The sequence below is a fragment of the Medicago sativa genome, chromosome 2, assembly GCF_051527215.1.
Source record: "Medicago sativa cultivar Bolivia chromosome 2, Bolivia_mono, whole genome shotgun sequence".
NCBI classification, from domain to species: Eukaryota; Viridiplantae; Streptophyta; class Magnoliopsida; order Fabales; family Fabaceae; genus Medicago; species Medicago sativa.
In genome coordinates, this window is record NC_140750.1 from 53602221 (window position 1) to 53664183 (window position 61963).

The 61963-nt window shown below is 34.5% G+C and overlaps 5 protein-coding genes, 1 long non-coding RNA gene and 1 pseudogene across 6 annotated transcripts in view; all 7 read right to left on the reverse strand.

Annotated features, from left to right (window-relative positions):
• Window positions 1-2877: 2877 nt before the first annotated feature.
• Window positions 2878-3204, reverse strand: LOC146948888 (cytochrome P450 71AU50 pseudogene; annotated as a pseudogene).
• Window positions 3205-13818: 10614 nt separating this feature from the next.
• Window positions 13819-17120, reverse strand: LOC146948889 (cytochrome P450 71AU50-like). The gene is made up of 4 exons (XM_085748445.1): window positions 16835-17120; window positions 16307-16743; window positions 15091-15114; window positions 13819-13935 (listed from the first exon to the last, which is right to left on the reverse strand). Exons 1-4 carry the CDS (start codon window positions 17118-17120, stop codon window positions 13819-13821), a joined length of 864 nt encoding a protein of 287 aa, XP_085604571.1.
• Window positions 14051-14935, reverse strand: LOC146948890 (uncharacterized). The gene is made up of 3 exons (XR_015027060.1): window positions 14773-14935; window positions 14222-14284; window positions 14051-14113 (listed from the first exon to the last, which is right to left on the reverse strand). It is a non-coding gene; the product is annotated as an uncharacterized LOC146948890 (long non-coding RNA).
• Window positions 17121-24223: 7103 nt separating the features above from the next.
• Window positions 24224-27427, reverse strand: LOC146948891 (cytochrome P450 71AU50-like). The gene is made up of 2 exons (XM_085745059.1): window positions 26430-27427; window positions 24224-25040 (listed from the first exon to the last, which is right to left on the reverse strand). The coding sequence occupies exons 1-2, from the start codon at window positions 27117-27119 to the stop codon at window positions 24432-24434; spliced, it is 1299 nt and encodes a 432-aa protein (XP_085601185.1). The 5' UTR covers window positions 27120-27427; the 3' UTR covers window positions 24224-24431.
• Window positions 27428-28241: 814 nt separating this feature from the next.
• LOC146948892 (uncharacterized) lies at window positions 28242-29373 on the reverse strand. Its single transcript, XM_085748446.1, has 2 exons — window positions 29048-29373; window positions 28242-28815 (listed from the first exon to the last, which is right to left on the reverse strand). The coding sequence occupies exons 1-2, from the start codon at window positions 29371-29373 to the stop codon at window positions 28242-28244; spliced, it is 900 nt and encodes a 299-aa protein (XP_085604572.1).
• An 11968-nt stretch (window positions 29374-41341) lies between these two features.
• LOC146948893 (terpene synthase 10-like) lies at window positions 41342-48228 on the reverse strand. The gene is made up of 7 exons (XM_085745060.1): window positions 47931-48228; window positions 47345-47603; window positions 45792-46170; window positions 45494-45703; window positions 45239-45377; window positions 42070-42318; window positions 41342-41936 (listed from the first exon to the last, which is right to left on the reverse strand). Exons 1-7 carry the CDS (start codon window positions 48171-48173, stop codon window positions 41649-41651), a joined length of 1767 nt encoding a protein of 588 aa, XP_085601186.1. The 5' UTR covers window positions 48174-48228; the 3' UTR covers window positions 41342-41648.
• Window positions 48229-57592: 9364 nt separating this feature from the next.
• LOC146948894 (glyceraldehyde-3-phosphate dehydrogenase GAPCP1, chloroplastic-like) overlaps window positions 57593-61963 on the reverse strand; it is a 6146-nt gene continuing 1775 nt past the window's right edge. The window contains exons 4-14 of the mRNA XM_085745061.1: window positions 61958-61963; window positions 61181-61281; window positions 60330-60442; window positions 60090-60189; window positions 59831-59977; window positions 59195-59255; window positions 58980-59077; window positions 58755-58897; window positions 58565-58648; window positions 58141-58230; window positions 57593-57871 (exon numbers count right to left, since the gene is read on the reverse strand). The exon at window positions 61958-61963 is cut by the window's right edge and continues 33 nt beyond it. Coding sequence (XP_085601187.1) covers window positions 57817-57871; window positions 58141-58230; window positions 58565-58648; window positions 58755-58897; window positions 58980-59077; window positions 59195-59255; window positions 59831-59977; window positions 60090-60189; window positions 60330-60442; window positions 61181-61281; window positions 61958-61963 — 998 coding nt within the window. The 3' untranslated portion in view covers window positions 57593-57816. The remainder of the gene's footprint in view (window positions 57872-58140; window positions 58231-58564; window positions 58649-58754; window positions 58898-58979; window positions 59078-59194; window positions 59256-59830; window positions 59978-60089; window positions 60190-60329; window positions 60443-61180; window positions 61282-61957) is intronic.

Below are 61963 nucleotides of genomic sequence, written 5' to 3' on the forward strand. Positions count from 1 at the left end.
TTAATTAGGATAGAAAGAAAAAACAACTTAGAGGGGGTGATTTTTGGGTCGAAATTGGCCCTAAATCACCCCTCTAACAAAGAAGAAGAAGAAAAAAAGGGTGACGACTAGGGTTTGAGAAGGAGAGAAGAGAGAGGCGAAGAAAGTTTAAGTCATTAACTAGACTTTTGACCCGTGCGTCGCACGTAATAATGTGTTTGTTTTAATTTGTCTTTTTTTTTCATGTATTTAATCTTTGTTTAATGTTTTGGATATTGAGCAATCAACCATCGTTTATGGACTATGCTTTTTTTTTTTTTTTAAGGAAAATTTATGGACAATGCTTGAAACTTGCAAGTCAAAATCTAATTTTTTTTTTTTATAAAAATTTATCCATGGGTAGTAATTTTGGATTAAAATTCCAACTGAGTGATAAATGGGTAGTAATTTATTCGTTTTGATACAGCCATGCTTATAAAAAAGTACATATATCGATTTTTACTTGAATGAAAAGGTTGCAATGTTTTTAATCTTGATCTTACGCCTAAAGACAAATGACAACGATAGTCTTTGAAGTTGATGAATTTGTGATAAAATAAAGGGAATAGAAATGTGATAGTTAAGAACTCACGGATATACTCCCTCCGGTTCTTTGTATAAGAGACAAATTTGTCAACAAAAATTATCTATTAGCTTTTATGATCATTTGTGCATACAGTTACGGAGTCTTCAACCGATAACAATGATAATAGTAACAGGTCTACATGTCTTGGATCGTGAAGATACGACTAATAGACTAATTTAGCCATTCATGTTTATTTTTTTTTTATCATTATGAGATTTAACAAAGATATGAATAATGTAGTTCATTTTTATCTTTATGACTTATTTCATTACGGTCTCTTTAGTATGGTATAACTTATTTGTCATTTGGTAAGACCCGTGCATCGCACGGGTCGATGATCTAGTATTTTCTACACTTATTCTTATCCTTATTTATTAATTTTGTTAAGTCTGCAGCAACTTAACCTAATTTTTTTCCGCTCATTTGCTGTATTAGGTTAGCTCTAATTTAACCTAACAAATTCCATCTAAAAAAATGTATCGCACCAATTTCATTCTTATCAGCTTGCCTTTTTTTGACAATATTTTGTACACAATACTAGAAAAATTCATCGCACTAATTTCATGCCTTTTTTTTTACATTATTTTGTACACTTTTTTTTTAACCAATTTCATGTCTATCCTGTTGCCTTTTTTTTTTTGACAATATTTTCTACACTTATTCTAATTTATTAATTTTGTTAAGTCTGCAGCAACTTAACCTAATTTTTTCCCAAAACATATTTGTCAAAAATATTCTCAAAGCTCATGAATTAAGCTCATGAACCATATTGCGTAAAAAAAAACTTATGAACCATATTTGTTTTAAACTATTAATCAATTTGTGATTGCGTAGTTTATATTTCTCTCAATTTAAAATTATTCAGTTTTTTATAAGCGTGATTGTTGCTGCCTATTTATAATATTTGAAATTGCATCTTTAGATTTATTGTGTGAAATATTATTGATTTTATGATTGTATTTGCTTTTGGTGTATGTGAAAAGCTATACATGGATTAAAATCCCGAGCTTATGGTTGTTGCGAGATTAAAGCCTATAAAGTTAGGACAGAATCATATATGCATGAGATCAAAGTCTGTGAGTTAGCAGCATGGAAAAACAAGGCATTTTTGGATTGTCTTATTTTCGAACTTATGAAAATAGGTAATGCAGGTAAAAAGATTTTTTGTTAATTCATAAGTACTCACTAACAAAAATTGAATCTTCATAAGTTGCATTTTTTCATAAACTACCTCTACACAAAAAAGCGTGCCATCACTTTGAATTAAAGACTCTATTTCTAGACTTTTAGCCCATGGGTCTTATCGTTTGTGATTGACACCAATATAACTAATATTACATGTTTCTTTTTATTTTGGTCAAATAGTCTCATGACTTTCTAGCCACTAGACTGTTTGGCTAATATATATCACTTATTGATGTCTTTTAAAGTCGATAGGACCCGTACGTCGCACGGGTAAAAAGTTTAGTGATATTTTTATAAAGGCCAAGAGAAAGGTTAGGTATTCGGGCGAGTCTGAAGCATCCCAACTAGGTTGGCACCAAACAGAAACCCACATCCTCTACCGCCTTTCCAATACGTAATATTATTAAAAAAAAGGGAAAATTATGTACAATAGAGGGGGGACTAGGCCAAGACCCTCCAACATAAAAATAAACCGAAAAAAATAAAAGACTAGACAAGGCTACGAAAATCTAAAGTACAAATAATTTATAGCGCCAACGATTCAAGTACCCATACTCAAACATCTATCTTGAGTATCTTACAAAATGGAATAATTGCTCAACTAAAAGGAAACAAACAAAAATGATATTATGAAAATCATTTCCAGAGACATTGATTTTGAATTCAAAGCAAATAGGCTTATATGTAAAATATATTTGAGAAACAAAATCCCTTTATTTATAGAAGTCCAATCTATGAAAATTACAACTTATTTTTCTACAAATCTTGTTCAAACATAATTGTAATTTCAACTGCATTTTTTTTTAACTTGATATCCTGCCAAAAATCCAACCAATATTGAGGACCACACGTCTTCTAGCAGAGAGTCCATTTAAAGGCCGAAAAAAAAAACTTTATTCTACTAGACCACATAACCAGGATAATTCGAACTTGAGACCTTGAGGTGTATACTTTATAATCACAAACCTACCGTGTCGGGGAAACTTGTTTCTTAACCTAATCTATCAGCTAAAGACGATAAACAGGGATTGCAATTAGATGATTGGCTCTAGGCATAGTAACACCAAATGCCTCTATCTTTTTTTTGGTTACACACCAAATGCCTCTATCATGTCCAAATCACTTGGTAACATATGATTAGGCAATTTAAAATCAAAGCAATGCACAAGTTGGGCCACCACCAAACGCACCATAGTTAGACCTAATTGCAATCCAGGACAACCCCTTCTTCCAGAGCTAAATGGTATAAGCTGAAAGTCATGCCCTCCAACATCTATGCTGTTTCCTTCAAATCTCTCAGGCCAAAACTTCTCAGGGTCAGTCCAAAAATTTTGATCTCGCATAATTGCCCATGCATTCACAATGATCATTGAGTTTTTAGGAATAAAAAATTCTCCAACAGTGCAATCTTCCATGGATTGGTGTGGTACTAATAGGGGTACCACTGGATGAATCCTTAGGCTTTCTTTTATAACCATGTTCAAATACTCCAACTTGTCCAAATCTGATTCCTCCACTTTTCTATGATGAAAGTCATGGATCCATAGATACAAATTATAGCATATCATCAGTAACAAAAGAAGGAACAAGAAATTGTATACCTTTGAATTAGGTTGATGAAGAATAAACGTAGACAACCCCGACAACTATGAGAGGGATAACTACCCTCATTCCGTCTAACTTTATGTTTTCACAACACTGTTCAGAATAATTAACCGTCTAATGGGATGACTTTTAAATAGCCAAACGGCTGAGGGCAGGGACCTCTCATTGGGCTTATCTAAATGGTCCAACCCATCACGGTCCATTTAGTAACAATAGCCCAATCACACATATTCATCAACTAATTAGTGCTTAACACAATAGACCATAATTTATATTATAAGATTAACTTATAATAATTGATTATTGTCAGTCCATAATTGATTAATTAAATAATTAATCCAACAGTCTCCCACTTGGATGACAATACTCAATCACTAAAGAATATAAAATTTCATTTGTCATAAAGAATTTGGTCAAAGCACTAATCAATCAAAAGAGAAGTGAGCTTTAATGCTGCAGAAATTGAATCCGATAGGGAAAACAAATCATACAGATCAAATACTCATTTTTCTAGCAAATGATGAATTTATAGTGACACGTTTGAATTAAAAAGAATGTGTCACTAAAGAATAACCCAAGCATTTTAAAAATGCTATAACAAACTCTCACTAACCCAAAATAACATAGACTTAATCAAATCATTACGAGTTACAATACTCATGTATATAAGTCTGTGGTTAGTGGTTCTGCCAATGAGTTTTCAATATTAAGAGAGTGTAATTACATATAGTCAAAATCAATAAATGTTCTACGACATTCAATTAATCCAAGTTTTATAAAAAATGTGACTATGAAAATCCATAAAAGCAAAATAGGAAATTCAAGAATCCCCAAATTGGATTAACATAGACACTTAGTTTAAAGAAAAATGTGGATTAATGTGGCCACTAAAATGTCAATAACAAAAGAACATTTATGATTATCTCAAATTATAAGTACCACAAGAACACAATATCATACTCGATAGGAGTATTGATATTATACATTGTACTTACTATTTATGACCTCAAAAATGTGGAATGTTGGTAAAACAGAAGCACAATGTGTATTTGCATGCCAAGAAGTTATTGTGCATATTCCAACAAAATTGACTTAAGCATCCAATTATGATGCTCATTGAGATTGATAGAATTTTAATATATATCTCAATATAATAGAATGAGACTAAAGTTTAAAGTCTCTTAAGCTTTGCCATATTTTATAGTGTGCACAAGAGTACATGACAATGACGTGAATTTTATATTGTATTTATACAATATTGTGTACACATTTCTCTTGATCTCACGTATATATAAACAAGAGTGAGATTTCTCATTTGAGCTCATAGTATATAATGTTGTGTACACACTCCCACTGATCCCACATATATATAAACAAGAGTAAGTGGGATTCTCATTAGTGATCACTGATATAAAAATATTATAATAATGTAATATTCAATAGTGGGATACTTAATTGCTAGTGCAAGATTATCAACATAAGTGGTTATATAATTTTAACTAATAGAGTTTCAAGAACTCAACCACATATTTTGCACATGAGTATAGCAGAATTATTAACACAAGTGGTAACTTAATGATAGTATGAAACTCCATGAATGTATAATTTATCATCAATGGCAGATATTATCAAGAATTGAGTTTCATAGTTAACCACGTATTCTGCATTTAGAATTAAGGAGAATGTAAATTTTAATTCAAGAATTTTATAACACAAGATCTCCTTTTCACAATTAAAATTTCAAAGAATATAGTAGCCTTTATGTGATTGAGTATGATGATTATATAAAAGGTTTATCATCATATGAGTGAGATAAGTCTCTAGTATTATAAAATAAGATATGAGACTCTATTCATAATTTTAGTAACTCACTCAAAATTCAAATGCTACAATTATACTTACACACATTTGAGAAAAGATTAGGTTACACGCAGCGGAAGTACACAAGACTTATATTTTATTATTACTGAGGATATAAGAGAAAATAGTCATAAGCTTCCATAAGTATTAAAGAATAGCAATAATATAGAATATGTCAAAATACAGTAAAATGGTAAAATAAAATATTTCAAATATACCATTTATAATTGTTTAGAATAGTGGTATAAATAAATTTTTCTCAAGAGAGTTGTTAAGAATTTTAGGATTTTGACATATTGCTTTTACAAAATAAGTTTACAATAATATAAAAGGATATGGAAGTGTAAATAATTTATGAGAATAATAATTTATGAGAAAAGACTATAATTAGTATCCTCAATATAAGTCTCTACAATAATTTTATATTTAGAGTTATGAAACAAATAATATATTTGTTTATAAGATATAGTTAACTGACATGTAGAATTTTCCTCGCTTGTTGAAGAATTATATGTTCTCCACTTAGAGAGAATGATAGTTAAACTAATAAGGTATTTTTCTTACCCACAAAAGGATGATTATGTTAAGTAATGTCATACCGATAGGGTATGTCCATCACGTTACACAATACATAGCAAGGATTCTCCCACTTGATAGAGAATAGATAATGATAGTTGAATTAAAAGTTTGAAAGATATTTTAAATAAAATATTTAACTATTTTTCTATCACAGAATGATATGTTAAGTAACGTCACACCGATAGGGTATGTCCGTCACTCACATAACAAAGGGATAGTAGCAATCCAATCACATTTAGGTAGAAATTTAATTCAAAATATAATAATATTGGATTGCAAAATTTATACAATTTTCTACATGTCTTTTAATAGAGTAACTTACTTATTGTAATCTCATTCAAGAACCTTAAGGATAATAATAAGTAAGAACTATATCATCACAATATACAATTCTTATGTCTCAAAATTTAAAAATCGATAGAGTATTATAATTGACATAAGTATAAACATTTTAGGTACATTGAATAATAACAATTATATTAATAACAACATACCGATAGGGTATGACTGTTACCAATATAATGCTAATCTATTTAACAAAATTCGCATAATTGTACCCACGATAGGTGAGATTACAATTATACAAATAAATAATTTTTATGCTTAAGAGAATATGATACAATAATATCACGCATAAACAATTGTACTTAATTTACTCAACTTCGGTCATATTCAAAAGATAGAAAAATGTGCTTAACAATATTTTAAATTAGCACGTCATAAATATGACTTTAGAATTTCATTTATATGAAGTAGTATAATAACAAAAGGTATTATTTGGAATAGAAGTGTGTCTAGTTTTCTAATTTATCCAGAATAGAACTCTTAGAATAAAATTTTTCAATACTCCCACTATAAATTAGAAAGAACACAAATAAAATGGAGTATTATAGTAAGAAAATAGTATATAACAATAGAGTTTTGTTTAGAATATTCTGAAAAAGGATTTCACTTCTATATAGGATATCATAATTGCACAACAAAAGAGAAGAAAGACTAAATTTCTTCATATGTGCAATAATAAGCAATAAGGCACTAGAGGATAAAATAATTAAATCACAACTAACCTCGGAGAGTGTGACATCCATCCTTATACTTAGAGCCAATGACTTTTGATGACTTAAGGAGAATATCTTATAATATAGTCATCTCAAAATAATCATGAATAGAGAATAAGTCATTATAACTAAACATATATGAGACTCTAATTAAAAATCAATATGATTTATATAAGAATTCAGATGTAAGGATGATACATATTTCAAAAATTGCCTCAATTCTTAATAAGTTGTTTTGATAATAGTTAACAGATAAACAACAAGGAGGCTTACAAATTTTAATTCATCATTAGTATTTTAGCATAAAAAAAATGCAACCACGCCTCATTCATAGTTCAACATAATTGTGATCCAAATATTTAATTGCGACAAGATACATAATTATATAGTTAATGATGTTTGTCACAAAATTTAGAGTTATAAACTACGGGTCTAGATTAGAGAGTATAATAGAAAGCATAATGTATATTAAAGAGAAATATGTCAATTAATATAAATGGCATATATATACAACTCATTATACTCATTTTCAAAACAAAATATTATGAGGACCCTTCAAAACAATTTGTGACAAGAATCAAAGACAAGTGTCCTAGTTTAAATATGTCGCCAAAAGAATGATCAATTAGTGAACTTTGGATCTTTATGCTAAGACAATATGAATTCAAGAATATCTTACATTAGAATATTTATAATGCCAAGAATATTTAAAATCGTAAAATTTAAATTAACTATACTTGGCATTAAAATTAACAAAATTGAGCCTTCTATAAATTCACAATAGTAAATATAAGAGAGAATTTTCAAAAACAGTTTAAGCTCAAATATTGAGAATACATGATTTGAAATAAATTATTCTCAATTTAATTGATATATGATCTTTACAAGATTTGACAAAATTTTGAAATCCATGCATCAAAAAATACAATATCAACAATTCTAAAAAATATATATTAGTTTATACAAGATATTTGAGACAAGAATATAAGACTGAGTCTAAAGATTCTTCACAATACTAACACTTTAAAAGAATAATTTACATAAGTGTTATATTTTAGACTCAAATCTAAAGAATGCATGATTTAAAAGAACATATGATTCTCATATTAGTATACATCAAATATTTAGAGATCTCATAAACTAATTTAAATCCCAGATCTTAAGGGTATAGACTAAATCAAATCTTCTAAATATTTTGGATACAAAAGAAATTGAAAAATTATCCCTAAATAATGGAGTATTTACTTAAATTTTGGGATGAACAATTCTTCATTGACACATTTATTTAGAGAGAATTTAAATTTTCTAAGTGTCATAACAGAATATGAAATGTTCATAAAATCTTCACACAAATTTTTGAAAATATAATATTTTAGAATAAATTTAATCATCCCCATGTAAAATTTAATCATCAAAGGTTTAAGCACGTTAACCTAATATCACTAACAAACGATTATCCATTCCTAGACTAACCATGTTTATTAGAACAATTCAATTAGGTCTAAGTCGAAAGCTATGGTCAGTAGTCATTCGATCTCACAAAATCATGTTTATATTTGATCAGGATATAAAAAGCAGTAAGAACAATTGAATTGAATGAAAACTAGAATATCATTAATAAGTAATAGAGTTTCACAGCAACATATGATCAATTAGGGTTACATAGGTTCATCTCCGACCTAATCTCTAAGAGATTTAGCTACTCATAATCGAGTTTACAAATAGCATAATCAATGAAAGAATTAAAACATACATAAACTGGGTTAGAGATGATGAAATCCTCTCCGCTGCAGCCTTCTGGGTGTTAAAATCGCACTTTCGTTCTCCAAAATCGTAACCCTTGTTCTTCAGGATTAGTGCAGTATTTATAGAAGTCATGGGCCTGACCCATCAAAATCGCGCCGCGCCTTGTTAATTGGCGTGCCGCGATTTCCCTCAAACAGGGAGGATGTAATTTTGCTTCAAAAATCGCAGCACGGCTTGAAATTGGCGTGGCGCGATTTCCTTCGAACAGACTTCAATATTTAAGCTTTTTGCACTCCAGAACAGTATAAATTGCATGAGAACTCTATCAAAATGTCACAATAAGTCCTAAAAATTACGTAATGACAGCATGTCATCACAACCCCAAACTTAAACCATTCCTTGTCCTCAAGGAATTTGCTTGCAACAGTGACAAACGACAGTAAAATAACAGTTACCTGACAAAACGATAGTACCCAAAAGTTCATTCTCCTTCTAGCTAAAGATGAGCTAGTTTGACTTGTTCGCATCCACCAATTCACAACTCCTCGCATCAAATTGAAACAGGGTTCTACCAGTCGACATGCAAGTCTACATATTACCATACGCTTGAAAAGTTTCTAAACATCAATCAAAGTCAATATCATTACACACTTTTGAGGTCTTTAGGGTTATAACGGGACTTAGGTGAAAGGTGGGATATATTTGGATAAGTAGGCTACACAAAGTTTGAGTTAGGCATTCCTACGGAAGTTAAAGCACAAAATTCAATCCTTTAATCATTCACCTTGTGGAAATACAATCAATGCAAAGGTACTAGAGAACATTTTTAACATTTAGGGACAATCGAGTTTGAAGTTACTCGGATTTTCAATGTTTTGTCCCTTTTTCATCATTCATTTTTTTTTTTTGATACACCATTTTTGTGTATATATTGCATGACAATTTCATATTTCTTTCATTTTTTTGTTCTCTTATTCTCTAGTACCCCCACCCCAAACTTAGTTGGTTGCAAATTCCAATAGCAACCCCAAACTTAATCTTTAGCAACATTCTACAATGCCTTAACTCAGAAAATACATTAAGGGACAAGTCCTAAAAGTCTCTAGGCTTGTAATGTAGTTTGTCACCGAACAAAAAGTTCTAATCCTACCGGCTCACAATTGGTTAAGAAAGGATAAATTTAACAAATTAAAACAGGGTAGGCTTCAAAAAGGCTCACAGGACCAAGCACTTTTGCCTCAGTGTGTAATTGACAAAGACCAATCAATAAATAGAGAAACAATGCAAGTTCTAGAAATGTAGTTGCATGGAAAACTAATCTAAATATAAGTAAATTGAAAAACAAGATTTGGCAATGAACCTTATGGCTGAGATTTCTGGGAGTATGTGACTACCTAGCAACGCCGTACACTTCGCCTTTGAATCAAGTCACCCCTCCTTTAGAACTTTTGGAATACCGTTTCATCAAACAACTGTTACTAAACTGGAATAGGTCACATGAAACAAAACAAATTCATTAATAATAAACAAGTGCAGGAGTAATTACAATAGGGAAATAAGTTCAATGGACTTCGACATAAAAAGAAAATAAAGAAAATACATCAAAAGAAAAATGACTGAAAATAAAATACAAAGCAGAAAATGCTAATCCATCAGTAGATCAGCCCATGTTCACATTATCATCCGAGTGTCCAGCCCCCGGTGTCCTCAATCCTTCAAAGATGTCATCCCCTTGATCTTGCTCGGTGGCATTGAAATCGTCAGTGATTTCCCTCCTCAGTTTCTCAACCCAACACTCCTCCGGCGGTTGAACATTCAGCAATGCATTAAGGGCTTCAGGGCTGAAATCAATGATCTTGCCCCAAACAAAAGATTGAAAGGGTGTATCGGAAACCCGTGCATTTGCAAAGAATTTGACGATCACGGTTTTGTTGTTCGCTTCATCGATCATCTCATTCAACTTCGTCCACCCTCTCCTTCGTAACTCAGCCTCAAAGAACGGATAATTCACAAGCCTTGTGAAGTCAAACTTTCTCTCCCCCACAACTTCAAAACTTTTCATTGATTGGTGGAACTCTTGGGATTGGTCATTGATGAAATGAATGGCGTTTTCTGGTGGTTCGGATGCGGCACGAGGGCGTTTGGATTTGCTTGTAGATGGCTTGGGGTTCGTGGCTTTCTTTGAGCGGGTGTTTCGTTGGTTAGAGGCCATTTGTGGTTTAGGAAGATGGTGAAAGGGAAGTTTTGTGAAGTTTGGGCAAGTTGGGAATGATTGTGGTTTGATGGTGGTTTGGATTGATGAATTTGTGATAGGATTATGATTTGATGATGTTCAGGAAGTGAATAAGGAGATGAATATGAGAAAAATTCGTGAATGGGAAGTTTAGGGAAGTTTTGGTAGAGAAAGGTAGGAAGAATGGAATGGGAAAAATGGTGGAAAAGCTGGGTTTTTATAGACTGGTAGGCAAAATCGCGGCACGCCATATAACAAGGCGCGGTGCGATTTTGATCAAACAGGGAGCATGCTTTGCTTCCTCAGGCCAAAAATTTTGTTTTCTTGAAAAATGCCTGAGTTCATTGAATTTTTGAAAAACTTTTGAGGAAAGAATCATGCAAGACATCAGTACCTTGCATGATTTTCTTTGCAGGAGGTATACTTGAACAATTTTTTAAAACTTTCCTGCCTCGTATTAAAAAGAAAAGAAAAATATTTTTGTATTTTTGTATTTGAAAGCAATAAAATCATACCTGAAAAATAAATAGTGGGTTGCCTCCCACCAAGCGCTTTCTTTTACGTCATTGAGCTTGACGCTTCAACCACTGTTAGGGTGGCAAATATGTCAGAAAGAACACATCATCCTTCTTCTTCCTCTTGTTTGGTAGGAATTCCATGAATTTGTAACAAAGAAGTAGATGCTCCCATGCTCTCACTGTTAAACCTTTAGAGTTTAAGCTCTCCCACCGTAAAGAAGGACGTGCATCCATCTGCACACGAGTGATTTCCTCAACCTCCGTTGGTTCAGACTTCGGGAAAATATCAACACTCCTCACTTTGGGTTTTTCTTCCACCTCAACCTTGTGACACTCACTCTTCATCTGAACCAGCTTCCTCTGAGACTCATGTGCTTTCTCAACAAGATCACCACACTGAACATCAAACTTCTCAAATGAAACTTGATTTGACACCAAGAAATCATCTAAAATATTCTGAAGTTGAGTATTGTAATCGATGTTGATCACCTCTTTGTTCCCTTCACCATCACTACCTGGTTGATTCGCCTCATAACGACCACAACTCGAGATTTTGTTGTCTAAAATTTTGATCTTAAAAGATAGCATATATTTTTCATACTGCAACTTAGCAATCTCTTCTGTGTCATAGAGGAGTAACCTGTCTATCATAGCTGCAAAACTTGGATAAACTTTTCAGTAGCACAGTACAATGAGAAGAAAACAAAGAGCATAATATTTTTTTTTATATAAATATATATACAAAAATATAAAAGACAGAAATCCTAAATAATAACGTAATTGCCTTGTTGAAATAATTCAACAGTCCCCGGCAGCGGCGCCAAAAACTTGATAGACGATTGGCAAGTGTACCAATAACTATCGAAGTAGTAAAAATATCGTTCCCACAAGGACTGTTTTTAACTTCAATAATTCAATTGCGTTATATAATTAGGATGTATAAAAGTTATATTTGGTTTGCCACTAGGCAGTAGATTTGGTTTGATTTTAAGAAATCAAATAAAAAAGTAAAGATTTGATTAAGAAAATAGGAGAGAGATGAGATCAGGTCTTCGAATCCTCTATGTTTCCCCTAATTGGTTACTGCACCTATTATTACTAATGATTATCTAGTTTCACGATAGTTAACAAATTAGCCCTAATCAATCCCTTGAGTTAGGACCCTCTTTTTAAACTACAGCCCCTAATTCCTTAGGTGGTCTAATAATCATCAAAGGTTTAAGCACGTTAACCTAATATCACTAACAAACGATTATCCATTCCTAGACTAACCATGTTTATTAGAACAATTCAATTAGGTCTAAGTCGAAAGCTATGGTCAGTAGTCATTCGATCTCACAAAATCATGTTTATATTTGATCAGGATATAAAAAGCAGTAAGAACAATTGAATTGAATGAAAACTAGAATATCATTAATAAGTAATAGAGTTTCACAGCAACATATGATCAATTAGGGTTACATAGGTTCATCTCCGACCTAATCTCTAAGAGATTTAGCTACTCATAATCGAGTTTACAAATAGCATAATCAATGAAAGAATTAAAACATACATAAACTGGGTTAGAGATGATGAAATCCTCTCCGCTGCAGCCTTCTGGGTGTTAAAATCGCACTTTCGTTCTCCAAAATCGTAACCCTTGTTCTTCAGGATTAGTGCAGTATTTATAGAAGTCATGGGCCTGACCCATCAAAATCGCGCCGCGCCTTGTTAATTGGCGTGCCGCGATTTCCCTCAAACAGGGAGGATGTAATTTTGCTTCAAAAATCGCAGCACGGCTTGAAATTGGCGTGGCGCGATTTCCTTCGAACAGACTTCAATATTTAAGCTTTTTGCACTCCAGAACAGTATAAATTGCATGAGAACTCTATCAAAATGTCACAATAAGTCCTAAAAATTACGTAATGACAGCATGTCATCAAGAATCATCGATCTACGACAGTAAATAACAAAATAGGATCGGTGTTGTGATTTAACAATAGCCATAAAATGTATCTAGTAGGCTCTGATACCAATTGATGAAAGTCATGGATCCATAGATACAAATTATAGCATATCATCAGTAACAAAAGAAGGAACAAGAAATTGTGTACCTTTGAATTAGGTTGATGAAGAATAAACGTAGACAACCCCGACAACTATGAGAGGGATAACTACCCTCATTCCGTCTAACTTTATGTTTTCACAACACTGTTCAGAATAATTAACCGTCTAATGGGATGACTTTTAAATAGCTAAACGGCTGAGGGCAGGGACCTCTCATTGGGCTTATCTAAATGGTCCAACCTATCACGGTCCATTTAGTAACAATAGCCCAATCACACATATTCATCAACTAATTAGTGCTTAACACAATAGACCATAATTTATATTATAAGATTAACTTATAATAATTGATTATTGTCAATCCATAATTGATTAATTAAATAATTAATCCAACATTCTATTCATACCCACCACTGTTTCCAACTCTTTTTGCACCTTTTTCATCACTTTTGGATTTTTTAATAGCTCTGAAATTGTCCACTCAATTGATGTTGCAGAAGTATCCATTGCAGGGCCGTCCCTGAGAATTCGGAGGCTCGGCTCAGGGAATGAAAAGAGGCCAGTGATAAAATCAAAACGTATTTTTTTTATACTAGTGAACAGAGAAAGCACAGCTAACCTGTTTTTCCCTCATAAGATCAGCATGTTTATCAGCAGGGATTTGCTCCCATCTCAAAACCTACAAGGATAGATTTCAATAGGATGTGACAAAAGTTCCAATTTCCCCTATCCTCTTATCTAAAAATTGAAACCATGTTTGGCCTTAGCTACAAGTAAAGGCACTTACATATTGAGCATACTGCATTGCTTCATCACAGCTTAAGCAGGACTTTAGAGAATTCAACAAATCCTGAAATTGCAATTACAAATAAGGTATTTGAAATGATTAATGATCAATTACCATACAGGAAGGATCCAAAGACAATAAACCAGCTGAAAAAAATACAAGAAAACAGTACAGAGGCCAAAAGAAAACACCCAAAAAACCAGAACAGCACCCCACCAACAAGCCACGCAGCTACTGTTCAGACAGAAAACACAACAACAACAGAGGAACAGCCACGTACTAAGCCAACAAAAACACCAAGACAAGGCCGAAAAAACCACAAGCACCGCACCCTTATCTCATGAGGCACATATATGATATATAAATTAAATTATACAAACTCCCAAAACAGTAAATATGCAGAAATCAATTATTACTAATTCTGTTAATAATCAACCAAATCTCTATCAATCTCTATTTTAGCAATTTCAACATTCAACAAAAATCATCCAATTTCATGAAAGGAAGTAAAATAAATCAATGAAAGAGAGGTTATTTACTTAAGCACTTACCAAACAGTGTTGTTTACTTGGTTTGGAAAAGGAGAATCAGTGAATCAGTGATTTGGTGTGAAGGAAGAAGAAGAAGAAGGAAAGCCTTGATGATGGATTGATGGACGATGGTGAATCAGTGATGATGAAGAAATCGGTGATGGAATGGAGGAAGTGAAACACGTGAAACGTTAAAGAAGAAGAATGAGAACGCGCTTTAGAATAATTTTTTTTATTGGAGTGCAGTATAGTAGTGGGTATTAAAAAAAATATTGAGGCCCATGCCTGGGGGAGGCCCAGCTATGTTGAGCTGTTTGCACCCCCCCAAGGCCGGCCCTGATCCATTGCACCTATCAACATATCCTATGTATGCAAAAAAATTGACCAGCAAAATACTATAAAAATTATTAATGGTAAGAAAAAAAAATCAAGGAATACTCAGTCCCCAACAAGAAGACTAAATTGAGTTATAACCTTTGAATACAATCTAACCGGTTAACACATCATTCCTAAAATAGACAACTCATTTAACATCTTGTTTGATCTCATTCTCTCTATTCATATCACATTACTCTTTATATTCATATCACATTACTCATTTAGCTAAACTCTTGGCTTTTCTGTGTCTGTTTAGGTCATGGTTTGGGAATGATCCCAGGGGTTTTATTTATAGTCTTTGTAGCTCCTTTTGGTCGCAACAACTAGGGAACCTCCTTTCTGAGCCTTACCTTATTAGTTCCCATATGTACACGGACGCATAAGGCTTATCCTTACCCATGTATGCCCTGAATCCTCGAACTTAACCGTTGTGCTTGGATTATGGGGTAAGGGGCTCCTACGTGCAGCGTCAGCCTCAATGTCGCCCTTATCCTTAATATTTATTCTTATCCTAAGTGAGTATACTTTTTGGTCCACTCTCTGAAAGAATATATGTCCTCAACATTACCCTAAACGTGTAAAAAGTCAACAGTGTGACAAGTCTTTGCAAAAATCATGCGAAGAACCAAAACAATTGTCAAAATATATATGGCCTTGAGGCGTAAATCATCCGTACATAAACCACTTATAAGCAAAGGATGACCAAACAATATAATTATCACTCACTACTAAGATCATATACCCTATGAGTTCAGGATTGCAATATAAAGTGTGTACTATTGTGTATGAAATAACAGATATCTCGATAAAATTTGTAGCTAAATTTCTCCTATAATTATGACTTCTACGAAGAAAGAAATAGAGATGGGATATTTTGAGATGAAATGATGCATTACTTGTAACTAGAAGCTACTATGTTATGGAAACATGTAACCTTTAAACAAAAATAGGACAAAACTTACGTGCATTTCCTTAAGTGTTTTCGTATGGTTTTTGACATAAAATCCACTTTTAGTGATTGTAACAAACTTTGAGAAAATTGTGGATTTAAAAAATGATTGAAAGTTATGTTATGAGAATTTTATGTGAAGAACCACACAAAAATGCACCAATTTTTGTCCAGAAAAATATTAATAACAAAACATGATGAAAATTAAGGTGAACTATGTGCTCTTACCATCATTATGGCTTTAATATTGGACCTTTCAATACGGTATTCAGATTGTTCAGTACCAACAAAACCCAACATGACATCTACAAAATCCTTGGTCTTGTCATCATCTTTGTGTTGAGAATGGACATGCTCCTCAATAATTTTCTCCAAAAACTCATCAAAAGTTATGCTAATTGCTTTCATGCGATTACTTAGCCCCTTTAGATCAAGTGCTCCAATGTAAGGAATATAATCAGAAATGTTAGGAGTTGCTGCTAAATTCATTAGCTCTTGCACTACAGCTTTGAATCCCTTCTCATACATTCCCTTGTCCAAATAATTCTTCCCAAAAACCATTCTACAAGTCATATCAGCAGTGAGTGTAGAAACCTTGGCACTTATATCAACAGTTGTTCCATCATTGGCTGCTTCTCTCAAAAACTTGATCAATAGGTCAAGCTCTTTGTTCCCTCATGCTTCTAAAACTGTTGATTTTGGAATGGCTCAACAACTCTAATGTGCACATCTTGCGTATGTTTCGCCAATACGAACCGTATACACTGAAGCTCACGTCCATCTGATTATAAAACATGAGTTTTCCTGCCTCAGAAGGTGGTCTACTAGCAAAGACAACATCATGAGTCTTGAGGAAGAGTTCAGCAGCTTGAGGTGAAGAAACAACTATGGTTGGTTTTAAACCTAAGCGCAAGTACATGATTGGTCCATATTTTTGGGATAGTTTGTGTAGATCAAGATGAGGGTTTGCCCCTAACTTGAGAAGGCTACCCAAAATTGGTAACCCTTTTGGACCTGGAGGCAATCTCTTTACTTTATTCATGTTTCGCCATTGCCAAAGAAAAGGAAGAGAAACAAGGAATATTGCTATACAAATCAAAATCATGATAGCTATTTTGAAAAAAGTATGTCTCTGCTTCCAGGTGCCAAAAGCAATCTTCCTAATACAGAACCAATTATGAGGTTATATAATATAATCAAACTAATGAAAGCAACTTTTTTAAGTCAACTCGTGTATGTTTCATAAAATTGAATTATTTTTATAGCCACCATTTATTTATTTAATACTACCTCCGTCCCGGTATAATTGACCTACTTTGGTTTTTCACACAGATTAAGAAAAGTGTATAAATAAAGGGAAAAGTGGAATATATTGTATTGGGAATGATAAAAGTAGTATTATTTAGTGTTATATTGTATTGAGAATGATGAAAGTTGTATTGAAAATTGAAATGGATCAGTTATTTTGGGACACTTTTTTTTAGAAAATAGGTCAGTTATTCCGGGACGGAGGGAGTACAAATTTTTGGAGACTTTATTACGTCACACACATCATTTAATTATTTTAAAATGCATATGGGAATGGGTGGGTAGTAATTTTTTGTTTACATGAGTAGGTAGTAATTGGGGTTAGAAGTTACTCCTCCGTAGTATCCATTTGATTTTATTTTTTTCTTAAATGTACATCACTTTTCAAATTATTAGATGTATTTATTACTCCCTCCGTCCCTTAATGTAACCCCCCTTTGCATTTTTCACATTTCTTAAGAAAAGTTGTCAGTGTAATTAATGTGTCTGTTTTGTGTATTAATATTACCAAATTGTCCTTTGTTTGTATGTGTATTAAATTTGACTATTCATATTTGAAGACAAGTTAGTAATATTAATTAGGGGCATGTTTAGGAAAAAAGTAATAAATGCATCTAGTAATTTGAAAATGGGGTTACATTTAGGGACAAAAATAAAATCAAATGGGTGGTTACATTAAGGGACGGAGGGAGTATTTTTTTCTAAACATACCTTAATTAATACTATTAACTTGTCTTGAAATATGAAAAGTCAAATTTAATACACATACAAACAAAGTACAATTTGATAATATTAACACAAAATAAACACATTAATTGCACTAACAATTTTTTTTAAGAAATGTGCAAAATACAAAAGGTGCTTAGATATAGGGACGGATTGATTAAATTGGAGGGGTCGTTTGTTAGTTTGGTAGGAGAGTTATATGGATTCTTTGTTGGCGGCCTTAAATTGCATTCAATCTAATGAATGTTGATGATGGGTATTAGGTGGTATAGTCAAAGCCACTTTGACCGTACATCAATGTTCACAATTATTGAAGGTGTTGTACACTTCTTTGTCGGTTGGCGCAAATTTGTGTGATTTATTGGAATTTCTGTAAGATTTATGCTCCTTATAGGTAGGCAAAATTTCTGTAAGATTTATGCTCCTTATAGGTAGGCAAATTTTTTTTTTTGGCAATTGTTTTTAGGCCGTCTACCTATAAGGAGAATTTTGTCAAAAAGAGGATCTTTGGTAGTGATCTAACATGATCAACAAAATGGTATCCGGTGCGATGAGTTTGTTTTGTGTGGATGTTTGGAACAGAGGAGTGGTGTACTTATAGGAACTCCGACGCTGAAGTCAATATTATGAGCAAGGGTGGGGTGGTTTGGGATAGAATGAATCATACTTTAGAGGATGCAAATGTTCATTTTATATAGTGGAGGTGCAGATTGCCGATGATATGGCTTAGGTAGTCGTTGCTCGACGGTTATGGATGGCAGGATCCTTAATATTTTGAAGATGATTGAAGCGGTAATGATTCAATGATTGAATCATCGTTTCGTATTGCTGCGAGCACACAACCTCGTGATGAGATGGTGTGAATAACGTGATTGGTCCAAAGGGAATTAGGCCTAGTTTTGTGCCTTGGACTACGAGCAAAGGCTTTTTTTTTTTTTTTGAAGGAACGAGCAAAGGCTTTTGACAACTCCTTTTAGAAAAATGAAGGTTCGCAGTGATGTGAGGTGTTGTTAGCTCGGTAAGTGGGACAATATGCATGTCCCCATGTCTTTGACATTTGATGCATTTTGCAACATATTATTTTGCATCTTGTTGCATTGTAGGTGAGAAAAACCATTCTCATTGTAGTTTCTTTACGATGGCTTTTTTATACACGAAATTTGCAACTGTAACAAATCGTAATAAGAATTAAAGTAGTAAGTTTATCGTTTTTCACATGGATTGTCGTTCAACTTATAAATTAGTAAAACTTATTTTAAAAGGTGAAATTAAAAGAGATTTGAATTGTTTGCAGGGTCTAATTGCCCTGCTCAATGCAAGATTACATTTGTGATTTAGATGATTAACGACGATTAGGAATCCTTGAATCCCCCCCTTCATCTTTGTTGGAATTAACTTAGAAAACAGTAAGTTATGTGGTGTCTACTCATGAGTTAAGAAACTAAATTTGGAATCCTTATTAACCATAACGACAAAATGTGCGATAAGATAATCTAGTTATCATTATGACGTTACCGGAAGGAAGATTTAGAAATTACGAAGTTTAGTACTTAATTTCCTTAATTATGATGAAGAATCAAAAAATTGGAACTACTATGAACACAATATAAATTTTGGGTTGTCAATCCTCCTAATTCTCTACAGATTTTCAAGATTACCGCTACAAATTCTCAATTGAAAAAGCATTAAGCACAAGCAAGAACAAATTAAATCCGACACAAGAAAAACATAATTGAATATAAACTTTATTAATTGAATCCAACAAATAAGAAGGGGTTCATCTTAAAACCCTAATCAAGAGGTTTAGTTGCTCATGTCAACATACATCATAACAAAAAATAGAAAAACAGAAGAAAAAAAAAAGTTTAGAGTAAAGTTACCTCAATTAAATAATACCATAGGTTAATAAAGCTATAATATAAAGGTGAAGGTAAAATATTCTTAAACTTAAATAGAATAACCACAAAAAATTCTATTTTCACATTATCCATGATTTTACCTTGGATAAGTCTAGTTTACTAAAAAATAGAAGATGATAAAAAAAAAAAAATTATTTTCAAATTACTGATAACTTTACCATTGGTAAATTTAACTATATACTAGCCATGTTTTAACGGTGGGTACGTAAGTTCTATATGTTTTTTATTTTCACATTACAGACAGCTTTGCCATGGGCATTACTCACAGAAATTGGCCATGCGTGGGTAATTGCAATTGTTCTTTTTGGTGGTGGCCGGGATTCGAACCCCGGACCTTGCATATTTTATGCATTGTCCATACCAGCTGAGCTAAGCTCACGAGGACTAATTGCAATTGTTCTTGTAATACGGGAAGGTTGTTCGGTGGTTGGGATTTTCTGAGTATCGAAGTGTCTGCAAATATGCCACCATCCATCGTTACAAGCATCCATCACAAATCAAGCTCACCACGTCAGACACTGTTATGTTGATCAGGTGAGATCACCTACAATGTCTAGCCTTGTTCAACTGTTTTCACGGGTAGTGTATTAATTTTCCCTCGTTGAGAGTTTCATGGCACCCTACGAACGACTTTAAGATTCCCATTTTCACGACATTATAAGTTGACAATGTCCATCGTATGCAACCCTTAGTCAAAAAATTCCTTCTTGCCTATCACTCGGTTAGTGGTAATATATATAGGGAGCGTAGGTTTAGTGTCTCATTATCTAGTTCCACTTGAGCTTTGACTATGTCTCATATCTTCAAGATCGACATACTACTTGGTAGATTATAGAAAGAATTGGCTAACCCTTGTTCGACTAGAATAATACTCACATAAACTTATGTTGGTGTTGGCTTAAAATATACATGTTGAAGACGCTCCACATTACTTAGAATTGAGAAGGAAGAGGTACGTACATAGTGCAAGTGTAACACCCATATTAAAAGTGTCTAGAATTTTCAACAAGAGCGTTATAAACTGATATTGGATACATTACTTATACAATACGGAACGACATAAGTCGGAAATTCGATTACAAAAGCAAACTTGAGTCTTATGTTACAACATAAGTTCATTACACACAAGCTTATGATATAACATAATAATCAAGCTATGAGACACAAGATCTAAATCCAAGATAGCACGATCAATTTGTAGCTTTCTCCTTACCTTTGCCACGGGAAACCTGTGAACCTGAACAAAGAAGGAAAGGGATGAGACATAATGTCTCAGTGAGTTCTATCTAACCCTAGGCTATTGGTAACCTCGGGGACACCTACGGTTACCACGTGACTATAATACAACCTGATGGTTGATTATACGTGTGTGGTCATGTTACTTAGACAGGAGTGCATGCTAAAGCCGTCATAGATTCGTCTTAACTTATCATAGGCTTTACTTACATCTTATGTGTCATGGCGGAGAAGGGGGAATCTATGTCCGCTATGCCAAGGCATACTAAACACGTCGAGGCCTAAGTTTAACATGTTCATGACACGCTCCTAAACCGGACGATTAAAGGAAACCTAAGATCGTCACCGGTATAGTTTTATAACTAACTACGTATCGTATCATTACTTACATAATCATCTATATTCATTGTATTAGGAGTTAGCGTTGAACAACAACATTATCTAAGTTCATTTTACGGATAGTTTCGGGTGGAGTAGTCCAAATACAATCCCATACATAACCGATAAAAACCTATCTAAGGAAAATATCGGGCTCCCTCAGTGACGTGCGGGCCCCTCTTGCGAAGCTTGTCCCGTTTCCCTAACGGGAAACCCCTTGAGATCCCAACCTAGCGTGGATCGCAAGAGACACGACACCTACGTTTTACATATTCATTCTTAGTGAAAGATTAAACTAATCGTCTCACGTCTTAACATACATATATTTCATAACTAACGTTCTAGTTCTCGATAAACTATATCGAGGCTCTAGTTCCATTCCCTTTCTTAATATATATAGCTCGCTACCCGATCGTAACCCTAGTATATCTCTCACATGCCATGCTTTACTAAATGAGTCAAATACTTGCTTCGCTTTCAAGAAAACATTTAAAAGACTATCCATTGGAGTCTTGGCTTGAGGGGTTTACTTTTGTAAAAAGAATGTATGAAGAAAACCGACCCGAAAGATGCCAGAACTGCCTGAAGCGAGCAAACATCAAGATTTCACACTGTCTACTCGCCTAGGCGAGTTGGAGGCATGTGGGAGGCGAGTAACTGCTCACCATGGCGAGTTGGTGGCGAGCAAAACATGCTTCCTGTGCTCTTTGCTCGCTACATCGAGTACTTGCTCGCCCCGGCGAGTCGTGACAGTCCAAAACCTGCATAATTGGTATTTTTAGCCCAAAAACCTCAAAACCAAGTATCTCCAAGTATATTATGACTCTAAGCATCATAGGAAACCTGAAAAAACATCAACATGGCAAGTATTCACAAGTTAAGCAAGCATGACATGAAAAGGGGTAACAAAACTTCATGTATAAACCCTAAAAGTTTATGATTTTCTTACAAGAATAAACACATAATCCCATGGGTGGAATCTAACTAAGAACTCACCTTGATTAAGCTAAAGATAAGCTCAAAATCTCTAGACTTTGACAGCAAAACCCTAGAAAGAAAAACTCTAGATGAGAAGAATTTTGTTGGAGAGGCTTACTTCAAAACTTCCTTGCCAAACACCCTTAGTATTACTCAAATCTTGCTTAGTTTCTAGCTTAATGAAGGATTGAGAAAAGATTGAGGGAAGATCAATTGTAGAAAGGGAAGGAGAAGACAAATTTCCTAGAGAGAAGGGAGAGCAAAACTTATGCCAAACCCTAGAGAGAGAAGGTGAAGAAAATTATGAAGAAATTTGGACTTAAAGTCCTTAAAAACTCCCTTGGCGTGCAATTCCAAAAATACCCTTAGCCTTAATCGCGCACATTTTTATCGTTATCAGGTAACACATCACATCATTAATAAGCGGAATATTACAGCAAGTCAAACAGTATTTGTTTCTTGAAGTGCAAGACAAGCAAGGTGGTTCCTTCACTTGTTTATTTTCTTACTTGGCAAGTCTTGCGGGCCACAAAGTTGTTTGTTGAAGTGCTAGACATGCATGTTTGAGCAATGCCTGTATATGGGTTTTATTCATTAGTTACAAGATGCACTAATCATAAATAGTTTAAGTTTGTATCTAGCTCTTAAATTTTTTTTATACTCTTGTCTTAAACTATTCAGAGAAGTAGTTGGGTATTTTGTTTGTGCATTAGGCCAATGGGTGTTCGAGAATAGTATATGTGTTGTAAAAATTTGGATATAATGTTATTCCTTGCTTATCATTAGACAACGGTCATGATTTTTTATTCGACTTTTAAGTTTCTAAGTTGTAGTCTTGTATAGTGATTATGTTTCCTTTATTTTGTTAATGTCGGTTTTTTCCAACACCTTCCATCGACTAAGTGAAAAGTTGTATAACATCTAATCACTTATGCGCCGATTTCGACAATCTGAATAATTATTTTTAAGTTTATTTTACCAACGCAAAGTTAATTATTATCATTAATCAACCAAGGTTCAATACAAGAAGGATAAGAATCAAAAGTGCGGTGACTAACCCAAGAACAGGTTGCCCTAGCTAAAGTATGAGCAACCGTGTTCGTTTGTCTCCTAACAAACTTCACCTCGAAGTTGGAATGTAAAGATAACTGATAAATAACACTAGAAACAATAGCATAGAATTTCAAATCACCATGGCCCAGAGACAATAGAGCTTGCGTTAGAGTAGCTGAGTTGGACTCGAATACAACCTGGTCCTATCTGTTCACATCAGCAAAGTGAATGACATCGAGTAAGGCTACTGCCTCCTCCAATTATTTAAGTTTAAACAACCTATTGTGTTTTTGAGAAATTATCTTTTATCCATCCCCTAACTGGTTTACGCCCTCGCCTTGAGGCTACCACTTAGATCATGCTTTAGTCGTCCTTGTGAACTTAGCTTAGTTGGTATGGACAACGCATACCATATGCAAGGTCTGGGGTTCAAACCCTACCACCACCAAAAAAAGATCATGCTTGAGTTTCGTGCCCCTAAAGTATCATATATTTAAGATTAACCAAATTGAGTATCTTACAAAGGGGTATAATTCTCAACTAAAACTGAACAAACAAAAATGATATTTAAAAATACCCAAATCATTTATAAAGCCAATTATTTTGAATTTCACAGCACACTCCATTATGTGTAAAATATAATTGAGAAAATAAATGACAATTTTTTTAAAAAAAATAAAATAAATGACAACTTATTTGTCTACAAATATTTTTCAAACATATATGGCAACGTCAACTGCATTGCTCTTTTTAACTTAAAGACGATAAACAGGGATTGCAATCAAATGATTAGCTCTAGGCATAGTAATACCAAATGATTCTGTCATGTCCAAATCACTTGGTATCATATGATTAGGCAATTTAAAATCAAAGCAATGCACAAGTTGGGCCACCACCAAACGCACCATAGTTAGACCTAATTGCAATCCAGGACAACCCCTTCTTCCGGAGCCAAATGGTATAAGCTGAAAGTGTAGCCCTTCAACATCTATGTTGTTTCCTTCAAATCTCTCAGGCCAAAACTTCTCAGGATCAGTCCAAGAATTTGGATCTCTCATAATTGCCCATGCATTCACCATGATCCTTGAGTTTTTAGGTATGAAAAATTCTTCAACAATGCAATCTTCCATGGATTGGTGTGGCACTGATAGGGGTACTACTGGATGAAACCTGAGGCTTTCTTTTATAACCATGTTTAAATACTCCAACTTGTCCAAATCTGATTCCTCCACTTTTCTCTTCATACCAACCACTGTTTCCAACTCTTTTTGCACCTTTTTCATAACTCTTGGATTTTTTAATAGCTCTGAAATTGTCCACTCAATTGATGTTGCAGAAGTATCTGTTGCACCTATCAACATATCCTATGCACACAAAAAAATTTACCAGCAAAAACAAGAAGTATTATTTTTGCTGACAAGAAAAAGTGCAAGAGATACTCAATCCAAACAATAGGAAGACTAAATAGAGACCTAAAGGCAAAAAAAACCCTAGGACCAATGCAAAAGTCATAACCAATGAATACAATGTTAACAGTGTGTGTGAATGGTTTTGTAAAATTTTATTTATTTTAATGACAAATCAAGAACCATATAAAAAAAAAACCTATAAAATGTCAACGGTGCGTGTGACAAGTTTTGTAAAATTTTATTTATTATTTTTTTCAAATGAAAAATGTTAGTATGTTAATTTATTTTTGAAGTTTTTCTCATTGTCAGAACATGCAACTCTTTAACCCTTAGGTCAAACCAGTTGAGCTCAACACTGACAAGTTTTGTAAAAATCATATGAATAGACATGTGAAATTTTATGATGAAATGATGCATTAAGTGTCACTAGCAGCTACTATGTTATGTAAGCATGATCCTACAAAAAAAAAATATGTTATGTAAGCATGTAACCTTTGAAGAAAAGTATTAACAACAGCGCATGATTAAAATTAAGATAAACTATGTATGGTCAAGGTTTTAAAAAACGGTCAGTTACCGAGAAAAAGGCCGCGAGAAAAAGTATAGACAGCCGACGTTATCGTTTTTTACCGTTTGTACAGAGTGAACAAAAATCACGATGAAACGCCGTTACAGCCGTGACAAAACATCGTTAAGGCCGCAAAAAAAATGTTGTTCATGAATAGATATAGAATCTGGATATTTTTTTAATTGAGATAGATGAAAATCATATTTTTGGTACATATTTGATCATAAATTACACGATGTTATCTTCTTATCTAGTTTAGAACACCAAAGATATTTCTAGTTTAAGTTATTTACGTTACTATCATTATTTACGAGTTGTGCAACGTTGTGATTAATTCACACCGCGAGAACCGCAATCCGTATCGCAACACCTGTGACACCTGAAATCGTAAAATCTTATACGCAACCGCGACCTTGACCGTGACCGTTATTTAAAACCTTGATGGTCATAGCGCATAACTCATTCATACAAAAACAACTTTATAAGTACCAAACATTATAATCACTACTAAGATCATACATCGTCTGAGTCTGAGCTCAGGATCGGATTATGAAGTGTGTACTAGTTTGTATGAAATAACATAGTTCTCAATAAAACTTGTAGCTAAATTTCTCAGATAACTATGACGTCTATGAAGAAGCAAATAGAGATTGAAAGATTTGAGATGAAATGATGCATTAACTTAAGTAGCAGCTAGTATGTTATCCAAGCATGTAAACTTTGAAAAAAAATGTTAATATCAGACATGATGAAAATTAAGGTGAACTATGTCTTACCATCATTATGGCTTTAATATTGGATCTTTCAATACGGTAATCAGCTTCCTCAGTATCAACAAAGCCCAACATGACATCTACAAAATCCTTGGTCTTGTTATCATCTTTGTTTTCAGATTGGATATGCTCATCAATAATTTTCTCCAAAAACTCATCAAAGATTTTGCCGATTGCTTTCATGCGCCTTGTTAGCCCATTTACATCAAGTGCTCCAATGTAAGGAATAAAATCAGCAATGTTAGGAGTTGCTGCTAAACTCATTAGCTCTTGCATCGTAGCCTTGAATCCCTTATCATCCAAATCCTTATCCGAATACTTTTTCCCAAAAACTATTATACAAGTCATATCAGCTGTGAGTGTAGCAACCTTGGCACTTATATCAACCGTTGTTCCATCATTGGCTGCATCTCTTATAAACTTTATCAATAGGTCAAGCTCTTGCTCCCTCATGCTTCTAAAACTGTTGATTTTTGAATGGCTCAACAATTCTAATGTGCACATTTTGCGCATGTTTCGCCAATACGAACCGTATACACTGAAGCTCACATCCTTTTGATTATAAAACATGACTCTTCCTGCCTCAATAGACGGTCTACTTGCAAAGACAAGATCATGAGTCTTGAGGAATAGTTCGGCAGCTTGAGGTGAAGAAACAACTATGGTTGGTACTAAACCTAAGCGCAAGTGCATGATTGGTCCATATTTTTGGGATAGTTTGTGTAGATCAAGATGAGGGTTTTCCCCTAACTTGAGAAGGCTACCTAAAATTGGTAACCCTTTTGGACCTGGAGGCAATCCCTTTACATATCAAAATCATGATAGCTATTTTGCAAAGACCAGGTCTCTGATTTCAAGTGCCAAAAGCAACCTGCGTAATACAGAACCAATAACGATGTTATATAAACTTTTATTTTAACATGATATTGTTAAGTATTTAAACAAAGAAAAATGTTAACAAATATCCTTAAAAAATTTAAAGTAAAATTTGTGTTCTGAAGTTTGTATATTCAACGCATTAAATAATAACTTTTCTACAATGATTGTTTTCATTTTTATTTTTTTTTGAAGAAAAGGTGCTTATAGCATTGTTTTCATTTTTATATCTTTAACAAATGTCACGTTTGATAGCATGTCCATTTGATAAAATATATTATACTTCATGGTCATGTTGATTTTGATTCCTTAATTTTGATTCCTTAACATTATTATAATCTATTGATTATAATAATTTTAACAGGTAAATGAATAGGATCATGTGGCCGACCGGCGTAAGATGCCATAGCATCTCTATTATTGCATAAAAATATTTTTTTTCAAATGCTCATGCGCAATTTATGGTTGTCATGACAGTTTATAAAATAAAAGTCCTTTAAAAAAAGAGCAATGCTATTTATCAAGAAAGATTTTATCAAGAAATTGTCCCGAAATTAATGTTAGCCAATAAAATCTCAGCCTGGCCGGAAATCATGGGGTGGTGGGTGTTATGTATTTTTTTTTTATGAAACTTTAATAAATAAGATTAAAATCTAAGGGTGATTATTCTGCCATGTCATTCTTGAATTCATCAAGAAAATCCATTCTTGATATCTAGCATTTTCCTTAAAAAAAATGTTATCAAAAGTCTAACATCGTACTCACACTGTCATAAGAAGTAGAAAATTGTTGTTCACAAATAAGAAGACTGAAACACACATATAAAAGATCGTAAAACCCTTCGATAGTTAATTGCCGTCGGTTAACATGATCAGTGTAATTTCTACCAAAAAAGGATAAAATCACTCATTAATTCCCAAGTGATTGGGGAAGATCAAGTCAAATAGAATCTTCTTCATCTTCCCCAATAACTTCAAATTGTTGCTTTGCTTTTTCGGGAGTGTCGCACAAAATAGGTTCCGCTTCGTTTGACTCCTTTATTGGTTGAGGCAGTTTCTCTCCCTTTTCAATAATCATGAGATCTCGGAACAAATCATGTTGATCCAAATACTCATCTTCCCAAGTCATTGCCTCTTCATTCATGTGAATATTCCACTCCGTTGATGATGGAGGTAGTGGACAACCATCCTTCAAAAAAATAAGCACAAAATGATTCGGAATTAAGCCAAGGAAGATGATGGGAGTTTTTTGCTTAGCTGGTGGTGGCCCTCTTAGAGGGAAAAAAGATTCTAACTTTCCAATTTCATGATTTGTCAACAAGACCACACACCTATTGTAATAATTAGCAACAATGTTTCCCATGTTCGGAAACGTCAACCACTTATCAACATGTGCAATACCACCACTATTTGCGGGAGGATGTAAGCCATTTAAAATGTAGTTATAACGATCCTCATCCGCGTATACTCCCACATAATCATCTCTATGATCTTTCAACTCTTGAAAAAGATGTCTACGAATCATGATATGACTTTCTTATGTCAATCCCATGAACTCGACTATAGCCCGAAATCCACAATGTATATCGCTTATAACATCCGCCACTTTTTCAATAAATGGAACCATGAACTTTGGCATATAATCAATAGGGCTCAAAACCGGAATAGACGTTGGAACCGGGATAGGCTTTGATAACCGAGTAGGTGGTGGAAGTGGGGAACGTGATGTTTTACCAAGACGAGCACCTTTTTTTAGAAAATGATGAAGTTGTTGGTGACGGTGACGGTTGACTATCCGAATTTTGGGAATCAACAACCTCCCACAGAGAAGGGATTCGACTAGTCGATGGCACTTTTGCTCTAGACCTCGCAATATCCACTTTTTTCATGGCTCCCTTGGTTGGTACTTTTCGTGGTGTTGGAGACAACATGGTGGTGTCAGGAAATGCCAACTGCACCAAAACCTCTTTCATTTCAAGCTTCATTTGGTAAGAGACTTTCTTAAGACATTCTTGAATACCATTCCAGTCATCCTGGATAGAAAAACCATCTTCATTACTTTCTTGACCCATACATAACCTATGTCAATGATGGTGTATCTCATCCAATAAAATAGGCTTGTCTTCACAGATGTTAGTAGGAATAAAGCATGCACATGGTAGCCTGTACGATGTCCTTTGAACACAACCACAAATTTCCTTTTCCATACACAATGTTCCCCTACAACGTTCCTCTTCCAAAGCAATGTTGTCCAAAGCATATCTAGACACATAACCCCCTAACCCGGAGTACAAAGTGACATCTTTGAATCTATGTTCCAATACGATACAACTCTGACTAAATGATGTTTATATCGCAGTTAACTAAATCACCAACATATCATGTATTTTCTCCCAACAAGCACCCAAATCACCCACACTATCATTCAAATATTTCTTTACTAAAGCATGAGCCGATTCTACCCTTTTGTTGGTTCTGCAACCAAGATGCAACACATGGTCTGTCCATGCCCTCACAATTTTCTCCTTAACTTCATCCAAGGTGGCTGTACCACCCACACTAGACGTATCTAGAAAGTCTAGCATGTGCATTAGTTTAGTACTGGATACATTAAAAATTTACAACAATAACTACTTTGAATGAATATATTATACAACCAAATGCATTCGTACATAATAATACAACTCAACTTTTCTAAAGTATAATAGATGCATCCTTGAATATCCACCTCGTCCTGCAGCGGTACGAACGAACGCTTGTCGCAACATCCATTCGGCTACTAGCTTGCTAATCCTTCCTGATATCTGAAACGAATAAGGATTGGGATGAGACATGATGTCTCAGTTAGTTCCACCTAATCCTAGGCTATAGGTAACCTTGGGGGAAACCTACGGTCACCACGTGTCTACAATACAACCTGCCGGTTGATTATACGTGTGTGGGGACTTGCTTTTCTAGACGATCGTGCACACTAGGGTTTTCATAGCCTCATCATAACTTGTTATAGGCTTCTCTTCTATACGTGTCATGGAGGTCAAGGGGAAACTAATACCGCAATGCCAAGATACGCTCTACGTATCGAGACCTAAGCATAACATAATCATGACACGGTTCTAAACTGGACGATTAGGGGAAACCTAAGATCGTCATCAACATATCTTTCTTTACTTGCTCCTGCTTGCTTGAATATGTTGTATCTAACAACATATCATCTATTATCACAAATAGTGAATCTTGTTATCTTACTACTTCTTGACGATCTACGCCAAGTCTCTACTTGTTCTTGACGATCTACGTCAAGGCTCTATGACATAACATATACATGCTCAATAAATATGCATAGTCAGATTCATTGATTATGTTAGCGTTTAACAAACAAACATTATCTGAGTTCATTTTACGGATTAGTCCCGGGTAGAGTAACCCCGAAAGTTAATCCCTTACTACCGGTAAAATGCCTAGCAAGGGCGTACCGGACTCTCTTAGTGACGCGTGGGGTCCCTTACGGCTTACCCCGTTCCCCTTGGATAACCTTTTATATCCTACCTTGGAAGGAATACAAAAGACACGGCACCTTAACTTAGTGACATGCGGCTCCCTTACGGCTAAACCATTCCCCTTGGGGAACCCCTTGAATCCAACCCTGGAAGGATTACAAGAGACATGACACTCTTATTAAAATCTTGGTCTTATGCATGTATGAAGGTTAAACCTATTCATACTATCTCTTTTACCTCGGATCCTTAAACGATCCCACTAGAGATAAACTATATGTTTACTTAACTTACTTTGTGAATAGATATATAATCGATTCACGTCTTGCCATACTCGTATGGCACTTAGCTCTTATGCGAAGGTGATATTCTATATCACTTCGCGTCTTATCAAGCATATTACTAATGCATAGCATTCTATTTCTTTCTAACTATTCTAGTTCTTGACAAGCTATATCAAGGCTCTACTTCATTCCCTTCCTGAATGATTAACTTTCTACCCGATTCCTGTTGTACTATTCTCTCATTTTCCATGCTATGTTAAAATTGTCAAATACTTGCTTTTTATCAAGAAAACCTTACTCAAGATTTATCAAATAGGACCTTGGTTTTAGGGGTTTACTTCTATAAAAAGATTGCATAAAGAAAACCGTTCGAAAAGATGCCAAAGCTGCCTGACGCGAGCAACCAGTGTGCTGCCACACTGTCTACTCGCGAGGCGAGTAACCTTACTCGCTGTGGCGAGTTGGAGGCGAGTAAACCCCCAGTTCTGGTGGTCTAGCTCGCCTAGCGAGCTACTTGCTTGGTGTGGCGAGTTATGACAGTCCAGCACTTGTAAAAATGGTATTTTTGACCCAAAAGCCTCAAAACCAAGTGTCTCTATGCATATTATGACTCTAGTGGTCATAGAAAACCTCTAAAACATTTGTATGGCAAGTATTTGCAAGCTTTACAAGCATGGCGTGATAAGTGGTACTAAACTCTTATGTAAAAACCCTAGAAATTCATAGTTGGCTTACAAGAGTAATCACATAATTCCCAAGGTGGAAAACTATCTAAAGAACTCACCAATACAAGATTCTTAAGGCAGCACCAAGTTCCTAGCTCAAACAAACCAAACCCTAGCTCTTGGTTCATCAATCCAATCTTCAAATCAACTTTCTCTTTAGCTCTTGACCATGAGACTACCAAGATGATTACTTAATTCCAAGCTTCCAAGCATCATCTTCTACTAGCATCAACAAACCCTAACTTCATGAACTATTCATGATGGAGAGAGGAAGTGAAAGACAACCCAAACCAAGCTTCATATGATTATGGTGTCTTGAAAGATCATAAGTTAAAGCCTTGTCATGGATGGAAGAAGTTTGGAAAGGATAGAGGAAGAGAAAGAAAGAAGGAGGCGTGAGAGTAGAGAGAAGGGAGAGCATCTTGCCAAACTCAAACCCTAGAGAGAGAAAGACAAGTGAAGAATGAATAATTTTGGGTCCAAATCCAATAAATATCCCTTGCATGCAAAATTACAAATATGCCCCTACTTCAGGCGTGCTAAATACGACACTGATACTTTACCCGTATTAAGCTGACATCTCATAATAAATATTTCCGTCAAACTTTCTTTCCAAAATATTAATCCTCTGGCACGATCGACTGGTAGTATTCTGATATTGACAGGCGGGATATTACAGTGGCCATGGCATAGGTTAGGAAAATTGGGAAATCACTACAAGCATCTTGGAACTCCACTAATGCATTTGCATATAATTCTTGAGTGGGCGATTCAACAATCACTTTCCATGCTCTCATTATCTTCTTCACTACATTACCATGTTTCACCTATTTCCTATTCTTTTTTCCCAAAGGATATCTACAGTCTAAGATGCACCTTGCTTTAACATTTTTTTGCACATGAAAGTAACAATTCATTGCATAACTTTCGAGGAGAACATTTGCAACCACATTCATCAAACTCATATCCATGTCAGTCACAACCACCTTAGCCATATTCATCTTTGACGTAAGAAGTTTACGCATCATTTGTAAAACCCAAACAAAGTTTTCCTCTTTCTCATGTGTCACAATCGAAAGCCAACCAAATATGTCAAATCGGTCGAGGTGACCCCAACTATCTCAAACATTCGCATCTTGTACATGTTGGTTTTATCGGTGGAGTCCATAACCAAAACCGTTGGAAAATTGTTAAACAACTTAACAGATGTTGGATGAGTCCAAAATATATCTTCAATAATAGTACTTTCACTTTGAGTTCTTGAGAAATAAACATAGTTGTGCTCCTCCAACTTTGAGATTAGAAACTGCAACGCAGTCTTGCACCTTTATTTGACTTCCATATTTGTTGACGTTCATTGTATACTTGCTTGGTATTTGTCTTGCAATCTTGTCCTTTTCTCTGCAAATTAATGAAAATAAGTCTTGGAAGCACCTTGCTCTTGGTCAAGTCACGTACAATCTTCTTGTCATATCCTCCTTTAATCTACCGGCAAGCATGTGTCCTTATAAATCCGGCTCCATCGCATGGTTGTGAACTCCATTAAGAATGTTCAATCTCCATTCCTTTGTTTTCCTACTAAGATATCTGCTAACCATGAACATGCACCCACATTTTCTTGAGCCAATTGTCTCATACTTCAGTTTTTTTCGGCACTTTGTGAGCTCCACTCCTTTCACATACTGGTCACACCATTGGATTGATCAAACTTGATCTTTGTATAAAAATTGTAAATCCCGCCTTATTTGCTTGACGACGTACCCAATTAAGCAAGTCATCCTTATCTTTCAATTTAACGTTGTCGGGAAAAAAACTTAGTCGTGTCAACTTCGTTGGCATGAAGTGGGAGGACACCAAAGTTAACATATAATGAAGCTTCAACACGGACGGAAGCTCCATCAATGTTTGGTTTGGCTTCAACCTTAGGCAGTTTGACATCTCCATATTTTTGACAAAATTTGGTTTTGTCTCTCCCAGATCATCTTCCGCGTTCTCAACCATTATTATAATTAAACAACAAAAAACTATGAATTAACAACTAACTAATGCATAAACATCAATTGCGTAATGAATTAAAACAGAAAAAACAAAAATAAAAACATCCAAAAATTTTTGGAAAAAGTGGCAGTAGCATGTGAAAAAATGCTAGTTTTTCTCGACAGTTAACTGCCAAAATCCTTTCGGAGTTACCTACCGATGACCCCATGCCTCGGCAGTTAACTGCCGATCCCCCCATGTTAGTGTTATACGAAAACTGACAGCAAAAACCCCAAAAACAGCTCAAAATAAACTAATTAAAAGCAGCAATAACTGATTTTTTTTACGTCAAAAGTGTGTTGATACCTCTTATGATTGATGCTTCAATGATTTTCGAGTAAGATTTGTAAAAAAAAAAAAAAATGGATTTTGGATGTTTTGATGAAAGAGGAAAGAAAGGTGATGATAAAATACTGAGCAAGGGGAGCAGGTGGTTGTTTCATCTAATGAAACAACGTCTCAACACTTAACTTCCATGGAATTCAAAAAAACGACGGTAGTTAACTGTCGAGGAACAGTAAATCCGGTGGCAGTTAACTGCGGATGGGGTATTACAGTCATTTAATGGTATTTTTCAGCCTTATAACATGTGTCAGCATCAATTTTTAAAGAAGTTTTATACAACCTATGCAACCAAACTACGATGATATGACAGACTCATATATAATTTAGGCTTAGTAGCAGTTTTAGCCCCCTAACTTTTCCAAAGTTGTGATTTTGGCCCCCAAAGAAAAAAAACTACAAATCCGCCCCATAAGTTTTGCAACTGTAGCAGTTTTGGCCTCCCAAGGCCAATTTTAAATTAAAAAATAAAAAAATAATATGTGGCACCTCACTTCAGGTGTCACGTCAGCGTAGACCAAGTCAAAATTGGCCTTGGGGGCCAAAACTGCCACAAGTGCAAAACTTAGGGGGCGGTTTTGTAGTTTTTTTTCTTAGGGGGCCAAAATCGCAACTTTGGGAAAGTTAAAACTGCTATTAAGCCTTTTTTCTATGCCATTTGGATGTATATTTTTATGATTGAGTGTAGTCTCTTAGCTATATGGTTGTTCATTCCTAGAATGTGTTTGAAACCACTATGGAGCAAGTTGATATATTTCTATTTGATGAATCCATTTTTCTCACTTTTTCATGGTTTTCTTTTCTGATTAGAAATTTGTTATATCAGGTTATAAACAAGTCACCTGCAGCTGTATTTGCATACTTTGGTTGAACTATATAAGTTTTGTTAAGTATATTATAATTCTCTATTTATTGTAATTATATTGTAATTATGTTAGGAGTAATTAGTCTTTATGTGTAATTATTCCTTGTGTTTCTTTGTCTCCAATCCTATAATATAAATAGGACAATTTCCTTGTACTTGAAACACGCATTGAATATACAAACATTTCTTATATCTTCCTGAGTTTCTACATGGTATCTTTTTGCCAAAATGATCCAAACACAATTTTCTAAAGTCATTAAAGTTTTTCGGCGAGATAATGCCATGGAATATCGTGATTCTAAACTATTGTCTTTTCTTAGTGAGCAGGGTACCTTGTCTGAATTTTCGTGTCCATATACATCTCAACAAAATGGTCGCGCTGAGAGAAAGCATCGTCACATTCTTGACTCAGTCCGTGCCATGCTTATCTCAGCCTCTTGTCCAGAACGCGCTTGGGGTGAAGCAGCTCTTACTTCTCTCCATATAATAAACCATCTCCCTTCCTTTGTACTTGGTAATGTCTTTCCTTTTGAGCGTCTTTATATCACTACACCAGATTATAAATCACTCAAGGTGTTTGGTTGTGCTTGTTTTGTCCTCCTTCAGTCCCATGAGTATACTAAACTTGAGCCTCGTGCTCGCCTGTGTTGTTTTCTTGGTTATGGCACTGAACACAAGGGTTATCAATGTTGGGATCCAATATTCCAACGCATTCGCATCTCTCGCCATGTTGTCTTTTGAGAACATATAATGTTCTCTTCCTTGTCAAAGTTTAAGTCAATCCCGTCTACTTCCACTCCTCTCTTTACTAACCCTGATGTCGACCTTTTTCCTAGTGACACACATGTAGGTTCTGAGACATGTGCAAGTTCTTCTAGTGAGCTTCCAACTTCTTTCGATGTTCAACCCACTCCCGATGATGGTGTTCCTACTGTTGATCCTGCACCACCCACCATTGAGCTTCCATAACAGGTAAGAAATCCACCTCCTTACCTTCGTGATTACCATTGTTATTCCACTATGCTTCACTATCATGAACCACAGTCCTATAAGGAAGCCTCAACATATTCTCATTGGCAGCAAGCTATGCAGGAAGAATTACAGGCATTAGAGAAAACACACACCTGAGACCTTGTTGATCCTCCTTCCAATAAGACTCTTGTAGGATGCAAGTGGGTTTATAAAATAAAGACTCTCTCTGATGGATCTATTGAGCGTTACAAAGCTCGTCTTGTGGCAAAAGGGTTCACTCAAGAGTATGGTATTGATTATGAAGAAACATTTGCCCCTGTTGCACGGATCACCTCTGTTCAAACACTTCTTGCCATTGTCGCCACTCGCAAATGGAGACTCACTCAAATGGATGTTAAAAATGCCTTCCTTTATGGTGAGTTAGAAGAAGAGGTTTACATGCGTCCTCCTCCAGGATATACTTGTCAGGAAAATAAAGTATGTCGCCTTCGTAAGGCTCTTTATGGTCTCAAACAAGCACCTAGAGCTTGGTTTGCAAAATTTCACAAGACTATCACACAATTGAATTTCTCTTCTAGTGGTCATGATTCTGCCCTTTTTACTCGAAAAACTGATAATGGTACTATTGTTTTGCTTCTTTATGTCGATGACATGATTATCACAGGAGATGACTCTGTTGGAATTGAAGAGCTCAAGAAATTCTTGTGTCAACATTTTGAGATCAAGGATCTTGGACCATTAAGTTACTTTCTAAGGCTTGAAGTATTATCTTCGAGTAATGGCTTGTTTCTCTCACAGGCTAAGTATGCTTCTAATCTTGTCTCTCGAGCAGGTCTCAGTGATAGTAAAATCGAACAAACTCCTCTTGAATCAAATGTTCGATTTACTCCTCAAGATGGTACTTTACTTAATGATGCTACTCTGTATCGGCAGCTCGTAGGTAGTGTAACAGCCCGATTTTCGCTAGTTTTATTTTATTATTTATTTATGTGTGTTATATGTGTGTTATATGTGATTACCTGCTCTTGTGTGTATTTTGGTTGGGATTCGTAGAATTCGGTATTGGAGGGGTATTTTAGTCATTTTGAACTTAGGGGCATTTTGGTCATTTTGAGAGTATGGGTAATTTTGTAATTTTGCTGAAGGTTATTTTTAGTGTTTAGTGAGAGTTATTATTTTACCAAGTTACTAGAGGGTGTAGTAATTATTTTAATTACCGTTAAGTGACCATTAGTGATATAATTTACCATTAAGTGAGTAATGACATTTTGGGTGTTAGAATAGAAATGGGTTAGGCCCATTAAGGTTTGAGAGGTAAGCCCAATTGAGTAGAGCATATATATAAACTCTAGTTGTTGGTGGAATTAGGTTTACAAACATTTCACATTTCATTTCATTTGAGAAGAGGAGAGATAGAGGCTTGAGAGAAGAACAACAACAAGGGTTAGAAGGCAAAGAGGGGATTCATCATCTAGGAGCTAAATTGAAGCTTGGGTTAGAGGATCTTGGTACTAGAGGTAAGAGGGTTAGATTTCAACCATAATTCACATTTTTTTTATTTTACCCATTTTGTGAAATTGTTGAATTGAGCCTAATTGATTGTAAATTCGTGTATATGTTTTGATGCAATGTTTGGGTATGTAAATTAAATGTTAATTGAGTTGTTGATGATAAAATTACATGCTTAAGTTGTGGTTATATGTGAGCTTTGCATTTTTGTTGAAAAATGATGATATAATGAGTTGTTGTGATGAATTGTTGATAAGTTCATGATGATTAGTTGCTGTTGTGGTTGAGAGATGTTGTTGTTGATGATTAAAACATTGGGTAATCATAATTGTGGAGTTTACTATGACTTTGTGTTGTTTTTGAATGTTTGATGAAAAATGGGTCAAATGATGAATTTTGTTTAGAGAATGTTTTAGGACAAATTTTATATGGAATTGAATGCATTTTCATGTTTAGAAATGTTTGGATGAACCTTGGGATCAAATTTGGGCATTGGGAAGTCAAAATTGGGGTTTTGGGGTGAAAATGGCTCTTTTTCCCGAGACTGAACTGTCATAACTCGCAGTGGCGAGTAGCTCTACTCGCAGTGGCGAGTTGTAGCAGGACAGGGTTCCTGTTTCGCACTCTCGCATTTTTTCAATCGTTTCAGTCGTGAACTGGTTTATGGTACAAACATGAAAATGGTAGATAATATTTCTATCCTTCTAAGGGCGTTGGTTTGACTTGAATACGATTTTTGGTTTGCAAGTTATGGGGAAAATACTCTTGAAACGTTTTGTCGAAAAATCCCGCATAACTAGTTCTAAGTCGACCCAATCCTTGTGGAATATTTTTAATCTTTGAAAACTTGATTTTAAGAGTGCAACTAAGGTGGTTAAACTGTGATGTAGTGAACCTACTTGTTTTACTTAGAAATTGGGAAATTCTTTGAAAAATGATGATTGAGACGAACTTTGTGATTTTCATTAATTCGTCGCGTTTGGCCGATGAAATGCTTACGTAACCTCTACTGCACACACATGTGGGTTGTGAGAATACAAGGCATAGGCAATTGATCTTGTTTACTTGGTTTTGACTTAAATGTTCAATTAATTTAATGTTGTGATTTTGAGAGACGAACTTGACTAAAGATGACTTTTGAGAACCAATTGATTGTGAATCCTTTACGGAGAATTGTTATATGTTATGTGAAGATGATTGGTGGTGTAATTATGTGACAACTTCATGTTGTGTGATTTTTGATGTTGTTGGTAATTGTATATATGTTAAATTGGTGGTAAATTGTTGATGATTGCATATATACAAGTATTGGTGATGGTGAGGTGAATATTGTGTGTGTGAGCATATGCATTTGTAGTTGAGTCATATGTTCATGCATTCATGACTGATGGTGGTGGATTTTATGTCCAAGACTGATGGTGGTGGATTTTATATCCAAGACTGATGGTGGCGGATTTTATATCCAATTGAGGTGAGTACGATGTTTTTGTTGCATCGAAGGTGACGACCTGGAGGTGATTTGGTACCACATGCATCGAGATGAGTCTAGAATCATTGCATAACTGTTGGTGGATTGAATTGCATTGCAATGTGTTTTATAATTGATTGCTAACTGTAATTTGTGGATTGAATTATTGAGGGTTAATTGTTGATTGACAAGGTGAATTTGAGATATGTGTATGATACACTTGTTGAGATGAACTTAGAATGATGGTAAAGAATAATATTCATGTGTTGTGGATACTTGTGAATATATGTATGGATTGTTATTCTTGAATATATTCTTTCATTTCCAATGTTCATAATAAATGTTTTTCGTGGATTATGATGATGTAATGCTAACCCTCAGTGGTTTACCACCTACCTTTCCGTATGGACGGGTAGATGGAGTGCAGGATGCTTAGTTGTTTGCTTGATGATGCCGAGGAGTGGAGTTCCTCGGTTTATGCAAGTGTCTAGATTAGGGCTCTGATCTAGGATAGTTCTTGCATGTTAGTTTTATTTTTGGACTATGTATTTGGAGTTGAGATGTTATTTGTTATTTGGGAATTGGAGAATACAATTGTATTTTGTTGAGATCCAGAGATGTTTTATGTATGTTCCGCTGCTATGTTGAGTAACATGATATTTATGCATGTATGTTTTGTGGTTGATTCGAAGACGTAGCATCTATTTCTAGAATATGTATGTATATTCACGTGTTTTACCGCTTATTAGAAATAGGGTGTTACGGGTAGTCTGATATACCTCACTGTTACTCGGCCAGATATTTCATATGATGTTCATCTTGTTAGCCAATTCATGTCTTCTCCACGTTCCACACATTACGCTGTTGTCCTTTGAATTATTTGGTATATCAAGGGTACTTTATTTTATGGTCTTCATTACTCGGCTACATCTCCATTGATTCTTAGAGCCTACTCTGATGCCGATTGGGCCAGTGATCCAAGTGATCGTCGTTCTACCACTGGTTTTTGTATTTATCTTGGAGATTCTCTTATATCTTGGCGTAGCAAGAAACAAACCTTGGCAGCTCGCTCTAGCACTGAAGCTGAATATCGTGCTCTTACTGATACTACTTCTGAGATATTGTGGCTTCGTTGGCTTCTTGCCGATTTAGAGACATCATAATCTTCACCAACTGATCTATATTGTGACAATCGAAGTGCGATTCAAATCGCCCACAATGACGTTTTTCACAAGCGAACCAAACATATTGAAATTGATTGTCACTTCATTCGTCAGCATCTTCTTCGTGGTGAACTTCATCTTATCTCCATTGGCACTCTTGATCAACCAGCTGATTTGTTCACAAAGCCTCATTCTCCAGGACGTTTCCTTACTTTAGTTTCCAAACTCAAGTTGATTGAAGCTCCGCCCACTTGAGTTTGAGGGGGGATGTTAAGTATATTATAATTCTCTATTTATTGTAATTATATTGTAATTATGTTAGGAGTAATTAGTCTTTATGTGTAAATATTCCTTGTGTTTCTTTGTCTCCAATCCTATAATATAAATAGGACAATTTCCTTGTACTTGAAACATACATTGAATATACAAACATTTCTTATATCTTTTTGAGTTTCTACAAGTTTATCATTTAGTAGAGATGTATTTTGGTTGGTTTTCTTTTTCTTTTTCTTGACTGGATGTATTTCGTTGGTTATGACGAGCTTTCTTCGTCACAGAATAATTATGGTTTATGCGGCTTTGATTTTCACATTTATGAAAGACAACAATTTACCGTAATTTGCACATTTCTCCTTCACAACTAAATTTTTGAAAAAATACATTATTCAACCCGTGCGAAGCACGTGACCTTCGTTCTCAAATTTACGAAGAATAACAATGTTTTGTAATTTGAACATCTCTCCTTTAGAGGATTTTTTTTTTAAAAAAACGTAATTCAACCTGTGCGAAGCACGGGTTTGTAACTAGTTGAATTAATAATCCAAGTGTGAACAAAGATTATTGCACGTTTCCCAAGCAGCATGATTCAAATCATCTTCATCTAAGACAAGAATGGAACCACCTATGAACTTGAACTTGTTCTTCATCGGCAAAGCTCTACACATCTTTATTGATCAACCATGGTAATTGTCTCCATATAACTATGGTGTGACACTTGGAGTAGAAAAATATTTTGATGGATGAACATAATATAGATCAAGACCTTGATCTTGATTTTGCGCATTGTTGTTATTGTTGTTTCTCACCATGATTACATGATCATTAAACCAAATCAATCAGAGCTGGAACGAAAGAGAAGAAAAAATTAAAATTGAATCCAAGTGATAACGAATCAAAATTCAATCAATAAACCAAAAACCTATGAACTTCATTCAAACTTTAGATGATGCAAGCAGATCATGTTTGAACCTGCTCTGAAATCATAATAGCTCAAACATGCTAGAGGAAGAAGAAACAAATATGAAAACTGAATTTCTGATTCAATATAACGTGAATTGTACAGGGATTACAAAATACGCACGAAATGAAATTGAAATTACAAATGTAACTCAACTAGTAAATGTAATATGCACTTCAAGTTAAGTAATGTGTACTTCATTCTTAGTCTTAACTTTCCTTTTCTATCTTTATTGCTAATAAAATCAACCTTTATGGAATGGGCCGAAAAATTAATGACATTATGCGATTTTGCATTTCAGTATCTTGAATGGTATGGCCGTCTCCATGTTGGCACATGAACAATGCCACTCTACCATAATTTATAGCAATATCTATGAAACTTTGAGAGAAAGATGAACTATGAGCTTCTTTATTCATCTTCTTCCACTCTGCATGTATCATGGACTTTACATACTCATGAGCTTCAACTTCAGAAGCTCCAGTTTCGTTCATGTAGCATTGAATCAACTTCGAAGAATCACCGGTATCATTTTCACGCTTAAAAACGGAATATAAAAATAATTAGTGAAAAATTGAAGGTTCAAATGTATTTTTGGTCTGTATATTAGAGAAGCTATTAAAATATATCCACTGACATAAAGTATAAAAAGAAATTAGAGAAGCAACGTACTTTATATGTTCCGAGGCGATTAGCAAGGCGTAAAATCATTGCTGAAGACCGAATTATGTCGGGTTTTTCTTCTAAACGAACCAAGTCTTCCACTTTGAGAGAATGTGTAATCAAAAAGTAAGCATGGGTTAGTACAACAGGGTTTCCTATTGATATCCATGCATTCTCCATGTATTCTTCAACGGTTGGAGTATATCCACTATGGTACCACTTTGCTTCAATTAAATATGCTTTACATAGATCTGCCCACTATTATAGCAAAATATAAATAATAACCATAAAAATAGGAAAATGCTTGTTAACAAGGTCAAAAAAGCAAGTTTTAAGTTAAAAATGATATTTTAAGACTTTTGAGAAATTAACTATACAACTTTCAATGCAAGTGTTTAAGAGATACTTGTTAGTTGGGCTGGAAATGAGTCGAGTCCAACCGAACTCATCAGAGCTCGCTCGAAACTCAACTCGAGTTCGACACGAACCTTTTTTTAACTGAAGTTCAACTCGTTTAAAATTCGCGAGCAACTCGGTTTGGTTCATTAGGTTCATCTCCACACCAAATCAGTGGCATGCACTTGAATATAACTGCTGGACTCAAATCATATAAATTCAAAAACAGCAGTTATATTCAAATTTTTAACTAATTAGGCACTCACTACACAACATTGGAAATGCAACTCGATTGGTTAGTAGGCTTTTCTTTACCTCCCTCCTAGACTTCTTCTTTTATAGATGAACTCCTCCACTATTGTTTACAAACAACCGATGTGGGACATAATGTGCTATTATGCATTTTGCTTCTTTTGCTGTTAGGTATTCTATCCTCAACTAGAGCACACAAGTGTTGATGCTATTTTTATTGGTTTTTTACTTGTTTAATTGTTTGCTTTAAATAATTGTTAAATAGTTGTACCAAAAACATTTTAAATAGTTAATTAAATTAATATTAGCAATCCCATTAAAATCAACATACATCAAACAACCACAACAACACACCGCCGCCGTCCTTTTTCTACTCCTTTAGCATCCAAATCTTCTCCGACATCATGTAGCCACCGGTGGTGGTGATGGGATGGGGTCTCTATACCTCTGTATCACCGTTTAGGTGCGACGGGTCCCTGTCACCGTCTCTCTGTTTCTCTGTTCCCTTCTCCTCCTTCCGGCACTCGATCTGTTCGTTTGATGTCGTGATGGTGGTTTTGGGGTTGGTTTTCTCCGGTGGTTCTTGCCCTGTTCGGGTCTGGCAGGTTTCCTCCTTCCAGATCCGGCGCTTCTCCGTCGTCTTGGTTGGTGGCTCTTGGTTCGGAGACGAGTTGGTGGGTTTTCGTGGTGGTGTTGGTATCTGGTGGTTTTGTGTGTGGCGGTGTTTGTGGCGGTGGATCTGTTGGCAGTGGTGGTGCGATGTCGTTTTTCCTCCGGTGGTGTGCTGCCTTTCTGTCTCCGGTTTTGTGTGTCTCTCCCTCCTGCTCCCGGTTCTTTGTGTTTTTGGTTGGTCGTTTCTTTTCTTTCTCTCTCTCTCTCTCGCCCCGTGTTGCTGGTCTTGGTCGTGTCTGTTGGATCGTCTTCGATGTTGTTTGTTTGTGGGTTATCCAGCGGTTTTTTTGTTATGTTGTGTGTTAGTGTTGTGTTCTGTCAAGGGACTAGGGTCGAGGCTGTTTAAGGTCTCCCTCATCTTTTTGGTGGTTCAGGGCTCTGCATTTTTGTTTTAGGTGTGTCTGCTATGCTGTGTTTGTGTTTTAGGAGTTGTGTTCTGTCTAGGGTCGAGGTTGTTTAGATCTCCCTCAGCCTCTTGGTGGTTCACTGTTCAGTTGTTTGTCTCTTGTCTGTGTTTGTTTTGTTGTGTTTGTGTTTTAGGTGTTGTGTTCCATCAAGGGTTTTAGGTCGAGGCTTTCTAGATCTCCCCAACCTTTTGGTGTTTCGCTTCATTCTCAAGGTCGGTTTCTGCGAGTTGTTGGGGTAGAGTTTTGTCAGTGTTGTCGTTTTGTTCCTTCGGAGCCTTGCCACGGGAGGCCTCCTGCTCTTGGATTTGGATTTGGTTGCTTGGCGGTTGTCGCTCGAAAGAGCCAGGTGTGCAGATGCTTCGTGTTGACGGAGTAGTCGTTTGTTGCACCTTAACCCTTCCTGACCGCTTAGTTGACGGCGACTGCAGATCCTTCACGATTAATCCTCCTTCTTCGCAACTTCGGGATCGTTCGTCGTCGTAAGGATCGTGGTGGTTTATGGTTGTCTAGCCCAGGGTTGGGGCGTGCGCCGGTCTTTTTGAGTGGTGGTGATGCAGGGTGTTTTGGGTGCTTGTTTTGAGTTTGTATTCGAGCTGGTTCGTTTTGTGCTACTATTCCGCCTTTTCTCTGTCTTTGGATTTTGGCATCGGGTTCTTGGTGGGTCGAGTTTTTGGACAGGTTAAGGTGTCTGCTCTGGTGGTTCGTGAGTTAAGGGGTGCCTTTTTGACTTGTGTCAGGAGTCTTGTGGGCCGATCGCTTTTGCTTCGAGGTCGGGAGCAAGTTTTGTGACTCAGGTCCTTTAGGCTGTTGTGATGTCTCCTCCGATAGGCCGGAACTTGAGTGGTGGTCGAAGCTGAGCGTCTTGAAGCAATTTTTTATCGGGTGCTTAATTGTCCACTGTTGGTGGTGTTGGTTCTTTAAGGAGGTATTGTTAGGGGATACGACATTTTGAGGGTGCTGGTGGTTTTTCTTTGGGGTTTTTTGGTGTTTTTAAATTATCTTGGTGTAATACTTGGGATTTTATCCCCTTATATATAATAATATATTTTGCCATTCAAAAAAAAAAAATACATCAATACTAGAATTCTAGAATTTAAATATATTAAGTCAATTATATAAATTTCAAAAATGAAAAAATTAAGTATTATATATAAAGCTAATCGAGTCAACTCATGAACCAATTATATAAATTTCAAAAATGAAAAAATTATGTATTATATATAAAGCTAATCGAGTCAATTCATAAACCAAACGAGTTGAACTATATATAGCTCAAGTTCAGCTCATTTAGTTAACGAACTTAATTTTCAGCTCAAGTTCAGCTCATTTGGTTCATGAACCAAGTTCAACGGGTCAATTACCGAATCGAATCTCGAACTTTTTTTGAGTTGGTTCGGTTCATTGCCAGCCCTACTTGTTAGTATGATCATAAAAATAATATTATTGCTTACCGCTTTCTTTAGGTATGGAGTAATATAGTGCCCACTCTTTTTCAAGGTTTCAAAAGCAACTTCATTCACAAAGTTATAGAGTGCAAGAAAGCATATTTTCATGTAGTATGGGAGAAATTCCATGGCAATTAGATCCCATCTAACATCAGTACAACCAAAAAATATTGATAATTACTCACTAACAAGAAGAAGAAAAAAAATCAAATAAAATTTAAGGAAATTAACAAAAATTAACATTGAAAAACAATTAATCACCTATCAATTGCTTCTGTGAAGAATTGTAGTTCTTCCAAGGTATCATACACATCATCAATTGAGTTAATAAGTGCATTAACCTTTGTTATTTCTTTTCGGTAAAATTCAAAATCTGGCTCATAACTTGTTCCCACGGACCAAACAAAACTCTCAACCAATCTATTCCTTGCAAAGCTCGAGTTTTCATCAAGTTCAGTTCTTTTCCACCACCTAAAAAAATGACATATATTTTAAGCATTAGTACAATGTTTTACTCACTCAACATAATGAACAACTTAACATGTGGTTGCTATGTTACCTTGACAAATACTTAAGTTCTTCTTGAAACTTGCTTTGAACAATGTTGAAATCCATTTTAGCAAATTCAAGTAAAATTGGACTCATGTTTTGTTTTCTTTCATATGCATAAATGAACCACTGAGCCTCCCATCGAGGAACTCTCCAATGTAGTGGAAGCTCCAAAGCATGATTGATTAGAAGTGATGTGTAGGTTTCACTATTATGATTAATATTATACTCTTTGAGACATTTTGAGGTAAAATATCTTGCTTTGTCCAATATAGTTTCATCTTCAAATGAATGAAAAGATGATTCATACAGTGATAACACTCCTTCAACATCAAAAGAATGACACTCCTTGAAACTACCTTGTTTATCTAGAAAGCAACATAAAATATCTGCAACAACAATATTAATCATAAATAAAAATTAATATTCTAAAAAAAATATTTTATAAAAACTTTAAATCTATTGGGGTTTTCTTGAATACATGATGGTGAATGTTCATTTTTGTGATAAGCGGATAGCTTAGATTAGAGCGTGTATTTTTTGAGCTAGTATGTCCGGTCTTGTCAATGGAAGCGCATTAGAAGAAATAAAATAAGGAAGAGGTTTGAAGCAAGGGGACCTACTTGCACCTTTTTGTTCAATTTAGTGCCAGAAGGATTCACTGGTTTGATGATGAATAATGTTTTAATTCAAAATTTATTCCCCAGCTTTAGGGTGGGTAACAAAGGGGTGGCTATTTCTCATTGACAATACAGGTGACACTCTTTGTATAGGTGAAGCATCGCTAGAGAATCTTGGACTATGAAGGCTCTTTTGAAAGGTTTTGAGATGGCCAGATAATGGGGAAGTTTTTTTCGGTAAAGTCAATTTACACGTTGTTGGAAGGGTTAATTGGGTTAGAAGATCGGTGTGGTGCGCTGTGGGAGAAGGTGTTTGAAAACTTGTGGAAAAGCACGGTGCCTTCTAAAGTCATCACATTCTCTTGGAAGATCCTTCTTGACCAAATTCCAGCAAGAAGAAATTTGGCTATTCTCCCTATGTCTACTTCGCGAGATCGTGCCCACTGTGCCATGCCAGTATAGAGGAAACTTGTATTCACCTTTTCATGCATTGTGATGAGGCTTTCAAGGTTTGGTCCAAGGGGTATTTTCGCTAGGATTCTCATTAATTACTCCTCATAATATTTTCGTTGAAGTAGAATGATTGATTGAAGAAGCAAAAGGAGAGGACTAGAAAGGGCTATTGACTAATTGACATGCCAAAATTTGGCGGTGATTTTCCTTATGGGTGTTCCGCTTATTTACGGAGCCTTCGTTTGTTTATTTCGTTATATTCGCCTGTGTATAAATTGTATCGTATTACAGTTAATAATAAAAAAAATGTTAAAAAAAAAAGACTTTAAATTGGGGTTGTGAACGTGTCACGACTTTGATATTTGAGAGAATTGCTGTCAAATATGTTTGATGAAACATCAATCGCAAAAAAAAAAAAAAAAAAAAAATTAGAACTCTATTCATAAGTATAATCTCAAATTTGAGTATCCAATGTTATAGATTCAATAACCTGTAGATATATTATAACCATGTTGCCTTAAGAGTCTGAACTTGAGTGATGTGGCATATAAGTTATTCTTCAACATGGATGTTTGTGAGTAGTAAATATTGTCCAATATGTTCCTTATTTCATTGTTAAATTGATAAGCCACACCAAGCCTTTGCAATACATCAATAAACTCAAGTTGATCAACCTCATTTTCCATTTTGTTAAACATCATTCTTACTTTTTCCTTTAGCATTAAGAATTCCTTTGTGTGCTTTACTTCCTGCATGCATTAACTAGATTGTATTAGTCTTAGACTATATATGAAGCACAGACACTCTTCAGATTAAGCGTGTTTCGGTGTTAGCCATGTGTCGTGTTCGACACCGATACGACACCGACACATAATTACACTGAATTATATGAATCTTCTCAAATTATTAGCGTGTCGGCGTGTCATGTCCGGTGTCCATGATCCTATCTGTGCTTCATAGGTCTTAGACAAGTTAAGACTTGTAATGGTATATATGGAAATTTGGTAAATGTACAAAGAAGAATCAATCAATAAGTATTAAATCTTACCCTTTTTGACAAAAGTATTAAATCATACCTTGTATTCATTAGTTAATGATTGAATATAATCGTAGGTCCAAATTGATGGTTGGAAATTAGCAGAACGGCGAGTAATTATTTGACTATGATCTTTTGCATCCTCAAATGATGCCTTGCATTGAGTTTTAATAGAGAAGGTATTGGAGTTACATGTTGATAGAGAAGAATACTTTTTTCCAAGAGGAGGAAGTATATTTTTTGTAAAGCTAAATGGAAGAGTTCCAAGAATAGGGAAAGCCATTAGCTACAATTGGAAAAGACAATGTTTTCTTGTTGTGCATATATTAGAAACTCAAATTAAGGCATAAACCATAATTTATAATGCGCACAACCAAGTTTTCAATTATTTTTCGTTAGGTTGTCATTTCATTTGATATATCCTAAAAAAAAATATAAAAAATGAGGTCCGGAAATAGCCATATTTCACTCTTGTAATTTTGAATTTTTCGTGTTTTGATCCTCCAACAGCCAAGTCATAGAGGTGGATTTTTTTTATTATGTGAAATTTTATTTTATTTTCTTCAATATTTTTTTTGTTGTTGAAATAATTTTTTCTACTAACATTAACAAAGGTGTTGAACTAAAGAAAAAATTAATTATTTTTCTCAGGTAGATATTAAATTCATAAAAGTGATATAAAGGTCGAATGATTTTATATTTTTTTTTTGAACAAATGACTGATTAATTATCAAATTTTAAAGCATTAAAAATGAAAATAACGGAAACCTCGATTCGAATTTTGTGCTGATTTTTTTTGCAGAGACATCTATAAAAATAGATAGAAAGGGTAATAAATGACTCTTTTTTTTTTTTGTAAACAAAGGAATGAGCATCCCTGATATTTACATACAAAATTGCGAAGTCCTGAGTTTGAACATAACATAAATGAATATATCTATCCTAACAATTTTAGCTTTTTAAGTGGAACTAAACTTCATGGACAAAAATAAGTATCATTTTAGATAGATAGGTATTCTTAAACCAAACAAATATAACTAATGCCACCCAATTTCTCCTTATTTTCTCTCCTTTCCTTTTCTTCCTATAACGTTTATGTTGTCATTTTGTCTTTTATATCAAAATCTAACTATGTATAAGTTATGAGTTTGAAATTAGTTTTAAATATGCAGTAACGTTAAAACTTTTAAGGAGAGTTTGTCACTTATTTAAGTCTCACAAGACTCGATGGATTAATCTCTTCACTTAAAGGATACCCGGTTTACATCCATTTGAAAGTATGTGAATCGTTACAAGTTGTTTTTGTACTTTTCTTTTGCCTTCCTCTCCTTTCCTTCGGGCTAATTTTAGCGTGATGTCCTACATGTATATTGTATAAGTAGTATGGTTGGTATACTGACATCCCTTCTAAATTGAATTTGTTAAATCTTTAATTTTAGTCATATGATCTTTTTAAATTAGATGGTTTTTTTTTAAGGATTTAAATTAGATAGATGTCTTTTCAGCTATCTTTGTCTATAACCTGTAAAGACGTGCAAGAGGAGTTTGAAGGAGTAATATCATAGTCATGCATATATGATAATTAGTTTTTTTAGGGAAAAAACCAATTAGCTATATATCATGATACAGAACCGAGGGCCATCACGATATATAAGATCCTACATATCACAGTCCTCGTGAGTTTAGCTCAGTTAAGGATAATGCATAATATATGTAAAGTACGGGATTCAAACCCATGTCACGACCAAAAAAAGATCCTGCAAATCACAATTTTGAGCAAATGTCATATACTCAAATGCACACGAAGTCACATTAACACAAATATTTTTAAAATATTAATATTTCTTATTTTTAGACCATCTATCTATTGCTACTTATATCGATCAACTATCTACTACTAATATAAGAATTATAATTACATATATAAACTTTGTACAAAAAAAAAAATTACATATATTATATATGTAATTTTTATGCTTCATTCAAATAATTAAAAATCATTTTATTTAAGAGCATATCGTCATTTTAATATTTTACATTTTATATTCTTTATTATTATTTCCTATCGATTTCTTTTTTTTCACTTGCTATTCCTCCGTTTCACTTTTTCAATTTTTTTACTTTCGACTTCTCATTTTTCTTTTCCTTTTTCCTTTTTTTTCCTTTTTTGTTTCAACCATTATTGCCATTACAATCGAAAATGAGGGACATTCAAGACACCATTCACACTCGATTACACCATTCACAGACGATTATAGGGCTCATTTTCATCCAACCCATTAGATGGCGGAGGCTCCACCGTACAGTAGGAAGGCTTCAATTATTGTTGGTTTTAAACCAACATGAAAGCCTTCCTTCGATTAGTCATTTTATTCTCATAAATGGGCACAATAAGTCCCTGTCGAATAATTGTTAAACCATAATTGGTTTGATGACCACACAAGTGGTTATATTGATAGAACCCTTGTAAAAAACAAAAATTAGTGAGGGAAATTTAGTGAGGGAAAACACGAAATCCCTCTCAAATTCCGTCACTAAATTTTGCGACCAAAGAATTTGTGAGGGATTTTATTTTTTCCATCACTAATTTCCCTCTCTAATTTTGCTTTTTCTAGTAGTGAAAGCCTAAAACACGAATTCACTTCAGAAGCCAAGACCCACGAATCCCCATTAGCTAGATGTCTAATACAATTCTCATATCGAATATACAGTAATTCTCACTATCAAGGGGTGACCTATCTTTTTCTTTAACCTGTTTATAGAGACATGCAAGAGGTTAGGCAGCACAAGTAGATATCTTGGTTTGGTTAAGAAGAACATGTATGGAAACAGTTTGAAATAATATCATAGTCATGCATTTGAGAATTAGCTAACTGAAAACATCGTTATTACTCAACATGTCGTCGTATAGAACCAGTCCATCACAAAAATAAGCAATTGTTAACTATCATTGATGTCATTTCAAAGAGTGTGAGATATATGTGATTTGTATAGAAATTTTCAGTGATGAATGTTGTACTCATTCAGAACATGTGTGGGTTATTAGGCCCGGGAGAGGATCCTCTCCTGTAAAATTTTCTCCTGTTTTCTCCTGTGAAATAATCTTAGCCATTCATTTCTTTTAATGACACCTTAACACATCTTAACCCTTCATTCATTTTTCATTTTCATTGTCCTTCCTTTTCACGTTCTGGCTTCTGTGGAAATTATAGAAACAGCTTCATCTTCTTCCATAACAACACATACAATTCTTTAAGATATTTCACCAATTAAGTTAGAGTGGTAAACATAAAAAACCTTCAATTTGTTCAACCTGGAAAAACTCAGGCAAAGGAAACAATAGCAATAAGGGACTAATCCAAATACTCAAATTCAACAATTCACCAATCTCATCATAAACAAATTGAAATTTAGTATTCTGTAATCATTGTAATCCAATTAAGATTTTTTTTCAAATTATCACTATAATCATGTAATCCATTCAAATGATTGGAATTGAAATAAAATTCAAATTAGTATTCACCGTCACTACATAATCATGTAATCCACCGTCGTGGTGCGCCGCCGCCATCGCACAACATAATGAAAGAAGGATTTTGAAGGAAGATGGAAAATAGAGAAGGAAGGACAACCTCCGTTGTGGTGCGCCGGTGCCACCACACTTCTCCACCGTCACTACTACTGTGCCGCTGCTTTTGAGATGGGTTTGGGAGGAAAATGGGTTGAGATGGGTTTCTGAGAAGAGTGAATGAATGGCGTGAGGAAGGAATGAAACGGATGAAAAGAAACGAATGAAAAGAAATGAATGAACTTGTCCCAAAAAAAAAATGAATGAAGGGCTGAGATGGGTTAAGGTGTCAGTAAAAGGAATAAATGGCTAAGATTATTTCACGGGAGAAAACAGGAGAAAATTTTACTGGAGAGGATCCTCTCCCATTAGGCCCATCGAACAGAGTAGGCGAGACCAAACCTCAAGTGACAAGAGAAAAGGATGTAGAATGAATTTTGGCTATTACTTTTTGTATCTCGTATGTTTCTCAGATGTCTTATTTTTTACGAAAATACTTTTTGTTTAGACTATAATTCAGACGTTTATTAGGGATTTTTGGGTTATATAATATAAAATATGGAAACCCTATAATCAACCATAAGAATTTCTCTTATTTCAGCAGTTTTGAACTTTTTGTATCTCGTATGTTTCTCAGATGTCTTATTTTTTACGAAAATACTTTTTGTTTAGACTATAATTCAGACGTTTATTAGGGATTTTTGGGTTATATAATATAAAATATGGAAACCCTATAATCAACCATAAGAATTTCTCTTATTTCAGCAGTTTTGAATTTTGCTTTTAAAAACAACCAAAAAACAATGTAAAAAATGATAAAACTTGTCAAATAAAAATAAAAAAAAATACCACCACAAAAATCAAAAGTTAATGCAAATTATTTCAGATTTTTCTAAGAATATGAAAAGAAATTAAAAAAAATTAAAATTAGGTCTAAACGATAGAATTTTGGATTTTCATCCTTGATTTTTTTTTCCTTATTTTTGAGCAAGTTTCGGAGCAATCCGATCAAATAGCCTGCCTGGGATTTTCGATTGAGACGCGACGGGAACAACTAACAATGGCTTGAACCCAAGGAGAGGGTTATGATGGTTAGTATAGTTATTAAATTAGTTATTCATGTCTCAAACAAACTTGGTTTTTGTGTTAATACAGTTCGGATTATATAATTCGAACATGTTTTCCCCTAAATTATTGGAACAACAGGAGTTATAAGGATAGTTCAGATTATAAAATAAAACTACTTTTTTGTTCGGATTTTATAATCCGAATTGGTGAAAAAAACTCTTTTTTCCCCTAAATTTCATCCCAATGACATTTTCAGAAGAAAAAAAATAGGACGCGCGAGAAATGAATAGGATGGAAAAGGTAATGGCCATGAATTTTTCAGCCATTTAGAACAAAACATACAAGATAGAGCTTTGTGTTTGGCATTATTTAGAATTGGTCATTTAAAAAAATCCATCTTATCAACCTCTAATCCGGCCTTCAAAATTCTCAAATACCCCCGTTTGTATTATATAATCTGAACACCTTTTGTAGGATTTTAGATTATATAACATGAACCCTATCAAAGCCTTTAAAACAAATTATAATTGGTGGAAAGGTATTTGATGACCATCGTACCATCGTGCAGAAAAACTACATAGAAATTTTGTGGAGGTAATGAATGGTCAGCAGTGACCATGGTCCCAAATGATAAGTAAGAAACAAAAAAGAATAAGGGAAAGGGTATTCGCAATGAAAACGTAGAAGAATTCAAGGTTGTCTATAGCCAAAAAAAACCATCCGACACCATAACTACAGTGAAAGGAAATATTTAAAATGACCTAACTGGTCAAAAACTGAATTAAACACACCACTAACCATGTAAACAATGCTTATAATTAACACCACCTTCTATATTCGGGAATGATTCAAATTATAAAAGTTGAAACATTCTCATATTTGTTCAGCTTGTATAATTCAAAATAGGTTCAGACTGTGTAAAAACTTGAGTTTTAGAGGGTTTGGCAGTGTTTGGATTATATCATATGAACTGTCTCCAAAACACAAAGCTACCATTAAATCAAATTCTACAACAAACGTACATTAATCATAACATTTTCAACAACACAATTACAACAACATAATTTCAACAAAGTAAATCAAAAACATAAAATAACACAGCAAAACACAAAAAAGATATAGATCAACCAAAATGAATTCTTCATCTGATCTAACAATGCAAGCCTTGATTTCTTCGTATGTCCTAGGTTGAATTAAACTTTCCTGAAGATCTCAGAAAGATTTGACCAAGGAAATGTCTAACTCGATCGATCCCTTTGAATTATGCTGACCAAATGCACAGAGCATGGTTCTCACGTCGTCATCATTCCAAAGCTTCGTCTGGGTGAACCAAACACGCTCATATGAGTCTATCGACGTACAGCATACTCAACATTGTCCATCCATCTTGTGTCATTGTGGTTAAGACGGTCGTTAATTTGGTTCAACTAGTTTGATTGTATAATTTGAACCAATCTTGGAATGATTTTGGCCTATATAATCCAAAATATTTTAGACTTTGGACATAGAATTTTAGCCCTAATCTACGTCTACATTACTAAGGGTTTCAAGATAATGGTTTTACTAGATTACAGCTCTAAGTCGGACAGCTAGGTGCTTGTTTCCCTAATTACTAACCAATTAATTCCTAGTTTTGGTAATGTACGACACGACCCAATGGGTATCATCCACTGGGTACCTACGTCTAGGGTCAACAATTCCTATGATATCTTTGGCTAATTAATAATAACTTATTTCCTAGACAGATAGTTATCAGTAAAGGGAAATAAATATCAAGATATAAGCATCCGGTTAGTGATAGTAATATTAGGTCATGTCGCAACCTAAGCACCTAATCTAGGGTTGCACCTCTCACATAAATAAAGACTATAATCTAATAAAACTCTATAGTGGACAAAAGCATAAATAAAATAAATAACGACAAATTAAATTAAATAAATATCCAACAAAAATATACAGAGGTTCATCTTAGAACTCTAACCTAAAAAGATTTAGTTACATATGGTAAGTAAAAACAAATTACTAAAGATAAGAATATACCCTAGAAAATCAAGGAGAAAATAGAAACTCTCCTAAAGCTCCAAAGTTGCCTTCCTCTTGAATTGCTCCAGTTCTGAACGAGAAATTTTGAATGAATAAGGTTGGTATTTATAGTTAGAGTTTCTACCTGGGTTTGGGCCAAAAGTGCAGGCTTTACCCAAAACGGAAGCAGGAAAAGACAGTTGCACCCCGACTTTTTGCATGCACGGGGAGCATGACTGATGCTCGGGGCGCATAGTGCATTTCCCCATGCATGCCCTAGGCGCATGAGAAATGCCTAGGCACATGGTTTGTTAAATCATGCCCTAGGCGCATTTGTCTTCTTTCAGGCCCAGACTCCGATTTTCCGTCGTTTTTAGGTCTTCGTCTTCAAATAACTTGCCTCGGTACTTTGGGAACAGAATTCCTCTCACTTGTAAGTCTTCTGAGGCCTCTTGAATCTTCATTCTTGTTTCTTGAATCTTCACAATTCTTTGGTTGTTCTTGATTTGCCGATTTGCATGATTTTTTCGTGAATTACTTCAAAAACCCCCTCAAATTGCTATGTTTCGGGAAAACTAGAATTACATACTCAAATATAGAAAACATTACAAAAGTCCCAAAATCACATGCAATCATTCTAATACCCCTCCTTTTTGCTGTTATTTCCTACTAAAATAAACTGAAAAACATGCTAAGAATAACGTAAGATGAAATGTCATCACGTATACTGACTTAATGTCAGAGTGGATGTCTATTTTGCAAGTCTCATTGTTTACCGTCGAAGAGCAAGCTTCCACCACATCAGAGTTTCTCCTTCGTTTGTACCGGTCCACTGCAGCACGAGCACCGCAGTCGCGTCATCATTTACAATTAAAGGATAATTTTGTCAATATCACTTTATCTTTGTAACTAAAATGGGCATTATTAAATTGGAACATGAAGTTATTTTTTTGGCTAAATTACACCAGGGTTCTTTAAGTTTGAGATTTGTAACAGAGTTTCTTCTCTTATTACAATTTTTTTGGTGCCGCAAAGTTTGTTTCTCGCTCGCTCACTCAATGTTCCTGTATTTTTTTTTTTAGGAACAATGTTTCTGTATATTTTGGCAAGTGCTAATTATTTATTCCAAAGTTCATAGTTAATTTCAGTTTCAAATAAATGAAGGGTGCTGTTTTTTCTTTTTTTTTATCAAATAAATAGTACTGTATATTGTACCAAAAAAAAATAGTACTGTATAAAAAAAAAAGGAATTTGGTGACTACCGGACTTTATTGTTGTTGAAGAACAACGTTGTTAATTTAGGGGGGAAAAATAAAGCAAACATTTGTAAATGCTAAACACATGAAGGAAACATGTTTTTTATATTTTGTTTAAAAAGTATAATGAAATTTACAAATTTATCATTTACTTAAAATAAATTTTGAATAGATAGAATTGATTTTTTTTTTCAAAAACAAATAGGTGTATGTTGCTTACTCCTTAATACTTTGTGAATGTAACTTAACAGTCCCTTTCACAAAATATTTTATAGGATAATTTGCCGATACACACATATATTTATAAGATGTTTCACAAATACATATTCTAAAAAAGATGAAGGTAAAATAAAGGTGAGACAATGTTGTGTGAATTTAATAGAAATGTAGATGATTCAATTCAAGATGTGAATAAGTAGAATTGTCCATTTATAAATAGACTTAAAATGTATGTTCATCTTATGGATGATGATAACGAGATAAGAGACTTTATCAATCAACATTATACATTTATTGAGTCCTTTGTAAGATAATTTTATTGATATCCAAACATATGTATGAAAATAAATTACTATGATTTACAAAAACTCTACACATTTTATTTTTATCACAAGTATACTTTTTCTTGCGACTTTTATTAAAAAAAAAAAATTACATGCATATTTGATTTATTATAAAAAGGGAAAATTGTCCTCACCTCTCCTAAAGTTTACTAAAATGACACTGACACCTCCTCTAATTTTAAAACATAAAATAACCTCCCTTAAATTTTATCAAATAAACAAACGTCTCCCGTCTCTATTAACACCGTTAACTTAGTGTTATCTTCTTTTTTAGAGAGAATTTTCCGGACAAAAGACACCATTGTTGAATCTACCATTGAAAATTGATCCATTAATGTCATAAATCAAACATTCAACAATGGTATTCCAAGCATTAAAGCAAATGGTATTTTTTGAACGCTAACAAAGATGAAACGAATATTGAAGCTGTAAAGTTAACTAGGCTCTAGGCAGTGATGACGGCTACTATGATTCCAATGCTACACAACAACCTGAATCTTTCTCTACCAAACAATGGACGAAGTTATATTCTTCTATCTTAGTCACATAATAATATAATTTCTGATACATTTCAATGTCTCATTGAAAATTTGTGTTGATTTTTTATTAAAATTTAAATGTTTCTGTTTTGGTTTATGATTTATGAGAGAGCAAGGCTATTGATCTTTTGACAGTAGTTGCTGGTCCAGATCTTGGAAGAGTCACAGGTCTTATTTACTCTAGTTTTATAAGACGTCGTTAACGAGTTACGTAGAAAGAAAAATGAAAAGACATCTTTTCTTTATGGTAGTCGAATTCAAGAAGGGTTCAATGTCTTTTTCGTTAAAATAAAAAAAGGTAAAAGCAAAGGTAACGGTGTTAATATAGAAGGGAGTCATTTGTATATTTGATGAAAACATGTTAGTGTAAGTTTTAAAACTAGAAGGGATGTAGGTGTCATTTTAATAGACCATATGTAAGGTGAGTGTAGTTTTCCCATATAAAAATGTTATCTTGAATTCAAAAATTCCATGTATCCTAATTGTATCACACCCATACTACATGGTCATCATATGCACCAGCACACCTCTAGACTGGATTTTTTTTCTTTTCTTTTTATGTTTGTATTGGATTGCTAGGTACTTCCATGCGTTATAAACAATATCATATCTCGAGTTTCAATGTTAAGGACACGTGACACTCGAGCATTTGAAAAGATCTTTAAATTACGGTATACAAAGACTAATTCCAGACAAATGACCAGGACAATGTCCTTTTTATTATATTCTCAATGCATATGATGTAATCATCTATTTCTTCCTCTGTTGGAGGGGTTCCAGATATGTCTGCAATCTTATAAATATCAAAAATCAAAACCAAAATCTGAGAACCTAAGCAGCCACTAATTTTAACCTAACTCATGGAAATATCAGAATTGCAACACCAACAGTAAGAGACACTACTGTGTTCTCAATTTTGGGCCCCCACCAGTGCCATGTGCCCTACAAGGTCCAACACTCGGTTGCTGCAATGGATACAATTCAAAAATAAGTAAAAAGTTCAGCTTTGAAAAATGTCCTATGTGCATGAGATTTTAAATTGCAGTCGCAGTTGCTCTGCGGACATTTGTATTACGGTAAAATAAGGGAAAATTTGGCCATGCTGTTGCTGAGACTTCAAAATCCACGATATTGAGGCCGCATTTGCAGTTGCGAACCACAATTTAAAACCATGACGTGTGTGCACTACTAGTCTATGAAAAAAAGTTTTAGATGTAATTACAAATACACATACCTGTAACCCCACTCATTGTCATACCACGAGACCAGCTTCACGAAGGACTTGCTAAGCCCAATCCCTGCCTTAGCATCAAAGATACTCGACCTGTTCAAAAGAGTTACATTTAAATTAAGGTGTTCATTTGGCAATCAAACATATCCCAAGACAATAATACAAACTCAAACTAATAAGATTATAGGAGACCAAGATAAAACAAAGGTCTTGTTTTATGGCAAATCAGGATCTGTTTTAAACAAAAGGCAGCTTGCGTTCTATGGTATCTCACTTTCCAACAAAAGTAATATAACCCAAATCATTTGTATCATGAAATGAATCAAAGACCACATTTTAGCATGTATACTTGATAAAAGGCAAGAGTCTGTCCAATTGAAGATGTCGATAGTAATTTATATTTGAAATACAGCAACATTTACTTTACCTTGAATCACCAACGAAGTCATTAGAGACAACATCCTCATCTGTGTATCCAAGAATTCCCTTCAATTGTCCCTCTGAAGCAAGCCTTCATTTTTTTTCAGTCGCAAAATAATAGAAAACAACCGAAGGGTTAGTACAAAACAACTCAACAGGAGAGAATATAAGCCAGAGCAGATAAACAAGAGACTTACTTTATTGCTGCTTTGACATCTTCATAGGAGGCATTCTTTTGAAGCCGGCAGGTTAAGTCCACGACAGAAACATTAGCAGTAGGTACACGAAATGCCATTCCAGTGAGTTTTCCATTTAGTTCAGGAAGGACTTTGCCAACAGCCTGGGATTTCATAAAATACCAAACCAATTTAATAAATGTATATGATAAGCACAGAATCACTCAACAGTTGTCCATCTCTTACCTTTGCAGCACCGGTTGAACTTGGAATTATATTTTGAGCTGCTCCTCTTCCCCCTCTCCAGTCCTTCATTGAAGGACCATCTACAGTCTTTTGTGTTGCTGAACGAAGAAAAAGACAATAGATGTTAACAATGACACTTGTAAACATGTAAAGTAATGGTTTATCCAAAAGAGAAAAAGAAAGCAAAGGCTTAAAGTTGCAAATGTTCACGAGACCTGTTGTTGCATGCACAGTTGTCATCAAACCTTCAACTATACCAAACTCCTCGTGAACCACCTAACGAATAATAGTTTATGGAAAAATTAGATGCTTGTATGCAAGTTTCTGACATGAACGAAATAAGGAACAACTGAATGATAAGTTGAATCCCAGACGCCAGTGGCTCAGGTTGAATCAAAACATAATGGGCCACATAATTATCATGCAAAAGCCTTATATTGATTCAAATAGATCAGCATCAACTCCATACAGTTCACTTCTATCAATAGTTTTATTCCTTGTATTGAAAGAGATATTACTAAAAAACTTGATGATGAATCAATTTCCTGTGAATTTCATGATCCTATAGGTTTTTATTTTAATATCATATCACACTCTATCCCCAAAAAAAGTCTATTCCAGGATATATCCTTAAGGAAAGAATAATAGATCAAGCGGGTTTGAAATAAAATAAGTTGAAGAATTGAGAAAAATGTATATTTCAGGTCATATAATTTCCCTAAATAGATGATATCAGACTTCCCCGTTTAGGATGCCCCAAAAGCACTAAGAATTTTCTACCACTTGTCATTTTCCAAGTCCTCCAAGAGGAGGGAACTCAATAAAGATGGCATTACGCAATGCAAACGAACCTTGGCAAGAGGTGCAAGACAATTTGTTGTACAGCTTGCGTTAGAAACAATGTCCATGTTGGAGTTGTACGTCTTCTCATTCACTCCTACCACAAACATAGGTGCATCAGCAGATGGAGCTGATATTATGATTTTTTTGGCACCAGCCTATATAGTAGAAAAAGATAAGCTCAAATTAAGATCTGAAAGTGGCAAGAGTAAGGTAAAGGAGAATAGGATAGAGAAAAAACTAAATGCACAGGTAAGTGAATATAGCAACCTTCAAATGCGATGAAGCTTTCTCTAATGTTGTAAAAACTCCTGAAGACTCAATGACATAGTCAGCACCAAAATCACCCCAAGGGATCTCCACGGGATCTCTACAGAAAGTAAAAAAAAAAAAAAAAAAATTATACAACCAATGTTTTTATAGCTGTACGTAACACTTCCACAAATACTGGCAACCAGTAACGCATACTTGCAACATCAATTTCAATTAGCAGGTCTCAGTTCATGATACCTTTTGCTCACAACTTTAACCTGCTTCCCATTAATTTCCAAAGTAGTGTCATCCAAAACCTTAATAGTTCCCTTGAATGGTCCATGAGTGGAATCATACTTGAACATGTAAGCCTGAAAGATAAAAGTTAAGACGATAAAGCAAAATGTATGTACAAAAACAATAAGAGTAGAAAAAAATTAAAGAGGAAACAGCAACCTAGTACCTGACCATAACTGAAATAAAAAGAATAAAAATAAAATAAAGAAACAACAGATGAATTCTTAAAGAGTAGAAGTCAATAACAATACAAACGCCAATTTCTTTTCATGTTTTAGAATATCTATCCTCATGGCATGTACTGTACTGAATGTCAATACAAAAAATACGTTATCACCCAAACTTTAAACACCCTATAAAAATCATAGCAAAGATGGAAAATTGAGTTTTTCAAAGGACTAGAGGAGGCTTCAGATGAAAAAAAAATATTGTTGAAAATCCTAAGTTTTGTGCAATTGTACAACTGTAGAAAAGGTAAAAGGCGTAAAACAATATAAACTACAGTTGCAGAACATTCCAACTGAATCAGGATCAGCATAATACATACAAGACAAAAACATTTTCTGCCTATTGCCAACATGTCTAAATATCCGAGCAGCATTGTTTAAATATAAATTTAAATCTAAAATATTAACATAACGGGAAACAACGAGGAAAATACAACAAAAGTAATTGAGAAAAATGTATATATTATCATCACTATATGAAAATACATAAAAACATGCAAGTAGATACAGATTGAACAGAGTCTTCAACAACCAAACTATGAGCATCTTATAAGCACAATCATGAATGTAATTGCACGTACATACCATATATTTAGCATCAATAAAAGGATCATTAATTGCAACAACATCAATATCATCCCGGGAAGTAGCTACACGTAACACCAACCTTCCAATTCTTCCAAAACCTGCACATTGAAAAAAATGTGTTTTCTCAACGCAAGCTTAAAAATTTTAAGGATATATTCCAGGCTTTGTAGCAAAGTTTACACGTTACATAACTACATTATGAATGATACTCGTCAACAGTTATTTAATTTCCATGCGCAGATTTGCATACACCAAATTAAAATATAACATGAAATATTAGGTTGTTTTTCATTCATAACATATAACCCATTTGTAAATTTTTTTAAAATGACTACAATTAAAAGATGTGGTTAAAAAACTAACAAGCACCATGCAAATCTTCTAAACAGGAACAAACTTCAAAAAGAAAATATTGTTTTAATGTTTTTATTTGAAAATGTGAAAAACTCTCAAAAAGAGTTGTAAAGTTTATTAAGAATTAACTTATATAAAGAAATAACTTTGACAGTCCCAGAAATATAAAGAAATAACTTAAGCATGTAACAATTATATAAAAAACGAACATCAACTTTCAAGATGTGTTTCATGTAAAGTTCATTACATCCTAAATGAAACAGGAATATGATAAAATATTATATGGAATGCAAAGCTTGTAGGCTTTCTTAGTTTATAAGTATCTGGCACGAAATTGGAAGTGTGTAGCAAAATTCAATACTGCAAGTCTATTAAAGAATGAAGAAACATCTAAGAGAAATCTCATAACAAGAAAGTTACCGTTAA

Bases quoted from the DNA above. Each gene is read 5' to 3' on its own strand.
- LOC146948892 (XM_085748446.1), bottom strand. From the start codon at position 29,373: ATGGGTCAAGAAAGTAATGAAGATGGTTTTTCTATCCAGGATGACTGG. The intron at 28,816-29,047 runs GTGCTCGTCTTG...CATGATTCGTAG, and splicing joins TCATCATTTTCTAAAAAAAG to ACATCTTTTTCAAGAGTTGA.
- LOC146948891 (XM_085745059.1), bottom strand. From the start codon at position 27,119: ATGCACTTGCGCTTAGGTTTAGTACCAACCATAGTTGTTTCTTCACCT. The intron at 25,041-26,429 runs GTAAGACATAGT...TTGTGTGCATAG, and splicing joins ATATTAAAGCCATAATGATG to GATATGTTGATAGGTGCAAC.
- LOC146948893 (XM_085745060.1), bottom strand. From the start codon at position 48,173: ATGGCTTTCCCTATTCTTGGAACTCTTCCATTTAGCTTTACAAAAAAT. The intron at 45,378-45,493 runs GTGATTAATTGT...TACTGATGTTAG, and splicing joins TTCACAGAAGCAATTGATAG to ATGGGATCTAATTGCCATGG. The intron at 42,319-45,238 runs GTAAGCAATAAT...TTGCTATAATAG, and splicing joins CTCCATACCTAAAGAAAGCG to TGGGCAGATCTATGTAAAGC.
- LOC146948889 (XM_085748445.1), bottom strand. From the start codon at position 17,120: ATGAATAAAGTAAAGAGATTGCCTCCAGGTCCAAAAGGGTTACCAATT. The intron at 15,115-16,306 runs GTAAGAGCACAT...TTGCATACATAG, and splicing joins ATATTAAAGCCATAATGATG to GATATGTTGATAGGTGCAAT. The intron at 13,936-15,090 runs CAGGGCCGGCCT...CCTGCAATGGAT, and splicing joins TGTTGATAGGTGCAATGGAT to ACTTCTGCAACATCAATTGA.